General features: G+C 38.5%; 4 protein-coding genes across 13 annotated transcripts; 3 read left to right on the forward strand and 1 right to left on the reverse strand.

Annotated features, from left to right (window-relative positions):
• The first annotated feature begins 8,376 nt into the window (after positions 1 to 8,376).
• LOC131324110 (uncharacterized) lies at positions 8,377 to 19,847 on the forward strand. Of its 8 annotated transcripts, XM_058355974.1 has the most exons (13): positions 8,378 to 8,713; positions 9,652 to 9,718; positions 10,599 to 10,683; positions 11,117 to 11,168; positions 11,495 to 11,515; positions 11,606 to 11,659; positions 14,406 to 14,456; positions 14,694 to 14,756; positions 17,090 to 17,155; positions 17,442 to 17,498; positions 18,261 to 18,383; positions 18,515 to 18,607; positions 19,428 to 19,847. In XM_058355974.1, exons 2-13 carry the CDS (start codon positions 9,709 to 9,711, stop codon positions 19,692 to 19,694), a joined length of 942 nt encoding a protein of 313 aa, XP_058211957.1. In that variant the 5' UTR covers positions 8,378 to 8,713; positions 9,652 to 9,708; the 3' UTR covers positions 19,695 to 19,847. The 8 variants fall into 8 exon arrangements, with proteins under 8 accessions (XP_058211940.1, XP_058211957.1, XP_058211971.1 ...); XM_058355988.1 differs by lacking the exon at positions 9,652 to 9,718 and having other exon boundaries at positions 8,378 to 9,364; XM_058355941.1 differs by lacking the exon at positions 9,652 to 9,718.
• Positions 19,848 to 28,346: 8,499 nt separating this feature from the next.
• Positions 28,347 to 30,587, forward strand: LOC131329336 (uncharacterized). The gene is made up of 4 exons (XM_058362427.1): positions 28,347 to 28,373; positions 28,646 to 28,762; positions 28,912 to 28,987; positions 30,169 to 30,587. Exons 1-4 carry the CDS (start codon positions 28,347 to 28,349, stop codon positions 30,339 to 30,341), a joined length of 393 nt encoding a protein of 130 aa, XP_058218410.1. The 3' UTR covers positions 30,342 to 30,587.
• A 1,215-nt stretch (positions 30,588 to 31,802) lies between these two features.
• LOC131329343 (uncharacterized) lies at positions 31,803 to 33,205 on the forward strand. Its single transcript, XM_058362439.1, has 3 exons — positions 31,803 to 32,055; positions 32,098 to 32,429; positions 32,495 to 33,205. The coding sequence occupies exons 1-3, from the start codon at positions 31,803 to 31,805 to the stop codon at positions 33,203 to 33,205; spliced, it is 1,296 nt and encodes a 431-aa protein (XP_058218422.1).
• Positions 33,206 to 42,318: 9,113 nt separating this feature from the next.
• LOC131325218 (protein ARABIDILLO 1-like) lies at positions 42,319 to 59,782 on the reverse strand. 3 transcript variants are annotated; one of them, XM_058357364.1, is made up of 13 exons: positions 59,506 to 59,779; positions 57,620 to 59,319; positions 56,870 to 57,028; positions 56,718 to 56,798; positions 56,128 to 56,259; positions 55,216 to 55,343; positions 53,851 to 53,938; positions 51,823 to 51,917; positions 46,067 to 46,130; positions 45,145 to 45,320; positions 44,624 to 44,845; positions 43,486 to 43,570; positions 42,319 to 42,887 (listed from the first exon to the last, which is right to left on the reverse strand). In XM_058357364.1, exons 2-13 carry the CDS (start codon positions 58,958 to 58,960, stop codon positions 42,705 to 42,707), a joined length of 2,754 nt encoding a protein of 917 aa, XP_058213347.1. In that variant the 5' UTR covers positions 58,961 to 59,319; positions 59,506 to 59,779; the 3' UTR covers positions 42,319 to 42,704. The 3 variants fall into 3 exon arrangements, with proteins under 3 accessions (XP_058213347.1, XP_058213339.1, XP_058213333.1); XM_058357356.1 differs by having other exon boundaries at positions 59,457 to 59,779; XM_058357350.1 differs by having other exon boundaries at positions 57,620 to 59,782.
• Between the last annotated feature and the right edge of the window lie 1,166 nt (positions 59,783 to 60,948).

The raw sequence follows: 60,948 nt of genomic DNA on the forward strand, positions 1-60,948 counted from the left end.
TTGGATCAAATACGAGAAAGTTGAGATGTCCAGAATACATTGCAGATTTACATGCATATCAGTATCACCCTGCCTTTTGCATTGATTTATTGATCCTAGTATTTCATGTGTATTATGGTTGCTTAATGGAAGTAGTTGCCTTGGTTGCACGAGCTAACTCCAAATATGAGGTGTTCTTATGCTCAAACAAGGCAGGTTCATCAGGGCATCATGACCATCGTCTCTAATGCAAGGAGTAAAGTGAGCCGTGGACCCAATTGGGCAAGCTCCCTGCGACAGTCAATCCATCTCGCCTTCATTGCTGAGTTTACTAACATTTTTACAGGGGCAACAAAGGGATGCACTGTAAAGTCTACCTCCCTGCCAACACACTTAGCCTTCAAAAAGAAGAAAGCTCAACCTGAAGAGCGTCATATCTTGGGAGAACACCTCAACTCTTTTGTGGAATGCTGTCACACAACATTGTCAAGAGCATGCCAAGATCTCTGTCTAACAGAAAGAGAAACATTGCACTCACATTCATTGTTATTTACATCGCATGTTTCTATGCTATGAGCAATTAGATCGTTTTCATCATGCACAGTTGGGCTAGGGTCAAGCATTCATGGCCCAAATAGGGGGCTTGTGTTTCTTCTTAAATACTCAGATTAATATGCATATGTGTTGCATTGCAATCGTTCAAGCTCTTGAACTAGGGTTCTTTAAGTGTGGTGGTCCTGCCCTTAGCAGTCAGCATAAAAGGACTTCGACCCGTGGTCAACTCCAAGCCTGTTGCATGTTGTTTTCCTAGCCATTGTTGTTTTCTAAACTATTCGAATGTGGATTGCAGGATTCTCCTAGATTTCGGTCCTTGAAGTTATTAGGACCAACCACATCAAGCTTTGTGTCTATGACCGACAGAGCCAAGTAAAAGAAGGTGGAAGATAGCCTCGTAATTACTCTTGAGCAAACTCTACAGTTGACACCATGTGAGCAGCATTAAAGTGGCTTCGCACTTCACATCTCCATAGCTCATTGCTTCGCGGTTTCATCTCCATGTTAGCAACTCTGCCTTCATAACTCAGAAGCCTCACCCTCACACTTTCTCTTTAGTAGCACCATGCACATGCCTTGTTATATTCACGGCCTTATCTAGCTTTTTGTTGTTCAAGAACTCTGATCAACTCCACACTCAAGCCTCACCATATGCACAGCCTTGTGCTTAGCAGGTTCCTTCTCAACAATGCAGTGCTTACTTTAGCTGTCCTGAGCTCACATCTTGAAGCTAAGTAGCCTCGCCACTTCCAGGCCAGCGAAACAATCCTGTGGCTTCCACTTAATGCATTGAGTGAACAACCAACAAGAAAAAGCACATGTATAGAGCTTGCAATAACCTAGTGCACACTTTGTAATAGCCCTGAATTTTGGTATATAAAAATTTCGTTAAATATTTGAATTACTTATTTTTACTTTCAGTAATCCATCGTAATTAGATTCTAGTCCTTCGGGGCCAATCGAATTAGATTCCAACCGACTACTTGGAGGAACCGAGCAATCAACTCACCTAGTTACTGGATGAACATTTTGAACCTTTTTCCTTTATCCATTGGTCCATAATGGTTAGGGTAATTTTTGTCCATTGGACAATAAGCTTTTCATTATAATATTTGACTAAAGTACATGTAATCTTTTCAAAATCTTATTTTAAGTATAAAAGTACTTGTACTTCTTTTATCCATTGGTCTTTACCCACTAAGGGAATTATTATCCATTGGGTAATAGCCCAAATCTTCCTACCAAGTACAAGGTTTTGTTAAATAATCAAGGGTTGAATTCCCATGTACCTTATGCATTAAAATATTGTGGTGTACCTAAACCCTAGATTTTCCAAAGTACTTTATTAAATAAATAGTACTTGTACTTTATTATTATTTTAAATGGGGAGAATCCTAGCCTTTTATTTAATTGGGGTATTTGGTACCACACCTATATTTAAATATAGGGCTTTTGTCACATGCTTTAAAGGACAACTTTGATTATTTTAATATAAAGGTTCCCTAGTTACTATTGTCCATTGGACAATAAAAGTTAGGGGATTTATTATCCATTAGGTAATAGAGTTATTCTTCCAAACTAGTACTAGGGTTTGTTAAACTAGTCTTTTTCCTAATTGCCCATGTGATGTTGTACCTTTATTTTATTAAGTATGTACTTTTGGCTTAAGACCTAAGTTTTCTTAAGTACTCTTATATTATTTTATATTGGGATTTTGTACCCAATTGGACTTAATGGGTAGTTGTTCTACCTAGAGTACATTGGTACATATGTATGTATTATATAAGTACTTGGATGATTTAAATATTGCTTAGGTACACATATGTCAATTTATTAGTTTAATGGGAAATCTTGACCTTTGAGTCATTTTGGATTTCAAGTACCAAAAGTACCCATTATTTTATTTTGTGTTCTTGCACTTGTAGTATATATATATATATATAGAAATATATATATATGTGTGTGTGTGTGTGTGTATGTACCATGCAAGAGAGAGAGAGGGAGGGAGGAGAGAGAGAGAGAGAGAGAGAGAGAGAGAGAGAGAGAGTGTGTGTGTTTGTGTGTGTGTGTGTGTGATGTGTGATGTGTTGTGTAGTTGTACAAGCTACCTAAATAGGCCTAAGTCTATTTTGCCTAATGACAACCTATTGATGGGCCATTATGACACAATCGTAGCCTTTATTAGCCTAAGATTTTGACTACAAGCTAGACCTAGGTTATAATTACCTAGATTCACCTAGAAAGGCTAAAGATCTTATTTGATTTCATAGCCTTACACCTAAAATTTGGCCTAAGATTGGAGAGAAGGCTATGACTTAATTGAAAGGTTTGATTTGATAACTTAATGGAACAAATCCATGGGAGATATAGAGAGAGAGAGGGCCGGCCTTAGAGAGAGAGGGAGCTCAAGTTTTGGCTATAAATAGAGCCATTCCCATGCCATTCAACTCACACCTTTCCAATCTTCAACTTCTCTCTCTAGAATTCCTTTGTTCTTTCTTTGTTCTTCATGTTCTTGAGTTGTTCTTGTGTTCTTCAAGAAACTCATCCTAAACCGCCACTTGACCACCCTCTCGATCCAAAAGTAGTAGTAGTAATAGTCAAGATCAAGTTTCGAGAGAAACCTTTCTCTTTCGAAGCTACCATAAGCAATTCGTAGGAAGTTACTCCGCTCGATCACCGACGTACTTTCCGTAGCCGCCCTACCGCCAAGAAGTAAGGTAGAACCCCTTGCCCCCTAACTCTACATATAGAACCGTATGTTAGAAAGTAGAATACCTCTACTCACTTCCCTAAATATAAGTAGATTATCCTTAACGGATTTCGAAATATAGAACTTATCGTTTGTCTATAAGTATTTGTATTTTGATCTTTAAGATGATTATGAGCATGCATATATGAATTCCTTGTATTACTTGTGGTGTGATAAAGCATAAGTGATTTCACTCCAAGGGCGTCCGTACATGTGGCGTTATGCTTTAAAGTGGTGTTTGAGCATGATATGTAGTATAGAATTGGGTGATCTTGTTAGAATGTTTCATGCTTATTTTTGTTCTACCGCGGAGTCTTTGCATGTAACGAGACACGAGAATCGAGAAAGTAGAAACATGGCACCTAGGGTGTGATTAATGAAAAGAATATTTTCCGAGGAAGGAAATATTTTGAAACTACATTATGACCGGTTTTGGTTGCATAATGTGAGTTGTGTGTGTGCATGTGTAAAAGTAAGATTTGTGAAAAACCCAATGAGAACCCGGAGCGGCGGAATCATTGTGGGGATACTCGGGAACCCGGAGCGGCGGAACCGAGGGTTTAGTTTTCGAAAACCCCAAATGGGAACCCGGAGCGACGGAACCATTGTGGGATTACTCGAGAACCCGGAGCGGCAGAACCGAGGGTTTTGAATTGTGGCTTGGTTATCCGCGGTACGGAGCCAATGTTGATGTGTGCCAATGGGAACCTGGTGCAACGGAACCATTGTGAGGAAACTCGGAAACCCGGAACAGCAGAACCGAGGTTGGGTGTGTTAAACAAATGGTTTTTGAAAGGTTGATTTGTAAATGATAAGGTTGACACGGTCTACGACGAGTCGCGTAGGAGAAACACAGAAAATCTTGGACACCAATGATAGTTGATTAACGAATATGGATGTGTCATTGTTAGCTGTGTATACATGTATCATGTGGAAATCGATGATTGTATAACCTGTTGTTTGTAAGTTATGGGTTAGCAGGTATGGGATTGTTCCGCTGAGCTTTTGTAGCTCACGGTGTTACCTTTGGTGACCCTGACATATTATATCGGTGGCGACGCTGGTATAATGTGTCAGACTTTATAGATATTCAAGATGAACAGTACACCTTGGAGGCTTTTGGAGCTGGCTAGGATGGAGGAGCAGGTGGAGCTGTAGTTAGGAACCCTAGAACCCCTTTCATTTGTGTAAATATTGAACTCTTGTGGGAGTTTTGTTGTAATAACGAGCCAGACTCCATTTGGTTTTATCAATAAAATGTTTATTTAACGTACCCAAAATTGGGGGCATTACACACTTCAGCCCTTCAGAAGGCATCTATATGGCTAAAATCCTCTAAAAAGGGCATCCGTGTTGCTAAAGCCCTCTAGAAAGCATTTATGTTGCTAGCTTCTAGAAAGCGTTCAACCTCCAGAAGGCATTTGTGTTGCAAGCTTGCATAAAGCATTTAGCCACCAGAAGTCGTTTGTGTCGCTAGAAAGTGTTCAGCCTCCGGAAGGCACTCCCAGCAATGGAGGTGATGGAAATCTCCCTAACAAAAGGAGGCAGTGGGAATCTCCTAGAGTGCACGTGTGAATCACTCCGTCAGTGGAAGCAATGGAACTTTCCTTAAAACACCAAGTTTGAAGAGACAATGGAAATCTCCAAAGGCAATAACAACCAACAAATTTTGCCAAATCATTTAACAAGTCTTATGGCATATAGTCAGAATTAGCCTTGGAGGCACTCCCAAGCAAGTGGAATATGGTCAAAAACTAGCCTTGGGGACAATCCCGAGCATGTGGAATCTAGCCTTCGGGACAATCTCGAGCATACTCAGAACTAGCCTTGGAAACATCCCGAGCATGTGGAAACTAGCCTTGGAAGCATCCCAAGCATGAGGAACAAATCAAACCCCGTGGAAGATGGAATACTCAACAACTCTAATCTCAGCAGCTTTACGCTCGCGTTCTCAAGCTCAGCCAACGCCACACCATCAACAAGGTATCATTTGTTCTCAAGCTCTATGCTTGAATGCTCAAAATCCAACATTTTGAATGCTCTAAGCCCTTCGAATGCCCAACCACTATGTACTGGATGCCCAAATTCTACACTTGAATGCTCAAGCTCTACGCTTGAATGCCCAACCGCTGTGTACTGGATGCTCAAAACCTGTACTTTGAATGCTCGGACTCTACCCTCTGAATGCTCGAGCTCTATGCTCTGAATGCTTAAGTCCAAAACTTGAAAGAAGCTCTACGCTTAAAACAAACACACACGCATGGGCCCGTGCACATATTGCATTATTCACATCGAGTCTGCATCAATTGCATCACCATTACCATTATCACATCTAACATATCATCATCTTCATTATACATACTGTGTTTTTGCATCTCTCACTCATGAAATAGGTCAATCATGCAGTCAAACCGGCGCTATGCCTCAGTTTTATTGGTCGGTCCAGTGCCTCGATCCTCTGGCTCTATGCCAAAATTTATGATGGGAAAGCTCCGTGCACAGATCTTCAGAATACAACCGGTTCCGTGCCTCGGTTCTATCACCTCAAGCTTCAAGCTTCAACTCCTTAGGCTCTCGTCTCATGACTGCAATCTATTCCGCACCTCGGTTCTATCACTTCAAGCTCCGTGCTCCAACTTCTTAGGCTATCGCCTTATGACTGCAATCGGTTCCGTGCCTCGGTTCCCTCATCTCAAGCTCCGTGCTCTAGTTACTGGCCTTGTGCCCCCTATATCTCAAAACTGGCGTCCGATTCATCCCCAACAGATAGTTAGGATTCTACCCCAATTATATCTATTCCATCAAGCTCATTTGCAAGGATAGGCTACTCTACTGAGCTCCCTTCAATCAAAGTAAGGATGATCAAGAAAAGCAAACGACTCACCCACTGTGTATTGATCTACCCCAAAATACTAAGGATGCTCTCTGCAAAAATTTTCCTAGCAATCCCGCGCTCCTTCAACTACTCCTCACCAAAATCTTGGCATTGCTCAGGTACGTTGCACTACGGCTTTTAAAGCTTGAAGGTACGTTTTTTGTTCTCAACCCTCCAAACTTTTTACTTTTTAATTGCCTCTGAACTACGGTTGGTCTGAATTTCCCTTGTGGAATACGTAGGCAGCCTCCCGGCCCGACCATAACAAAAACCTTTTTCAAAAAACCATTTGGAATAGTGGTTGGACCAAATTGAGTTGCTTTTACAGCTTTGACTCTTACTTAAACATGTCTTGCGATCCATCTAAGTTCAGTCAAAGGGGGGCATTTGTAGACACCCTAATATACCCTAACGATTATTTCAAATCCCACATTGGGGACCATTCCGATGATAATATGGATACAATGATTGCTAATTAACTTCTCGTGAACCTTAGGACTTATGGTGATAACTTCTAACCACTTAGAGGACCCAATCCAGAGCCAAATAGTCTTTCAGACAAAAATACATAATTCTATGAGAATCTTTCTATCGGCCGTAACATTGATCTCACGGCCTCAACATTATTTCTTCACCCTTGAAGCCTGTTGCTTGAAAATCTCCCTGAGAGATTGATTAGCATGCCGCCAGATCTATTGCTCGGCCTCCAGATCGTCCATTTTCCTGATTCTAGAACGTTTTGCCAATCGTTTGATCCGTTCACAAAATCCTAGCAGCCAAATCCCGATGCCTTCGGGCTACCTTAAGAGATTGCCATGAAGAGTTAGTATTGTACTACAATTCCAATTTTGATAATGCATTGTGATTGGTTGGAGTGAGTCACCCCCATGCCTATATAAAGGGACCTTTGGGTTCCGAAATAAATATGTTTAATCACTCTCTCTAGCCACGAAACTCTGCACATATACTCTCTCATACTCCCTCTACAAAAGCCCTAAACTTCTGAAGGCAGCCGCGATCTGACGATCAAACCCCGAAGTACAAACCCTAAACCTAGGGTTTTGAGAAGTAAAGTCAGTCAATCATCCCTAATCCGAAGCAATCAAGAAACTGATGGATCAAGGTGGTGAGGCCCAGGGGCCTATGATTTGATCACTTTTACGTTTTTGTACTTTAATCATAGTATTTTGGTTTTCTGTTAATCGCCTAAGTCTGGTGTGAGGAAGAACATCGGTTGGGTCTTCGATCCTTCGGCGGGTACATCGATCCAGAAGGATTCCTCGGCCGTGACATCCATTCACCGGCCGAGGGATTCATTCTCTGGGATAGTTTGTTTTCTATTTTGATGCATGTTTTTATTACTGTTTTGGCTTACCTTATCAACTATTAAAAGCTAAATAACCAAATTATGTGTTTAGAATTAAATAAAGCAAATACTAATCATATGTCGAACGATTATGGGCCAGTTTCACGACTGGGCAAAAGAGGGGTGCCTAACACATTTTCCTTATTGTACTTTTGGCTCCCGTACCCAGAATCTCTATCTCTTTTTCTAGTTTTTATAAACTAGGTGGCGACTCTATTTTGATAATAACTGTTATCGTGTGGCGATGTTCCTAGCCATGAAAACATCCACGATTTTGGTTTATGAAGTGAAACCAAACAATCATGATCAATCTGTATGGCGATACCCCGTTTGGGAGGTGTCTACAATTGTCTGAAAGTTTAGATGTTTTTTTTGAAATTTTTCTAGGTTAACTCCTTCCATTTAGTTCTATCCATCACAAATAACTAAATGGGACGTCAAAGGCTTATTTGCTAATAGAATGACAAGTTCAGGTGTGTTTTTGTCATTATTGAAAGTCCATGTGCTTTTTTGAAAAGTAACTCAAAGTTCAGGTGTTTTTTTTGAAAATTTCTCTTGATTGAAAAGAACCTACCAGATGTTCAAAATACTACTCCAAAAGGACCGTACTCTTCTTTGCTTTCGTCACCTTATTAGAATAAAACATGACTATTTTCAGATTGCATACAAATTTGTACCGTATTACCTTATTGTAAACTTTGTACTAAAATATGTACAACGAAATAAAAAGTGAAAAGAAACAAACTCGCTGGGTTCCTTGGAAGGGGATAGAGAAGTCAAGTTTTCTCTCACTCTCCACACTACCAAGAATGTCAGACTGTTAGTTGGCGCTTTTTCACCAAACCGACCATACCCATCTACTATTCTCTCTCTAGTTTCTCTCTCTCTCTCTCTCTCCGCGCAGTTAGAGTATGGCATATATATCTTCTCTGAGTGTTCCTCGTGTATATGTCTCTTCAAAAGAACTCCAACCCAGAATTCCTCCCACTCCCGAACTTCCAGGAATCAAAAGCCTAAATTCTCGCGATGCTTTAATGCTAAAATCTTGCGTTTTGTTTGGATTTTGGACTATTTACACCAACATCAATGGAGGCTAAGCCAATACCAAATCTCTTCATCATTATCATCTTGGCGTTGACTTTCACGGTGACAAGCACATACTCTCTACCTTTTGTCGTCTTCCATGGTAAAGTTCAAAGCATTGTAGTATACTAGTATCTTTTTGGTTATGACTGTCGTAAGCTGTAGATTTTTTTTGTCCTTTATTAGTTCCCACTAAAAAAACAGTGAAAAGTGAAACCTTATATAACTAACGAAAAATGAATGCTGGTTTAATAAGAAAATTACTTGATATATGTGCCGAACCTGTTGGGTTTGTGAAATGTGCCGAATCTGTTGGGTTTGTGAAGCCTAATTTGGGGTTTCAGTTTGCCACTTCGCTGACTATTACACTTTTTCTTTCATTCGATAAATAGTGAAAGCTGGTGTGAAAGGCAGATATGCTCAGCAAGAAAAATAGGGAACTATATATTTTTTTGTGTCTCTTCTGTTTGCGTTTTTTACTTGATCGCATTGTGTGTGTTGTGGGATGGCCGATTTCCCAACAGAATCAATATAAGCCATTTGATACAAAAAAGTTGGAATACAAAGTTTGTTGTTTGTAATTTTGTCATGAAATGGTTATCATATGGCTGTGACATGTTGGCGGCGGTTGTCTTACTTTGTTGACTGTGGTGATAGTGATGGTTATGGATCTGTAGTGAAGGTGGAAGGGTGGTGGTGTAGTAGGTATGTTGGAAATGTAATACTGGTTATGTTAAATGTGGGTGTTTTTTAGGTAAATATTCTAGATGTGGGTTTTTGAAATTTCCATATTTTTACCACTATTATTTGCAGATTCCCTCATTTGTTGTGCTTACAGCCTACTTTTTGGGACTGTTAACTTTTCAAGCCACTATGATTATGACCTGTATATGGTAGTGTGTTTGTGCTTTTGTCTTTTTTTTTTGGTTCCATCAGTTTGTAATTTCTGTTTTCGGCAGTCTTACCCAAAAATTCATACATTGTGTGCTTTCTACGGATTTAATGTAAGTTTCTTTCTGTTTCTTCTTTCACACTTTCTAGTTCGAGAACAATGTTCATACAAGACCTTGACTAATGTAGCCTAATCTGTGCTCGATTATGATAAGGGGTAAGCATTTCCATTAGTTTCTCTAGCATATATACCTTTAAGCTTGTAGATTTTCTTTTCCCAGATTCGATACTAATTTCCAATGTCTTAAATTCTTCAGCGATTCAGATGTTCATTTAATGTACCTTTGATGATTGTTGTATCTTGTATTGACAGTACACTCTGCTCCCCATACTCTGTTTTCAGGGAGAACTCCATACAAAGCTTTTCACTAAACGTGATACATTAGCCAAAGACGCTTGACTATAAGTACCTTATAAATGTTGCACGCATGACACATCTACATCTCCAATGGATTGTTCCTTTTGATGCATTTATCTCGTTGGTAAATACGTACCCTGTAATTTTTAACTTGCTAATTATATTACTATTTAGGCAACCCCCTTCCCCATATGATTATGTCTACAACCAGCAATAACTCGATTTGAGTACTTTTGCAATACATAATTATGATAGTGTGACCTTGGGAATGTAGTTTTGTTGTATCAACCTCCGTTCATTTAGAAGTTCTTCATGATCTTGACAAAGAAGGGTCTAAAATAGTTTTCCAATGACAGATTCCGTGGAAAGGGATTGGTTTGGTGTGATGAAGGACTATGAATCCAGTTTTTTCGTTTACGTAACTTATATCATAAACAATGTGTAGTAGTATTAGTAGCAGTAGCAGTGGTTGTAGTACTGCTATTGCTACTACGACTGCTATGATAAGAATTTGTACTTCTATGAGTTTGTTCTTGCTGACAAGTTTCTTATTCTTGCATACAAATTAAGATTCCAAACCTTAATGTATGCACTAGGACACAATAATCTGAGAGACCATCCTACAGCAGGGAGTACAGAATAGCTGTTTAGTTCTAGCCTTTCTTTCCTGTTATTGCAGGGATTGCAGATAAATGCAGTGGTACAGAAGTCACACGTTTCACCGAGCTTCTGAGCAATTGGTCAGGCGCTGAAGGATATTGCATGTATGCTCTCATTACACTGTATTGATGTCCTCTACTAAAACCAAAAGAATCTAGAATGATGGATCTACTCCACTTATATATTTTTCATTTTAGGAGATTGCTTTGTATACAAGTACTCTTTTTTTTTTTTTCCTTTTTCTTGATAGGCTATAAGTACTCTTATTCTTATACTCCTTGCCATAGAATTACCACAATAAAACCAATATCTAAATTAGTTTTGTCTACTCTTATAATTTTGACCTCGGTGGCAATAGATAACTGAAACTAGTTCAATGGAAACAATTGTCAAAGATCCATCCATATACTTCTACTTTGTCTCTGGACTCTCTACTTAAGCGGAATTGAGGCCAATATTGTTTCGTTAGCATTACATTGCCTAGTTGAATCTTCTTAAATCAAATGTAACCTTTGACTTATTTTTTTTTCTACACAGAGAAATTGGAAACGGAGTACGGGATTCTTGGTTTATGCCCCTTATGAAACAGGTGAATCTCACACACTCCTGAGAATGAAATTTTCAGTTTGGTTTATTGTTTGGGTCGGATACGAAGTTGAAACATTTCGGAATACATAGGAATTAAGAAACCTTTCAGTGTTTCCCGTGTTTTGGTGCCTTTCGGTGGAAACATTGGAAAATCTGATTTTTTTTTTTCCAGTTGCCTAAGAAGCAAAAATGTTTCTGCTGTTCCATCAGAAAGGAAAGAAGTTTTGTTCCGTGTATAGTACTGCAAAGAGTGCTTGTTCTCCATTATGCAAAGTATTAACGAACTTACCAGTAATCTAACACATTTGTCTGTCTTTCAATTTGTAGACAACAATTGCTTGTGAGAAGGTGGTAAAGCTGTCTGGTAATGTGTTTGCTTCACCAGAATGAATATGGGGGTTGACTGTTTTCTTAGTTGGTGCCTTATTCAACATACAGGTGAAGAACATGAGTGAACTCAGCGAAGGTTACAACATAGTGGGACTTTCTCAGGTGAAAAACAAGTGGTTGTGTATGTTTTTTTTTCCGTCGCATTTTAGTTCATAGTAAATTATTTTTCATTTAGTTGCTCGTTTTTCTCTCTAAGCTAACTTTAGGTGCCTTCAGAAGACAAGCTCTAATCAAATAATTCTTAGCTTGGAAGTGGAATTCAGGGGTAGCAAAGTGGGAAGGAATCTGTAATAGAATTTAATGAAAGTGAAGCAAAACGGTTGATATTTGGTGATCCAAGCGTTAACAAAAGCCTTTATCATACATATATCAGTAGAATCCCTGCCTGGCTAGTTTCCACCAAGATAGAGATAGTAATGCATGACTAAGAGGTCTGAATACAACAGTGAATGTTTGTGGGAGATGGCACAAAGTATTTTATAAATTTTCTTTTCTCTTTCTTTCTGTGGGGTAGTTCAGACTTTTGACTTTCCTTTCCAATAAAGTATTCTATAATATCCTTAGAACTTTGTCTTGACAAATAAGTAGGGTGACCAATGGTTCAGTGGTGAAAACCTCAGTCTACCAATCCTAGTTGTGGAGTCGGAGGACAGCCACTTTGCACCAAGGTTGGACCTGTATCCTATCTACCCCTGCCAGACTCTCATTGATCAGTACTGTCTCGGCGTGCTTTTGGGTACTGTTTTTGAGTGTGGATACGTTGTAAATGAGTAGCTAGGTCAATTCAAGAGTCAGCTCAGTTGAGCATTACTTTCTTCTTTTGAAAGACGTTAAGCATTACTTTGAACTAGTAAGTAACAGAAAAGTGGTATCAGTGACATGTCATGACTAAATTGAAGACTGAACCAAAATATTCTTAAGTACAAATTTAAGTTTTTACCAAATCTTCTTTGAACTTTAAACTGAGATTTCCTTGTCAATTGACTCTTCTTATCCCAAATGGATGATCCATGCTTGAACTTCCAAGACATCACTTATTTGAACTTTAGACTCTGGGGAAAGATAACTTCATCTTCTACGCTGATCACTTGATGAAGTGCTTGAGCCCTCCTATATACAATAATCATATGGGGTTTTTTTTTTCAGTCAGATGCTTATGCAACTTTCTTGGTGAGTGATGTAGAATTCATGCAAGATCTTGGTTCTTTTTTGTCAACCACAAAATATGTTGTGTGGTGAGTTCAGCGCCTTGTACAACTGGTAAGCACTTGTCTTTTTTGACAACAGTTGAAAAGTATAAAAGCACCCTAAACTTACAAGTAACAAGAGTTGAACCCTACCTGTTAAGGGCTTGTGTAGTAGTGGTACCACAAAATCAACCTACCATTTCGTAACAACCAAACCGAGCCTTATGTCCTAATCACTTGGGGTCGGCTACATGAATCATTTTCCTCCATTGAGCTCTGTGAAGGGCCACTTGTTCACACAAACCTACTATACTCATATCTTTGCGCACTACAACATCTAATGTCAATTTAGGTCTACCCCTTCCAGTAGCATTGTTACCCAAAGCTATCCTATCCGCTCTTTTAACTACTGCATCTCCTGGTCTATGGTAGACATGCCCAAATCACCTTAGCCTATTTTCCCTCAACTTGTCTTCTATGGGTGCTACACCTACCATCTCACGAACTGTTTCATTTCTAATCCTGTCTCGTCTAGTTTTATCACACATCCACCTCACATATAACATAGTAAATAATTAACTACAAACTAGTCTATTCATTTTTCCTTAATCCGTGGGGGCTTGTGTATGAAATTTCTGGATCCGTCACTGCCTACTGGAAATCCACACACGAGGACGTGTGTTCCTAAGTGGGGGAGATTGTAACACCCAATAGCCAGGCTTCGGAGGGAAGTCCTGGTAGATGTTTGGATGGGTGGTCACTAGATCCGCCACTGCCTACTAGGAAGTCCATGGAGCTTGGGTGGCTAAAGCGGACAATATTGTACAAGGCAGGAACGAGTAGTTACACATGGTATCAGAGCCTGAACCAACAAAAAATGGGAAGAAATCTTGACCCCACACTTGAGGATGTGTGTTCCTAAAAGGGGGAGATTGTGACGTCCCATAGCCAGGCTCTGGAGGAGAGTCCTGGTAGACGTCTGGATGGGTGGTCACGGGTCTCACATCGCTTGGTGAATGCAAAGTGCAGTAGTATATATAATAGATCATGCCTCTATCTTTTACAAAGTCTTTTAAAGCCATGAAGGCGTCAAAGCTCATTGGAACTTTACAATTAAGCATGCTCGCCCTGTAGCAATGCTGGGATGAGTAACCTACTGGGAAATCCATGGAGCTTGGGTGGCCAAAGCGGACAATATTATACAAGGCATTGTTACACGTATGCAGCAACTCGGTTAGATGCACGTTGGTGAGCTGCCTTTCATCAATTACGCGAGTCACGTCGGTAGGATCCGATAAGATGGTAACTGAATAACATTGTTCAGAGCCGATTGTTTGGGTCCGGCTTCTCGGGTTATGATGATATCGTGCTCTACAGACCAACCCATAGTATGACCCGGACTACAGTTCGGCCTAACCTATGGAGTAGGTCCACCCCACCAAATTAGCCTGGTAAGGCTATTAAGCCCTGGTGCCTATCCAGACCAAACTATTTGGTTTGGATAGGCACATGGTTTAATGTGTTCATGTGTTGTGTTGTAGTTTAAAGCTCCCCTGGGAATGTTTTCACCAATGAATTTTTGTAAAGCACTATTCCATCTATGGTTTAATGATTTTCCCTTATTGGTTGATGAATTTTTACAACATTCGTACATTTTATAGGGAAATATGGTTGGCCGAGGGGTTGTCGAGTTTTGTGATGGAGCACCTCAAGTAAGGCTAATTCATTAGAGCTTTGATTAAGTACTTGTTCATCAATCTCTTCTCTGTCTCTGTCTCTCTCTCTTGCATGTGTGGGTATAATATGTTGGTGTGTATCTTTATTAACTTGTCTTTGCTGCTGTTTATTGTTTCCTTCTGGCACGTTTATTTTCCTGGCATGAGACTCATTTCTCCATCTGCATGTGAAGCTTAATATATGTACTCCTTTTTTCTTTTTCTTTGAGACAGGTGAAGAATTTCATATCACTAGCAGGTCCTCATGCTGGTATAGCTTCTCTTCCGTTTTGTGGAGTAAGTTATCCTTTTGCTGCTTCAGTTGTTCATAGATTTGCATTCTTAATGATGTTTGACCATCAAACTTAGAAAATATTGCTGTATAGTTGTGCTTCCTTTGTTTTTTTCCGATTGATGTTTCTTTAGTGCCTTTGCTGAACTTTGGATGTTGTAAGACAAATTTTAGTGTCTACAGTTGTATAGGCTGCTGGATGTATTGGTCTTGGATGTATAGTTGGCATATTCTAGGCTGGTGTGGTTTAGTTGTTGCTCTGGTATCTTGGTGCAAGCTAGGTGGTGTTGCCTCATTGAATTTGTCTTCTTTGTTTGGTCTTAATAAATGCAGTACTTGTCCAAAAAGAAACTAACAAAATATCTAGAAGTCTAGGTTTACATTTTGTGCACAAGGTTACTTGTCCTTTCGACCCGAAATAACTCAGAAGTAGTGTGAGGTAGAACAAGCTGCAGCTTAGACCTTCTCTGCATAGACAGAAACACAAATTGAAGGAGTATCCATGCTTCATCGCCTAGAACCTTGCACTCCGCCTGTTAGTTAGAGACATGTTGCTTCGTATGTAGAAAGAGGAGAATTTTTTGCCCAGTACTTTAGGAATTTTGAGGTGTTTGGTATTGCATAAGATGCAACTCCAAATTGTGGACGCTTGCCTATTGCCGAGTGAGTCCCGCACGCTTCTTTTGCTCTTTTCTGTATATTCATTTCTATTGCGGTGTACCATTTTGAGAAATACCAATTGCGGTGTATCTTTTGGAAGTGCCCATTGCAGTGCACTTGGTTTTGGATTCACCACTTGGTTTTAGGAATCAAGAAACCATTGCAAGATTCTCAAAGGTTTGAGTACGAAAAGGGGAAGGTGTTATGCACCCCTCTTCACCCAACCCAAAGTTTTGATTTAGGGCTTTAAATGTTATTATTGATCAACCAAACAAGTACATTGTAATTAGGCCCTTTCAGTGATGAAAGCCATAAAACAGGTGATTGGGACAGGTAGAGGTAGCATGCAAATACACAAGTATAGAAAACCAGCCTTTGCGGTGAGACTGATTACAAGGCCGCACCATCGATCACGCGGCCGTGACTTGAACACTTAGTGATTAAACGGTTGTGGCTTCAATCACGCGGCCATGGAATCAATACCAAACAATTGTGCTGTCCGCTGAATACATTACGCAGCAGTGACTTCAAGCTGCACTAGACTAACATAAAAAGCAAAGAACAGAGGGAAAATGAAGTAGAGGTTGCAACCCAGATGATTGTGGAGCCACCCCACCTTGGGTCCCTTAGGGTTTCTCAGCTTTTCGGATTTGATTCCTGCAGAATTTTGGATTGAATAGGATTTTCTAAGAATTAGGAAAGTTATATTAAAATGCCTTTCACAAATCACTTGTCTATACGTATACTTTCTGAGTGGTATCTATTGGATTCTTCAGAACTGGTCGCAAATGATGTGAATTAGGTCCCTATTTATAGATGATTGGGGGAAATACATATGTGGACAACAGGAGATAATGTGCTTAGATTCGTCAAAAACTGACCAGAAACACAACAATCCAATTGGATTTGAGGAGTTTCGGATGAACATCAACCCCTAGTGAGTTATCTGTGCACGAACAAAGATTCCGCGGCAGCCTAATGAACATGTGGCCGCCTAATGTCAGCATAATCCTGTGGCCGTTGGAAAAGAATTTGATGTCTTTGTGCCTCTCTGATCTCGCGGCCGTTACATCGATCCAAAGGCCATGTTTCTGATGGCGTGGTTCTCCTCAATCATACTGCCGCCTGATCAATCACAAGGCCATGCCTTCTCAATGTCGCATCCGTTTGATCAGAGTATGGAAAACATTTTTAAACCCGAAGGCCCTAAAGTTCACATCCTCGGTCTATTTCCTAATAACGAAGGTCTCCCTTATGATTGTTGGTTTTGCAAGAACCTTGTACCTTAATTATAGTAACCAGCTTTGGGATCGCCCTTGGCTGGGCTTAAACCTTTACGGAGCCAATGCCTACACAAATGGGCATTTTAATTTATTAAGGGGTCTTTATATTTTGATTGCACACCTCTACATTTCGTGTTTTGGTCAAGTTCATAAATTTATTAATTCTTGATCGTGTCATCCTGTGATGAACTTTTTCCCTGCGATGTATTACTATATTGGTATTGTGGTTAATTATGTCAGAAATGCTCCTGGCCTGTATCAATAAAATGCAGATGGGTTGGAAAAATTTTGCTACAAAAGATTAATTATACTAGTGTGCAATTCGTGATTTCGTCTTTCAACGCAGATAGTAACCTAGTATTGCAGTCCTAATTTGATGTGTCCTATGTGAGCAGTCTGGTGTGCTGTGCATTCTCGTGGACTATTTAGTCAAGTTGGCAGTTTACGACAGCTATGTCCAGGTGGTGATTTCTTTATGAGCTTTCTTTGATTGTGTAGCCACCATGCATTGTTGTGGGCTTTCTAAGATGGAAAATAATTTTACCACCACAATTTTGCTATCCAAAAGATTATTATACCTAACATTGTCTAAAACTAATTCTGCATAGGGCAATTGAGTTATTTTTCTATACTAAGGCCATTAGTTTTTTTTTTCCTTCCCCCGCTCTTTCCCTTGTTTTTTTATTTTTGTATTCTCTCTATGATTGCAAAATAACATTAGAGTGACCTCACCTTCGTGGATTGCAGGAACACTTGGCACCTGCTAATTATCTCAAGGTTCCAACTGTGAGTGAATTACTTTACTTGAGTTTAGGAGACCTTAATACGCTTATCGAAGTTAAATCATATTCGAAGACAAATATTGTCATAGGTTCAAATAGTGGTATGTCCAGAAATAAAAGCCAGTCCTTTCCTCCGATCATGATGAGTTACTTCTTCCTTTATTCTTGCGATACAGTAATACATTATAAAGCTTGGTGGTCTTGATTGTTTGCACCGTTAGTTTAATATTTGCTTCTACGTGCATATAATTTTTTTTATCTATCTGGCAACCTCTCCCCTTGATGAACGTTATTATCTTCAGGGGTGACCCTATTCGAGGGATGATGGGGTCATGACCCCATCAATTTTTAGAAACCAACTACAAGTATATTATACATGTACAATTTGCTTAGGTAATTTCCATTTGGACTCGAACTGAGAGACTCTAGCACTGCTTCCTAAGAGCAGCATGTCTACCGATTTTACCATGGCAGCTTGCTATACCTGATAATATTATGTTCATATTCAATTGTCAAGATTGAAGAAGTACACTCAATCTGGTACTTCAGGAAATATTCAAATTGATGAATAATAATCCATTGGAATTGAAAGGAACCCATTGAAAAAGTGTAAAAATAGGATATGCGGTCAGTCTAGACTGTTCGTGCATCATTTGAGTTCAATACAATTAGTTTGGTTTGGCAAACTAGTTTGGATTCAGTCAATCTAGTAGACAACATAAAAATAAAAATAAAGAATTATTTTTTTAAGTGGTTCACAGATGTGAATTATTTCTTTTCCCAGGATATTGATGGCTATATGAAAGGATGTAAGTTTCTCCCAGAGCTTAATAATGAACATGTGAATCATACAAACACTACTTACAAAGAACGGTTTGCGAGTTTGGAGAATTTGGTGCTTATAATGGTAAGTTGAGTTATGGCCCACTGGGCAATGGGCGTGATGTATTTTTTTTTTTTTTTTGAGCTTTCAACGGTTATCTCAAAGCTATGAAGATGTTTTTGGTTTCCTGATGCTTTTCTGCCATGGTCTAATAGTTTGAGCAGGACAAGGTTTTGGTGCCAAAGGAAACGTCCTTGTTTGGTTATTATCCAGATGGAACCTGGAGCACAGTTTTGCCTGCTCAAGAGGTAAGTTAATGGTTCAAAGAATATTGCTCTATTGTAGTGTTTTTTGTATCTCATTAAGATTTTATTATATATGTCCTAAGAGACGAGTTCTTTTTTATTTCTTTATTTCTTTATTTCTTTTTTTTTGTGCCACGGCGATATACATAAGCGGGGGTTAGTCCTAAGAGACGAGTTCTTACACCCTTAATTTTCTTGTTTTCTAAGTTTAGAGTTTTAGTACAATGCCTATTTAAGAAAAGGTCGTGCTTACCACCCACTCTATGAACTGTGAAGTGTGGTTAAGGAGCAAGTATATGCATCTTTTTGTGACACTTGTCACATCAACAACATCAGTACCTATGTAATGAGAGGGAGGACTGGAGGCAAATTTAACATCTGACAATATATGAAGCGACTACTGTCGAATACGATATATAAACTTGTCACGTGCTAGTAACAAACGTATATGTAGTTTTTTCTTGAAATCCTAAATGGGTGGTACCATGGATAGCCTGTACAAATTTCTTGTACTATAGTCAAATGAGAATGTGGAATTAGTAATTTCAATGTTCTGTGGTTTTAACAAATCACAAGTTGAACTGTTCCTTACTGCACAACAAAGAAGCAGATGTAGAAACTTTTCCGGGTTTTGTTTCCTTAATTCGGAAGTATGCAAACCATAAGAATGCTGAAAAAGTCCATTTTATTTGATGTTTTCAACCGCGAATTTGTCTGAGGGTTTAGTATGGAATCAGCCCAATTTGTTTCCTTCTTTTTTCAGGTGGAAAAAGATTTTATTTGAGTGGTACCACTAATTCTTACTATATTTTCTCCCCTGTAGACAAAGCTCTACACAGAAGATTGGATCGGTTTGAAAACCCTGGATGAAGCTGGCAAGGTGAAGTTCATAAACGTGTCAGGGGGTCATCTTCACATCTCGACAAGTGACATGCTGAAATATATAGTACCTTACTTGGAGGACGATGAATCATCCATACAACAGCCGGTAACGAAATCATATCACTCTTGGTTGTCATCTATCTGGAATTTCATCAAGGAACTGGTTGGATTCACTGAGGACAGAATTCTTCTATACACTTCATATTAATGTCAAGTGCCCTTCATTTCCACGTGATCTGGAAAGGAATAGAACAATCGGACAATTTTTTGGTTCATCTCATAGTATTATTCATTGTTGTACCATCCTTTGAAGGAACTCATTTTACGATTAGACAGTAATGGGAATTCATGAATTCTGGGAGGAGCATTGTGGGCCGGTTGAGTGGACTAACTGTTTATAAATCTGCGTGGTCAATTTTATTTTATTTTTTTACTGTTTCTGCTTTGGGCCAGAAAGCATTTCAAAAAAAGTGCAACTCTTGTTTAGATCTACCGATTGCCGCACAATACTTGCAAAATTGAAACAAAAATTTATAGTGTACCACTATAGAACCAGGGGGAAGTAGGACTGCTCAAAAAATCCGGTGAACAGCGAAACCGGTCCAGACAGAACCGATTCGAACCTTTTGGATTTTGTCCGTAGATTAATGGTCCGGACACGGATTGAAAAATTAGAAAACCGTGACTCGCGGTTCGGTCCACGGATTTTCATTACGAAACCGTGGATTAACCGAACCGGACCATGAGATATTTATTTTATATAAATAATATATAGAGTTAGGTTCTGGTGAGGGATCCCTCATTTTATTAAAATGCGGGACTCCCCTTCCCGATTGAATTTCAATGATCCGAGCCGCTCAAAGTGATCATAACGTGATTTTAAGGGTCCCCATGAGAAATCAGCAAAAAAAATGACCGGGAAGGGCTTCATCCGAGCAGTTTTCATTGAACGGTTAAAAAAAAACTGCTCGGATGACGCCCTTCCCGGTCATTTTTTTTGCTGATTTCTCTCAGGGATCCTTAAAATTACGTTCTGCACACATTGAACGGTTCTGATTTTTAAAATTTGATCGGGAAATGAAAGTCCCTCATTTTAACAAAATGAGAGATCCCTCACTTGAAAATTCCTCATAATGTATATATATATATATATATATATATATCTATATACACACAAATATATATGTGTATTTATATAATTAATAGTAAGGAATGTTAAAACTTTTTTCTACCAATTTTAGTATTTTAATGTTAAACTGTTGCCGGTTGTCGCGCATTGCATTTGGTTGGAAGATACAATTCCACCTCTTTGGTGTTATAGTTGTCCCCCTTTGATGTTTTTTTTTTTTTTCGGTTTTATGTTATGTACTGTAATGATATAATCTACTAGTGTTTAGATTCTTTTGAATCTGATTTATGAAGTAGGCCTTTGGTAGTTTATGTAACAAATACTTTCTGGTGGTATTAAACTTAATTCTGAGTGTAACCTTCTTTCATTTTAATGTGGGATATTTGCTTGAGCTTTATTTTTGCTAAAATCCATGGACAAAACAATAACCGATTCGCGAGTCACGGATTGGATTGGAACCGGGCTGTAGGACTTTTGGTTCGGATACGGATTTCATTTTGTAAAAACTGTGATTAGCGATTCGGTCCTCGGATTCCTAAAAATCCGAACCGAACAAGACCGCGAACAGCCCTAACCAATCATGTTACACGACATAGATTGTTGTGCTACTTAGAAACAACATGCTAGTAAGTGTAATTGAAACAAAAATGTTGAGATTGATGTGTGGTAAAACTTTTGCGAGCTAGAACTGTAGGATGGTAAGGGTAGCATCGATAAAAAATATTCCCTCCAACCCTAAATAAGTGTCTAGCGCGCAAACTTAAGCCTTTAAAAAGATGCATTTATTTCATTAAAAATTTTAATTTTTTTTCACAAATGAATAGATAGCAATGAGTTCTATTGGATTGTGAAAAAATAGTCTTTTTAACGAAAAACATGCATCTTTTGCAAGACCTAGGTTTGCGCGTCAGACACTTATTTAGAGACAGAAGGAGTAAGATGAGAAAAAATAGAATAGTTTGGACATGTCTAATGTAAGATTGGTTCATGAGGTAGTCAGGAGGAGTGATATGGATATGGTAGAGAATAGCATTTAGAGAGAAGACGACCAAAATTGACTCTCGAGTCTAGAGGTTTGTTGGACATTCACAGGACATGATGTCCTTGACAGAGCTCAATAGAGAGAATGTATTCATATAGCCAACCTTAATTTATTGGAACTTAAAGCTCGGTTTGGTTTAGAAGGAAGACTCAAATGTGTTTCCTTTTTGGCTTACATTTCATGTCATTTTCCCTAGTAAATCCATGTTTTAGACCTATATTTTAGGGGCCATATTAATTGGGCTCCCCACTAATGGACTGTAGGATCAAACACTCAGAGGTTAGTCAAGATGTGCATAAGGCGACCCAAACACTCTAAGTTATCAAGAGACAAAGTTTAGATGTCATACAAACATGGTTTCCAAAAGGTGGATGATGGATTGTTGAAGAGTCGCTTTAATTTTTCGGCTCATCATCATCATGTTGTTTTCGAATCAAAATATATTTATAAGACCTTGAAGTTAACTTATACTTTGTAGAACAGTGGTAAAGACTAAGTATAGTTCTTTAGGGGACTGAATAGCTAAGTCAAGTGAAATTCAATTAATTTCTAAATTAATTCAAGAAAAGTGATTTGTTTGTAAAGCTATAACTAGATGAAATAAAATAATAGGAGTGATGACAATCTAAGAAAGAAAAGTCTAGGGTTTCAAATCTATCACCACCGCATAACAAGTTATGTATAAACTCGGCTTACTATTCAAATCAATTATGATTACTGTTAGGACTTGCAATTCGTATTAATAAGTGGTAAGAAAATATTCACGGTTTGTCAATTAGCATAGAATATCTCGTAGCACGAACCATCTTACTAGTATAACTTGTCTCTATGACACACATCGTCCAATAGCAAGGTCCGTCTTACGGACATAACTTAGCTCAATCATTCCAATCGCAATCTAAAGAATTACATGACTGTAGTTGAAATCTAGAATACAAGCACCAGATAGATAGGAAATATTCAAACCAATTTTTGATCAAAACACAAACATAATTCATTAATATTAAAAGAAAAGAAGTACATCCATGTCTGACTATGCATCCCAGTAGTCCATACAAACAACAAAACACACCACAACCCAGCAACACAAAGACAAAGACCCAACATAACACATAACCAACAAGACTAACCATACACACCACAAAACTCAAAGGAACACCCCAAGCACTGCCTCACACCGATCACACCACTAACAATACTTGCAAAACCAGAAAAAGAAAAAGAGATACAGACAAGTCAATGCAAAGCACAACGTTGATGGACACAGTAAGTATGAGGGTCGCCACAACTATCCTCAATCACCCTTTCTCGTTTACGCTTCCTCTGAGTGGGGTTATGCGTAGCCTTAGCACTATGACCACCAATTTTGACACTGTCTACCTTCTTCCTTTTCGATTGCTAAGAGTACTCTTAACAATTGCAGGGCCACAGTCCTCAGAATGGAATAGCCATAAGGCCGTAATTCTCTTAGACCTCAAATTCTGAGGTCCAATAGCAGTGTCCACGACATCTCCAACTTGATCAGATGAGGAATCCTTAAAGCTAGGTTGATGAGGTGCAGACATTAGAAGTAGACACACAACTGGACAAGGAAATTGGATCATCATGCATCTGGGAGGCCGAAATAGGATCAAACACATTATTTATTGGAGAAGGAGGGTCTTCACCAAAACAATCCTCCGAAGGCACATGGATTTCGCGAATAACGCGAAAATTAACAGCATGAGAGGGTTCTTTCACTTTAACTTCAACAACCAAGAGACTCGGCATATGGGAGAACTGGAACTTCCTACCCGTATTCGATTCTCGAAGATAGTTGCGATTAACCAGGAGAAAATCACGACCCATAATGTCCTTCTTCTTGCGACGGCAATACTTTGCAGGATGATGACCCTTCACACAACTAGATTGCTCAAAGACCTTACCACCATCCTCAAACTTCTCAAACTTACCAAAGGATTCAGAAACTCATGAAGCAACCCAACTAGAGGAAATCCCCTCACACTGACTCTTCAACCCAGCTCGCAAAGTATAAGCCACCAAAGCATCACCTGCCTCCATGTTAGTGTTAGACTGCAAGGACTCCCCAACCTGAAACCGATGATAATGGGCACCAATCCCAGAACATCCCCCATGAAAAGAATTATCAACCTCCACATCCTTCGAATCTGATTGGTCTAAAGCATTGTGCACCTCTTCCCATGGTTCGTAATTCGGATCAAAGATGTCACGTAACCGAGCTTTGGCAGCTACCCTAGCCTTAGCAACCCGCGAAGATGAGCCCCAATCAAAAATCAAAATCATCTGCACTCGTGTTCATGACAAGGCTGCGTTCCATATCCAACGACGAAGAGAACCTCGAAGGACCTTAAGAAGAATCCATGTCTTGGGTATAAGTAATACCCTTACCCTTGGTCTCCTTGGATAGGTGACGTACACTACGAACAGAGCCCGTAGAGAATCATTTCTTCAACCTAATACCCTTTGCCATTAAAACGAAAGACAACCAGCCACACATCGAAAAACAATACTCGCAAGAACTAATAGCAGCGAAGCTAAATCAACCACGAAGCACAACACGAAAGTAACCCATACGAAGCCAACACTCCAATCTAATAACAAACGCGAATTAATAAAAAAAAATAAACACGATAACCGGCAAGGATCCCCGATCGGAAAAACCAGATGACTAAAAAATACTAAACCAAAATCCAAACCTGTGGGCACTGGCAGCACCACCACTTTGAGAACGATGACATGATCCCCTTTTCCTCCTATGGCTGCAGGAACTGATCGAAACAAACCTGGTCGATGCTACTGATCCACGGCCCGAATTGAAACTCCTCTTCCTCCTCTAGGATGTGGCAACAGCACAAAATCGAAATCCAAACACAGGACCGTATTCTCCTGTCGGAGACGATCCCAAACCGCCCTTCACAGTCACTGGAAACCCATTGTGTGCTGCCTAAGATAGGCGCGTTTCAGTCAAGGAACTTTCTCGAACCTTGTACAATCCACTTTGAAAGAGAGAGAAAAGTCCGGTATAATTCTTCCCCTTTTTTGTATTAAATCGATATTAATATTCAACCCAATTCATACAATGAAAAGAATCCTTATCATTCAATCAAGGTTTGAATAAAAACATAAGAGTTTACACAATGACAATGTAACAACCCAGATCCTCAAGTACCACGATATTAAAAAGACCACAATCTATCTTTTATTCCAAAAACTATCTCATTTACAACTATCTCTAAAGTAAATAAATAACAACTCATTCTCGCAGCAACTCAGACAAGCTCGCACCATCGGCACCTGACCCGCTAACCAACCTGCAAGCAGGAGTCCAAAGGACCCCAGGAGTGTGTGAGACATAATAACATGTACATGTTCAACATTAAATTAACTGCACAACATCAACCACCACGCATTAACACCAACCACGAATATAACACATTCCACATAAATGTAACCACATATCCGGTCCTCCTTAGTATATGATGGGTGACGTACCACCTCACTAGCCTCACCACAGCCCATTGCCCAACTTGTCTTTAGGCATAGCTTATTAGCCTAGTCACCCTGTCACATACTAAACAGGTCCACGATATATAGTCACCGCACATAACACAACCAACATAACCCAACATTAATGTTGTACAAGAAATATGTATCTCGCGCTCACGCTCACTCAAATCCCATAACAACGTTGGATTCCTTTGCCGATCAATTCTTCTCTCGGCCCTCTCTTTTTTCCCTTGAGCTCCTACTGTTCCCTCTTTATCAGTTAAACAACTTTTTCTTAATACAAAGTGTTACCCAAAATGGCAAGCTAGAAGGGGGGTGAATAAGGTTGCTAAATAAAAATGCCAATAAAAATTATCTCTAACAATCTTTTAATCAAAACAATATGAGCAAATGAAAAAGAGAGAGTTAGAGAGATAGAACTCGATTATAGTGGTTCGCCCCGGATTTGTCCACGGTCCGGCCTAATCCACTTCTCCTCAAGCAACTACTTGAAGGTTCCTTTAATCTTCAAAAAGATTACAGTAAGTCTTGCGGGTGCTTACAACGACCTTATCCCCTAGCTTTCCCGAGGAGCTAGTAAAGAGTTTTCTCTAAAAACCTCTCAAAAACAATAATACCCAAATTCAAACCCGAATTGGTCTTCTAAGTTTTCAAGTGTTTGACTCAAACACTCGCTTAAGAATTACAAGTATGTGGAGAAATTTGAAGCTCTCAAATAATAATAACCTCACAAGGTAGATATGACAGTGGAAGCTTTCAACTTATACAAAATCTCTCCCTAGATAGATATGAAAGTGTTGGCTTGATTTTTGGAGAATTTGCTCGTGGAGTGATATGGAATGTTGTAGCTTCAATGCTCCACTCATCAATGAGTTCTTGAACCCTTATATAGCCCTCCATATGTTTCCTAGCTGTTGGAAAGTGAATAGAGCCGTCGAGGAGGTAGGGGAATTAGTCATTGGAACTTTACTGATCTGCAGAAAACTGCAGAAATGTACTACCGGTCTTCCGACCAGTCGACCGGGAGGTCATCCGCTCTCTCAACCGGTCTGTCATTCGGTGAACTCCGGTTGACAACGTCTTCTGTTCAAACAGCCAGCTTATCAGCCAGTTCGTCAACCTGTAGCTCAAAAATTCATCTGAATAATTCCGTTAAAGCATGTATTGAGCTCACTAAGTCTTTGTAAATATTAACCATTAAATCCAAAAGACTTTATGCAATATTTCAAGGCCTAGAAAATTTAGTTCGAAATTTTTTTTCCGATAGATTAGCATTTGCCGAAACATCATCAAAATAGATAATATCATTTTTTCCAACATTCATCAAAATAAATATATATAAATGTAATACATATAATTTTCCTCAAATTATTATGCATATATTTTTCAACACAAAGTGTATAAATATAGTAGCTAGGTTGACTCATCAAAAAGTTATACAAAATGACAACACTTATTCCTCTTGAAAATCAACACATGTACCTTAACTAAATGTTTTTGTCTAACTAGATGTTTTTGTCTTGATATCTACTTCCCAGCTAGTTTCTCACGTGCACACACCTTCACTTATATGCCACCTATTAATTACATGCAAAAATCAATACTTTTAATATACGGGGTATTACAATAAATCTGACAGCACGGACACGTCTTGAAGAAACGAGCATATCTCCTAGCTCGGGTATCGGTTTTACGCACCTTTCTTGATTCTAAAACTAGACTTATTCATCTAACAGAATATGTAAGGTTTGTGCCTTAATTCCTTCTAGGAAAAATCTGTTTTTGTTTCGAAGTTAATGGTTTCGTAACTTTGGAAATCTGGGCAACTTTTAGAGCTGTGTTCTCCATCAATTTTGTCATAGTTAAATGTACTTACTGACTATGGGTTCTCATGAGTCTTAAACATTAATCAATTGGTGATGTTTTGGTGTTGGAATCATTAGAAAATATTGAGTAGGTAATTTTTAATGAGCTTTTGAACACAGACTATTCTGCTGAAAATTGTAATTTCTGCTTTTATTGTGTAACTTTTGTTGAGCGTATCTTGGTCATTCGGACTCCGATTAGAGCAAATTTTATATCAAGATTGATGTTCTGAGAGTGTACTTTCTAATGGTTGTAGTCTCGAAATCTAACTATGAACCTATAGCATACTATAGTCAGAATTCAGTCGGTAGTTCTGCTAGATAGTGTGTGTTTTGTGAGATTTTCAACTTTGGGGGTGCAAATTGGTGAATTTACTTATGTTCGGCATTTGTTATGTAGTTGAGTTGATGTAGGATATTGTTAATGCACTTGGTAAGCCTTTCAAATATTTATATACTAAAATGTTTGGCTTGTGGATAGGTGACGAGTCAGTGAATCAAGGAGCACCGAAACCATAGTTGTACTTTCTTTTGAAGTATGAGGTGAGTGTATGATTCATAGATGTTATTCTATACTAAATTGAACTGTTGGCTTAGTGCTCGGTGATTGGCTTTATACCAATAGGCTATTATGCCTAAAATATTGGTTGTGTGCTCGGTGTTGCTTTTTAATTTCTTGATAAACTGTTGACAAGTTGAGATTATCTTTTAGCTGTACTTTTAATATGGAATTGCATCCATGTCTTATAAACACTCCTGGATTCCATTTTGGAATCTAGTTTTGCAGGCATTGTAGATATCCACTACTGATTGTCAGGTGGTTGTACCATCACTTAGGGTAACGTGTTGGGGAGGCATGACGAGTTTTGGCGAGATACTATAGAAAGGAATCTAGTTGCAGCTCATGTTGATATTAATTTGTTGTGTAGTTTAATATTTTCTTAAGACTTTCGCTGTGTTTGTAAGAACGATATGTTTTGCGTTTTCAATAAAGTGGTTGTTGAATAACTTAATTGTTAGAACTTAAATTTTAGTAATGGGTTGGTGGTTGTAGTTGCATCCTCGCATCGGATTGGGCTCATTAGAGTGCTAGCCTGGTGTGGGGTGTGACAGACAATATTACTTAAATGTTAGCTTCATCTACATCCTCTCCAACACACTACAACAAAAAAACACCATTAGCGACACCCTTTAACACTTTTAGGTGACAAAAAATTAGTTTTGACACGAAATATACTCAATGGTGACAAACAATTTTACTTGTCACCAAAAATCTTTGGGTGACCAGGGTAAATAATGAGGAGATTTGGTGACAAAATATTTGTCATTGAAGACAAGTTTCGATGACAAGTATAAAGTTGTCACCGAAAGATCCGAATGAGGAGATTTGGTGACAAAATATTTGTCACTGAAGACAAATTTCGGTGACAAGAATTAAGTTGTCACCGAAAGATCCCAATTTTCGCGCTCCCGAGCTCCAGCTCATTTAGGCGGGCTGTCAAAAAGTGAAATGAAATTTTTTAGAAGAAAAACGACATCATTTTGCTATAACCAAAACCCAGCCCTAACTTTCCTCTTCTTTTTCCTCTCTCCAGTCTCCACTTTACTCTTCGGCTCTGCCTCTAGATCTCCACTCCCCCAGCCATTCCCGCAGTCCCGCTGAAGACTTCCATCAGCCCACAAATCGGCGGCCGTCGCTCCGATCTGCCCAGGTCTTTTTCTGTCCCTCTCAGTATCTCACCCTGTCATTCTCTCTCTCGATCACAAAACGCTTATGTATATGTTTGTTCACGCACTCTCGATCTCTCTCTTGACTTCATCTAGCTAAACATTATTTTTTTATTCTATCTTCACTGAAAAGGCAGCACACTTCATCTCTGCCCTCTTCCTCGCCGGCCGGAACTCGCCAGCACCACCACTACACTTTGTGATTTTTGGTATTCCTCCACTCTCCAATCTTCCGATTTCATGGATTTTTTGTTTTGCATGTGAGTTTTTAATTCGATTTTGTAGATTTAAAGTTTGAATCGGAAGCTAAGGTATCCTCACGATAGTCAAAATCAAATGTATCTATTTTATTTGAGATGTTCAATCTTGAAAGGGTTGAAGCTGCTAATTGTATACGATCAAGAAATAATGATAATTGCTCAAGATTCATATTACTTCTGCTCCCAGATTAATCTGATTCCATCTTTGGTTGAACGGCTGCTTGATTGGTTGAGGGCTTCATATGAGCCGCATTCTAATGAATCTACTTTAATTATTTGCCCTTATTCTAAATGCAACTGAAATTTAATTGAAACTCCAGGTGAAAAGTTTCTATCTTTATTTGAAGTTGAAACTGCCTTCAAATTTTGAAATAGTAATTACTTTGCGTTATCTAACACTCTAATAGGGGAACCCCCAAAATTTTCAGTTTCTAGCTCTTAGCATGCAAAACTTTATCCTGAAGGTTTATTTGTTTGAACCCCCAAAATTTTCAGTTTCTAGCTCTTAGCATGCAAAACTTTATCCTGAAGGTTTATTTGTTTGAACCCCCAAAATTTTCAATGTCCAGCTAAATATGCAAAACTATCCGGAAGGTTTATTTGTGTTGATGTCACCACTTATCCTGAAAGGCTAAGTTATTTGGACGGGTCCAAACAATACATTGTAAGGTCTCCAATACCCTCCCTCACGTGCAAGATGTTGCACATGGAGATGGCTAATATCCGATGCGCTGGGAGAAGCAGAGTGCCCAAGAGCCAAGACTAACATATGCAAGTACGGAAAGGGGAATATAAGCAAATGTATAGAATTGAAAATAAGATTTCCCCAACCAGAGCTGTGATAGCAATGTTTGATCACCGATTGTTCCAAATCTGTGTGTTTCATCAAGTGTATCCAAATTAAGGTCACCGGGTGTTATATGTCTTTGCCATTTGATTAAAATCAGATGTTTCTTTTTTGGTACTTTATTTCTGCAATCAACAAAGTATGCTCTGTGATTCTTCAACAGTATATTATTTGATCATCTCTTGACTAGAGTATGGCTACTTACTTGTTTTTTAACTTGTTTTATGTCTGCTTGGATTTATCAGGTGTTTTGGTTTTTTTAATTGAAATGTTTCTGTGGAAGATTGGAATCGCCAAGCTTTAAACTTTTGGGCATCATCTTTTTCAGATCCATTGGAATACTGTTCACAGGTGTGTACCTTCATCCTTTGCATGACCTGCTACTCTAGAAATTTCTACAGAGTATTTCTTCTTTTTGCTTCACATATTCTCTTCAAAGGACACTGGCTACGATAATCTTGTACTACTTTTGTTGCAAGTCAATTTTGATGGTAATAGTTGGTCAATGAAAGCTTTCTTGCATTTCCTTATTTTTTATTTTGGGAATCCTAAACCGATAGGATGTAGTGGGCTCCCGTCCATTGATGTAGGACAGAGTTGGAATAGGACTAAGTATAATCAAGCACAAGAGAAAGGGGTTGTTTTTGGGGCTGTGAACAGTAATACATGAATAGTAATTTGTAAAAGAATAAGAAGAGAAAGGGTTAGAGAATGATAGGTCTAGGCATCATACCTAGAAAATCCAAGGCATCACACCTAGGGGCTCTTTAGCATCACACCAAAGAAATGATAGCATGACACAATCAAAGAGCTTGAAAGCTACTCAAATTTTATTCATTCAATCATTCATGATTTTGCAGTTTTTTTAACTTGTATACTGCTGGTTCTGTGTGCTATGTCTGCATTACTGTTTTCTGTTTTTGCAATATTTTGTAACTTGTATACTGCTGGTTCTAAAATTTATATGACTGCTATTGAGCTGCTTTGAATACTCTGCTGCTTTGGATGTGTCTGCTGCTGCTTTCGATGCTCTTCTGTTTTCTGTATTGCTGAGCAAACAACTATTTTATGATGTGTAACAGTCAGTCACTTTAAAGTCATTGTATTCACCTATCCTTGGAGGGTTGTCCCTTGGAGTGTTTAGGCCTTTTCTAGGGGGCATGTCCTTAGTTCTTACTGCTCTTTGCTGTGTGGCTGCTATGGTTGTTGCTGCTACATTACTGATGCAATCTGCTGCAATTTGTTGTTCTGCTGTTCTGTATTTTATGTTTTGGTAGTTGCGATCTGCCATTTGCTATAGCCTCTAATCAAAGTAGATTGGTAGCTTTGTGGTGCTAGTCCCTCTCGGTAACTGAGTTCTTTTGAGTGAAGTACCATGTGTTTGCTACCATGACCCAATCAGTCCATTTTCCTTTTAGCCCTTGGCTTAGATCAATGTAGGAAAGTAGCCTCACAAGTAGGGAAGGAAACCAACGAGTGAGTATTAGAGAACACCCTATTAATCCTACTCTTAATATCACCTGAGCCTCCTTGCTTGTTAGACCATGTAAACCAAAAACCTTTAGCAGGTAGGTCATCATGGAGAATATCAGATAAACATTGGCTTAGCAACAACTTGTTTATTACATTGACTCTTTTTAGTGAAATTATTCTTCTTTGTTTGACATCAAAGCTTCTTTCCGTTCTCCTCTTACGCTCACGTGCTATGATCTTTGATAATAAATGTTTCATTTTAATTCAAGGCACCTAATTGTTTCAGCATGTGAAGTGTAATTCCTGCACCTAATTGTTTCATTTTATCATCTTTAGGATTGATTTCAATGCTTTGAAAATCAAAATTTTGGTCTAAATGTTTTTATGAAGGGGACGTTGTATTATTCTGGACTTTTTAGGTGAAAAAATATGGACAAGAGTTAGATGACAATTAAGAATAGACTGAGCAAAGAGTATCGAGATGGGGTAAATTCATTTGTTGACTTTGCAGTCACAAATTTAGGTTCTGATGATCAGATTCGTTGCCCGTGTTTAAAATGCATGAATGTGGAACGCCATTTTAGTATTGTTGTTGCATTTCACCTGATACAAAATGGGATAGCTCCTTCTTACAAGACTTGGGTCCACCATGGGGAAACTATACCTATGAATCAACAATTTGTGTCGAACGAAAGCCGTTAGCCTAGTGGAGAAAATGTTGGGGGTGGAGTGGCAACAGATGAACATGAGAATCAAGACGACCTAGAACGCTTAGTTAATGATTACTATGCAGCAGCAATCATGAATGATGAGGAACTAGATGAGTTGCCTGACAATGTTGAGACAAAGAATGTGCGCAACTTTGATAAATTAATGAAGGATGCCCATCGAGAGTTATACCCCGGATGCAAGCTTACTTTACTATCATTTGTTATTAAGCTACTTCATGTTAAGGTGTTGAATAAATGGAGCAACAAGTCCTTTGATGCGCTGTTGGGGTTATTGAAGGAACTCCTACCTACAAGTGATCACGACATTCTAGGCAACATTTATGAAGCAAAGAAGTTCTTCGTGACTTAGGCTTGGGCTACGTGCCCATTCATGCATGTAAGAATGATTGTGCACTTTTTTGGAAGGAGAATGCTGATCTTGAAAAGTGTCCTGTTTGTGAGGAGTCTAGAAACAAGCTAAATGATGGTAAGGGAAAAAAGATTCCTCATAAGATCTTGCGATATTTTCCGTTGACCCCTAAGTTGCAGAGGTTTTATATGTCGAGCAAAACTTGTACAGATATGAGGTGGCATAAGAAGAAACGAGTTGATGATGGAGTATTAAGGCATCTTGCTGATGGTAAGGCATGGAAGCACTTTGATCGACATTATCCTGAGTTTGCTCGAGATGCCCGAAATGTGAGGTTAAGACTAGCTACTGATGGATTCAATCCCTTTGGTAACATGAGCAACTCCTACAGCTTATGGCCTGTGATTGTCATGCCTTACAATCTTCCTCCATGGAAATGTATGAAACAACCTTACTCTATAATGTCGTTGTTTATTCCTGGACCAATTGCACCGGGAAGAGATATTGATGTTTACTTAATGCCATTAATTGACGAATTGAAGGAGTTATGGGAACGTGGCGCAGTCACCTATGATGCCTCAACTGAACAAACTTTTCGAATGCATGTAGCTGTTATGTGGACCATCAACGATTTCCCTGCATATGGTAATTTGTCCGGGTGGACTACTAAGGGTTATTTGGCTTGCCCAATGTGTAACGAACATGCATCATCGCAAAGGTTGAGAAGTAAGTTAAGTTATGTGGGAGCTCGCCGAATGGTTACCTAAAGACCATCCTTGGCGAATGAGTCGCCTCTTTGATGGTAAGGTGGACCATCGGGAAAGGCCTACGGACATAACGGGTGAACAAATATTGCAGCAAATGAGTAAGGGGACATACAAGCCATTCGGCAAGCATCCAAGCAACAAAAGAAAAAGAGGAGATCCAATATTAAATTGGACCAAGAAAAGCATTTTTTTTGAGCTTCCTTACTGGGAGAAACTCTTGCTGCGACACAACCTTGATGTGATGCATATAGAGAAAAATATATGTGAAGCTTTGCTTGGAATACTATTAAGCATAAATGGGAAGAACAAGGACACAGAAAAAGCACATCAGGATTTAGAGGATATGAGAATAAGGTTAGAACTGCATTTAAAGAGGCGTGCAGATGGGTCCTTTGAAAAGCCCCTAGCATCATACATTTTATCTCCAGAGGAGAGACATGGCTTTTATGAGTTCTTAAAGTCAATTAAGTATCCTGATGGTTATGCTGCAAACATATCAAGATGTGTGAGTACAAAAGGAGATAAGTTAACGGGCTTGAAAAGTCATGACTGTCATGTACTTTTACGACTTCTTCCCATTGGGATGCGTGGCTACCTTTCGAAAGACATATGTATCACCTTAACAGAGTTGGAGATTTTTTTTCAAGAGATATGCTCAAAAACACTGCGAGTTGAGGATTTGGAGAAACTACAAGATCGGATAGTGCTCATATTATGCAAGATGGAAAAGATTTTCCCTTTGGCATTCTTTGATGTCATGGTTCATCTTGCTATTCACTTGCCTCATGAGGCCATGCTCGGAGGACCAGTGCAATATCGATGGATCCAATTGAAAGGTAATTTTTGGCATAAATTTAGATAGATGATATTAACATAATGTAGGTTTAATAATATGATATTATTTGTTAAACAGGCTTCTTGATACCTTAAAGGGATTTGTCACCAATCGAGCCTATCCGAAAGGTTCCATTTCTGAGGTTTACATTGTCAAAGAGTGTCTTACTTTTTGTTCGATGTATCTCGGTAATATGGAAACAGCTTTCAATTGGCCAGAATGAAATGTTGATGGTGGTGATTGTGGAACGAGGTTAGCTGTCTTCAACCAAAATGTGCGTCCTTTTGCCAAAATGACGAGGGCAAGTAATGTGACGCAGGAGGAAATAGATAAGGCTCATTGGTTTGTCTTGAATAATAGTCTTGAGTTGGAACAATATCTAGAGTATGTTAATACTTAATTTGGTTTTTAGTCATAGTTATATTTAGTGTTCGATCTTTTTTAACCATCACTTTTATGTATATGTTTGTTAATAGGGAGCACAAAAGTATATTGGCCAATGAAAGTGCAATTGACATCTCCAAGAGACAACAAGAGAAATTTCCAAAGTGGTTTAAAGAACGTGTAAGATACAAACTATATTCTGATACATTAATTAGTGGCATATATCAATATTAATAACATGCTTAGCATGCATTGTTCTGTAGATGAATCAAGTACGATCCAGAGGCAACCGAGGATTTGTGGTCATTAGCCAATGGTCCATTTGTGAATGTAAATATATATTCAGGTTGTATATCCAATGGTATCCGATTTCACACCAAAGACCGGGATAGTCATCGTAAAAGCCAAAATAGTGATGTCATGGTGGAAGGGGACCATAAAGGCAAAACAATTGGCTTTTATGGAAACTTGTGCAGAGTATGGGAGCTGAATTATATCTGCGGACACCATGTAGTTCTATTCCAATGTGAATGGTTCAATACCGGTAGAAGTAGATTCATTAAAGCCGATGCACATTTCACAAGCATTGATGTAAGAAGTAGATGGTATAAGAATGATCCATTTGCCCTCCCAATGCAAGTGAAGCAAGTCTTCTATGTCAATGATACCAAATTTGGTGATCATTGAAAAGTTGTAGAATTGTTCCAGCATCGAGGGATATGGGATATACCTCAGAGGGACGATGGTTTAGAACCCAGCGATGCACCTGCTACTGATGTATTCCAACAAGATGAAACCGCCAATGCCGTCCCTAATATTGTTGTTGATGATTCAGTTGAGGTCCAGCTCATTAGAGATGACGTCGATCCTGAGATTATTCCAAGTAATGTGGTTCTAGAGTCACACAACCGACAAGATATCAACAGTTTTCCTGAAGAAGATGAACATGAACATGAACATGAATCAATGGGAGAGCCTAGTGATAATACGGAAAATGAGTTTGCTATTGAATCTAATTCGGATATAGATCCTGATGTAGAACATTGATTTAGTTTTTTGTATTATCGTTGTTTTTGCTTCATGAGATTCCAAATTTGGATAGTACCTAGTTAATCAAATTTGGATCCATATCAAGTTTCAGAAAGTCTGAACATCGTGTGATATGACTTTTGGGACAAAAAATGATGACTGCAGTTTGCTTGAAATTCTGTTTCTTGATAGAGCACGGTGATACTAGATATAGCTTGTTGACGGTTGTTTGTATCTTGGTAAATTCATAGGGCTTGAATTGAGGCCGTGAAAGCTTACCCTCAAGCCGAAACGCATATAAATTCTAGCAACTACTGTGAGTATATCAATGCCTTAATTACCTTATTCACGAGCTACTTGCTTAAATCCAACTAGCAAATGTAGAAGTCACCGAAGCGTGTGTACCTTTGTACACAGATTAAAGCCTTCAAGGATATAATATAAGATAAAGGCTGGATAATATACCCACACTTAACCTTTGGCACACATATAATATAAGATAAAGGCTGGATAAGTTCTTTTAACTTGTGCAACTCCAGAGGCAACACTATAAGTTAACAATTCCACACATTTGGCAAGGTTTTTTTGGTTTTTTTTTTGATCCGACATTTGGCAAAAATACACCAAGTCATCTGGAAACAGTGATTTCACAGGATGCATGTATTGGAAGTTTTAGCTATATATGTAAATGGTCTGCAATAAAGTCCATCTTATTTTGCCCATATAACATGGCTGGGGAACTCTTTATGTAGTATGACCAGTTTAATGGCTTTAGCTTTCTTTCTTTTTTTCATGTGTTTATTATAGCTTGAATAGGTTGAACATTTTGGCTATGAAGGAATAGATGGGGGATGAGAAAAGTTCCCGAGCATCGCCTTTATCCCTTTTCGTTACCCATAATAACAGTTGGTTGGAAATTCAGAATCTGATCAGATTGTTATGTGATGAACAAAACTTCTTTTGCTTTGAGAGATCCAGGTTCAGTATTTTCCAACACATAACATGTAATTACACTAGAAGCGATTTCAACCTCTAAACCTCATTTTAAGTAGTTAGAACTTCAATTCCTGCACTTGAACATCCAGTTTTTGCCTCTGTTTTTTGGGTAGTTTCTCATTTGTAAACTTGAAATTAGGTTTTGGTTCCTCCCATTACTGGCCCTGTTGTTGTTCAGATGGGAAGAAGGCCCAAAATGACACTCAACATAGTTAAGGGCATCAATTTCCCTAGCAGTAGGGGAGTTTCTCACCAGAGAGAGAGAGAGAATCAATCTGCTATTGCATATGACATTGTTCCTTTCAAGTTTCAACCTTTAGGAGGAGCCCTTCACTTCCCGGAAAATTATCGATCATATACAACTTCTTTGATAGGAAAATTGAGATAATTTTGTTCAATCTCAGAAGTAACTAGCTTAAGAAACATGTTATGTAGGTTCATAGGTAATGACAGAGTAAATACACTTCCACGAAGTGATTTACGTGGTTTAATTGAATTTATTTTTTACGTACAATCTAATTATCGTGCTTTTTGGAATCAGGCTTTAAAAGTGTGATAAAGCTTGAATTAATGTTATTCATGTGTCGGACACGTGTCTGAAGTGTGTCCGGAGCGTGTCTATGTCTTACACATTTCCGACACCGACACTTCGATTCTAGCAAAGTTTTACTGCTACGTAGGTTGCATATCATCGATAATATGTAAAATGACATCAAAATCTGGGTTGGATAGCTCAATTAGTCACTCATGAGTCATCCCATAATTCGTCATATAACAACTTGGAGCAAAATCTCTTTCTTTTTCAAAACCTTTCGTAGGCTTGACATTGTTAAATATATAATTACTTTCTTTTCTTTTTTTTGCAATTTTGTACAAGTAAGGAGATGGAGTTGCTTTTTGGAAGCTAATCAAGATGGAGTTGTAGTTATTTTTGGAAGCTAACCAAGATGGAGTTGAAGACTTTTTGGTAGTTATTTTTGGAAGCTAACCAAGATGGAGTTTAAGACTTTTTGGTAGTTAAATGGAACACTTGTTCTAAGTTCCTTTTGGATATGGATGTTTTATAGTTTCGGTAATGTTGTTACGTTTGAAGTGGTTATTGTTGGAGGATGAATGTTTTGAAAGGTTTTGAAGTTGGATGATGAATGTTGACTTAATGAATATTTGATTTGAATGATATTTTGTTTCTTCGAAATTTAAGTTTTGCTAAGTTGAATTATAAGATACAAATGGAATAAATTGTAAGCAGGTGAAAACAATATATGGAATAAATTGTATTGCTGCTAATGTCCTATTTTTGGTGACAAAAGAGATTGTCTCTGTTGTGTATCTACTACTACAATAGGTTATTGGTGACACACAACCAGTTGTCATGGTTGGTACTTTTAGTGACAACCTTTGTCACAGAATAATCTCTCTTCTGTGACAACATAGTGCTGTCATTGTTATTGTCTGTGACATAATCACCTTTGTCGCGGAAAATCTCTCTTTCATGACATCATATTGTTGTCACTGTTTCTTTCGGTGACAAGTGTGTCACGGAAAATTTGTCTTCGGTGACACCAAATTCTTGTCACCATTGATAACATTCTGTGACAACTACACAATTTTGTCACCATTGACTTTCAGTGTCATGAATACAATGACACTTCTTCTTGTGTCACCAAAGACAATAGGTGACAAAATTTGGACGTTTGGTGACATTTTTGCATGTCACCGATGGTGTTTTTTGTTGTAGTGATTAAACCAAAAAGGAGATTCGGATGGAATGTTACTCAACATAATATACATGACCTTTCTCGGAGATTTCTTGTTTCACGCAAAGTTGTAGATCTTTGAACCAGCTGTTCAACCCAATGTGAATCGCCTCAATAAGTAAACTACGAAACTCCAAACCAAAAGGAGAATTTGGATGGAATTTTACTCAACATACATGACTTTTCTTGTAGAATTCTTGTTTTGACCTAGTAAATATTAGAATTGGAGATTCCTTGTTTCACGCAAAGTTGTAGATCTTTAAAACAGCTGTTCAACCCAATTTCAGTCGCCTCAATCGGATAATCAAGCAAAAAGTCATGGTCAAAATACCAAAGCTATATATCTTGAGTCCAAATTCGGAATGGAATCAAACTCTTGATTTCTTCTTCCAAATTAGATTGGTCTAGATTTCCTTGCATGATTTCAAGTATCCAAGAGTTTAAAAAAAAGAAAAAGAAAAGGCGTTCTAAATCATCTGGTATAGTTCTTTTTTCATTTCTCACTCGGGCTTTCTTCCTAAATTGCAACCAAAACCGTCTTTTGCGTTCTTAAACCTCCAAATCAAAATTCATGCATACGGCTCCAGTGGCCTATAATCACAAAATAGCTTAAAGTAATAAAAAAAATACTTCATTCGTCCCAATTTGCTTGCCCTTTTGGGAGAAGCGTGTTTTTATGGTGGGTACAATGATGGAACATTTAATTGGTATTGACTTTTCCAATTTGACCCTATTTAATGCTTTGTTGACATCACACTTAAATGTAAAAAGAAAAGGCGAAGAGTAATGTTGCATACCTTTTCAAAGTGGACATTCTTTTTGCAACATCAATCAAAGTGGACATTCTTTTTGCAACATCAAAAAAAAAAAGAAGCAAAGAAGGACAAACTATTTGGGACGGACATATTAAGAATTTAATAGATATTAAGGGGCCGCCATGCATACATTTCCCGACTTACCACTTACCAGCTCCTTTGTTACATGCATGAGAAAACACGGCTTCAATTTTCAGCATCTGTCTTCTTCCAAATAATTTCATCTCTAGTTGTACTCATACGAGTAGTATCTAACGTACTCATTTCAATTACACTCAATTTCTCTTGCCAAAACAAAACTGTGAAAAAGGGGAAAGGGTGGCTGATCGTGTCATTTCCGTATCAAAAATAATTAATAAAATGAAACAATTACTACTACTCAAATGAACAGTGGTAAATATTCCGAGTATCGCTCCACAGGGATTATAAGGCTGAGTTACAGTTTTCCCAATTAATTTCTATCTTAATCCGAGAAAAATATGATTGATTGATAGTTTCCTGAAATTATTAAACAGTAATTAAAGTGTAGAAAAGAGTTGATGGGAAAAAGCTCTAAGGTTTCGAATCCACTCTTCCCCCTCGTAACTTAAATATGTTTCGATTACAGATTAACTATTCGAATCAATTCAGATACCGTAGGATTGCAAGCCCAAGCGATATCTCCTAAAGATAATTTATGAATCACCAATCAGTATAGACTATCTCCGCATAGCACGAATCGTCTTATTAGCACGAACCGTCTCTAATCAGTCTCTAATCAAGTACGGATCGTCTCATCGGCACGACTCGTCTTACATAGTATAATCCATCTAACCAGTTATCACAAAACAATTAAAACCGTTGTACGAACGTGCATAAAACCTAGGAATTCATACACGAGATTTGATGGAAAGAATTAATCTTATAAATAAATCTTTGTTCATACAACCATGATCCGAATAATAAAACCTAAATCAAAATATAGAAAGTGTTACTCAGAGTTTGAGCTTCATCTACACCCTAGAAGAGGGTTTAGCTGGCCATCGAAGTGGAAGAGATCAAAGTTCTTGTCTTCTGTTCTTCGGACATGACCGTTGTCGTCCTAATTCCAAACCCCGTTCCGCAGCTGACTGCCGAAGGCAGTGGGATCAATATTACATATATTAGGGTATTACCATTGTAATCGCATAGTGGGTCCCTTGGGCTTTATGAAATAACGCATCGACAATTCTTCATTCAACCATTTTGCACTTTGAGCCCAACTTTCATTAAACTCTTCTTTTTATCTAATATCTTGGACAACAAGCTCGAGCAACCTATAAACAAAATAGAAGCAAAATAAATATCAGATAACAAATATAAATGACCAACAAGTATAATTTGGAGAGCCAAAATATTAATATTTCGGCACTTATCAGTGGCTGTCCGTGTACTTTTCGGAAATGACGGATACTCCAGTGCTGCAAAGGCGATAATGTCTTACGATCTGGAGATCTCTGCGGAGACAGATACGGAAAAATAAGAAAGAAAAACAACAAATTGCTCGTAATATAAGCCAACAAACAAAAGCAACATAGAAAAGAACGCAGCGACAAGCCTGAATGAGCAACCATCTAAAACCGCCTAAATGAGCAGAAAAATAACCATCTAAAACCAACGACGACGCAATAACTGCATAAAAAATGGAAAAATTCTAACAAACCAAGTATCATACCCGATAGAAGCGTTCGCTTGCAACGGAAACAAAAAGAACACATGAAACTACTGGAACTAATAATCAACTTGGAAAAGACCAACGGCAAGAACTCTGTAATAATGAACTCAATAATTTTTTCCGTTTTTGCTTCAATAATTGTGTGGCGTTTTTTCTTTTTCCAAGCATTGCATCGGATGGTTTGACGTCAACTAGAACATAATGTACCTTATGGCTGAAGGTCTTCTCGAAAATCCTAAAGTTGTTCTTCAATCGATCCTCTGCCCTTGAAGGCTACAATTCTTTTAAGACATCAAGTTTGTTAGCCTTCTATCCCGAACACCAGAAACAATCGTATTTGTCGAAGGTGCAGCATTGAACGTATTTTTCTTAAACACCTTACTCCTTGTATTGTAAACCATAACAAGTTGTATAGCATTCCTATAAAAGCATTTCCCATTCTACCTAAATAAAACTTCTTTTCCTACCGAACTCTAAAAACCCCAAAGGACTCTTTCATAGCGCACCGGTTTTGGAAAAGATTGTACATATCACTTGAAAGGCCGGAAAAAAGCTTTTATTTTTTCTCCAACGGTGCTATATGTCAAGCTTGGAAGCTGAGGAGCATTTTAGGGGTTTGAGGTAGCACGTGTAACATGGATGAAGTCTCATTCGCATAGTAATGAAACAACGATGAACAATCATGGAACTATTTCCCATCCTTTAAATCAATAGCTCTTGAGATAGGTTAAATGGAGCTCAAACCATAAGAAGGCGGCCAGAGGAGCAGCGAAGCTCGTTGAGCAAAAGACTTTAGAGTGAAACCAACAAAGTTTGAACAGATCCACAAGTCACTCAATTAAGGTCTTTCTGCATATTTACATTTAGAGAGCAGACTGTCCGGTTAAAGCCATGGGAAAGAGAGCAAGACTGCGGCCTTTACTAATGCATTTAGGTCCATAACCACGAGTCCCAGTAATCATGTAGCTGTTGCCAATGAGGGCCTATCAATTAGTACTGCACATCGTGCTACTACAACACTCGAACTGCACTCCTCCAATTCATTTATCCTACTCCATCTAATTCTTACAGAGAATAGTGTCCACAGAAGCTTATGGCACATGTGAACGACTACTAGTAGTAACTTTTGCTGGCTTACGAATTATAAGCCAAGTAGATTGGCTCTTCATTCAAGTCATTACCTTAATGGGCCATTATGCTACTTGGGGCGTCACATTTGGATCCACAAATCCTACTCTATTCAGAAGGCAGGCAATCTCCCATCTTATACTCTAATTTGGCAAGTACACCATCCGCTGTATCAATTCAACAACTAAGTATATCACATAGATCAATATTTGACCAGATGGACACACCAATATGCCTCTTTGAATCTAGAAATGAACAAAAAGAAAGAGCTTAACACGAGCTAGCGGTATATATAGCATTGGACACCACAGCACCAAACCTCAGGATCAAATCTCTTCAAATTACGCTTTCTCTCAATGACGTACAAATTTTAGTATGATATCAGAAACATCTTTTGTGAATTCTGGGGAAAAAACATAATTCAGCCAACATAATTCAACAGAGATCAAAATTCAGCATTAAGCATGGAGTAACACTTGCCAAACTGAGTCAAAAGCCTTGTAAAGTCTCGAAAACATCTCTACATATACTATTATACAGAAGGTACTGTCAAAATAAATACAAAAACACAAAACTGGCGAGATGCTAGTCTTTTGACTCACTCACCAACATCGCTTTTGTCATTTTTATGATCAAACAGATTATGAAAATAGATAAGGAAAAATCACACACAAACCTATGCAGGGTTACAAGAATTGGGCAGAACTACCCATAGGCATTGTTTGGTTCTTCGGAATGCGGTTACACAATGACACATTCCTACAGGGCTTCAAAGCACTGTCCAACCAATGGAATCTAACTGCAGCTCAAACGTCTCCATTTTGACAAAGTCTGGTTGAGAGAGTTATTTGCAATTGCTCAACTATTCTTTAGAATTAAGCTCTGTCTGGTGGTGCTCTAGATTGCGAAGTACAATTTTTGCAAAGATTTTGGCTTCAAGTGGGGCATTTGCTGCTGCAGCTGCAGCACGAAGAACCCTCGGTGCTCCAGCATTCTGCATAAGGGTCACATGGTGCACTGCATGCCGCCCACCCGGGATAGTGAACTACAATTCAAAGAACAGATTCACACAGGGATCTTTCCACATAAGCATGTCCAATTTCATTACACAAGGGAAATGATCAAGACAAATGACTCGGTCTTAACTTCCAGCATTTGTGTGTGTGTGTGTGTGTGTGTGTGTGAGAGAGAGAGAGAGAGAGAGAGCAGTGCTAGGTGGATGAGTATGGGGTCAATTGAGCCAATCGATAGAAACTAACAAGATGTATATAATGTGCATCGACAAACTTTGAATAAGTGACTCAGGTTGATCCCATTGAGCTAAATACAAAATTATATAAAAGTACAATAATGGCATCACTATAGTATTCTCGCATAAAATCTAATGCCGAGGTGATCTTATCTCACATTGTTGAAACAGAAAAATACAAATTAGAATTCAACTTTTTGATAATTGAGAAAAAAATTTGAGTTCAAAAGTAGACGTTTTATGTTTAGTTTTTCGTAGTAGAGGCTAATTTGACTAAACTCGTGGGGAAAGACATCCGAGCGAACCTTACGGAACAAAATATCTGTAACCCCTATACTCTGTGTGCGCGCGGGTCACAGAGAGAGAGAGAGAGAGAGAGAGAGAATACAGATACCTGGAGAAGGGCAAATGCAGCACATGCCTTGAGTATGGAAGATGGGTTTCGTAGCATGGTAACAAATCTTCCAATCTCAGCTCCACTGAGAAACAAAAACAAGGGCAAAAAGATAAAGTCCGATGATCAGAGAATTCCAAGAAAAGCTTACAGAGTAATAAGTGATTTTAAGTAAAGCAAATAAGCCTTGTCTTCTTTCTGATGTAATCATTTATTTTGCAAGCTAAAAAGGCCAAGGAACTGGGGGCTGAAGAGAGATATTTGAAACGTTGAAGACATTGTCATTACTGAAATCCCCAAGATCATAAAAGTATTTCATATAGCAGATGACAGAAAACTCTAAAGAACAAAGTATCTGAGTCCTAAATAGAGCTGAAACATGGGAGAAAACTAGGAACTTTAAACAATCTCAGTTTTCTTGTTCAGCCTTCATATCTGGCGGGGAAAAATGGCATAACCAGTTCAGGGAGTCTCCAGTTTTCCATGATATCATAGATTCATAGCTTACTATGTATGTTACGGGTTAACTTTCTACTTTATTCTGCCAGTTAACCTTTCCTTATTACTCGTTATTGTTGTTCCATGTTAGGAAAATTTCCAGAATACTGATATCTTTCTCACTACAGAGTTCCAAATGGTTACAACATCTGTCTCGCCCATACATTAAAGTAAAATACAATAAGATCCTGTCCACTAGAGCTACAGTTGGAGAACAGAAACAAATTAGAACTACTTCACTCCTAGTTTGTCATTTTAGGTGGTCTAAATTATCAAGGGTAAAACAATAATTGCATTCAATGAACGTCAACTTTCCAAAAGTTTCTTCCAATTCAAGTTGGGATCATCAATTCATTTAAACAGAGAATGCCAAAAGGGGAATACCATAAGAAAAAACTTCGGTGAATTTACCCCAAAAAAAAAAAAAAACACACACACACACACTTTGGTGACTTTTCAAGAAGGAAAAACAATTGGGCGCATCAAAATGTACAACGATGGACAAACAGGATGAGGTAATTTGGGAAATATCAAATCTTTCTAGATGTAGGATGTATGCAAAATTAACATTAATAGGAGCAAATAAGTACAGGTAAAGTTTCTGATACCAGCGAGAGAGAGAGAGAGAGAGAGAGAGAACCTGCATCTCAGATGACCTGCCTCAGGAATACGAGCCGATTCTGTTACTTGGGACAATGAAGCGGGGGCTGATGACGCAGCAGCAGCAGCAAATGTTTGTGGATCAGAAAATGTAAGGACAAAAGCTTCAATGCGCTTCAAGGCCATCCTCCTAGCCCCATCTAAGCTTACACTTTTGGATGTGCTTTCTGATGAAGTACCTATCAGTGCGAATTCATCCATTCTGTACACAACAGGCACAAATGTAAACAACGGGAAAATAGATCGACAAACCATTGAACAAAACACAAGAACACAAAATTTATTTAGAACTCCAATGTTATTGTTCAAAGGGCACTAAAGGCAGTTAGGAAAGGATAAAAATGATCCTGCCATGACAACATTGTCAATGGAAAAGGGAAAAAAAAAAAAAATGCATACTCATTAAAAGTACTGAGAAGACAGGAAAGAGGGAAATGAGTTCTATGAACACAGTATTTGGTTAAGAGTCTTACGATACAAATCCACAACAAGATCCAGTACCTTCCATCAAACATGTAAGCCAATGCCAATGCAGCCATGAAGCGTGCCATTTTAGACGCTGACAAAGAACAAAGATGAACAAGGGCTGGAACTCCCCCTTCCTCCACTATACGAAAAGCATTACCAGGGTTGAAAGCCAGATTCCAAAGAGCTCCAGCTGCTGTTTCATGGACATCCTATAAAAGAGAGTGTAAGAAAATCAAATTCAAGCTCACAGCGTGGGGAAGAACTCAGTCATAGACTCATAGGGCGACACAAGCTAATCTACCCGGCAAAGAGTATTAATCGTAAAAGAAAGCTACAGCTCAACCTTTTTTATCCGAAACAATAAAGCTTGAAGGAACAAAGGGTGAAAAGTTGTTCTTAACCAAACCAAAAGTGCCTTTAAACACAGTGGGCCTTACTTCACTCTGACACTTCTACTTCATCTTGTCTAATGGAACCGCTTCTTCTCAAGAATGGGAGCATAGATATCTTAAGCCCATCAGATTACAGAAAACCGTGAAGTTATTCTATAAACATAAAATTTACGTGTCATAAGCCATACTGCTCTCTATGAGACGGTGGACAAAAATAGAATTCAACATTAAATACTGATATATGCCAATTCAATGTATATCATATCCCAACAGAAGCAAAAGAGTAAATATAAACAGTGACTCCAACTGTTCAATGACAAACCTAACTAGAGGTGTGGTAAGCAAACAACCATCCCTATTTGCTACTTTATCAATCACACAATGAAACAAGTGCCTATGTGGCACATTTAGAACAGTTCTATATACTAGGTACATTGACTTAAGGATACATGCAAAAGCAATGAGTCAAAATAAAACTAAAAGTAGCCAAAAAGAAAATTTCCACACAAGAAAGTATAGCAAACCAAAACTAGAAACCAAAAACGAGTAAATTCAATACTTACTTCACATTCAGATCGTGAGAGTGCAATCAGAGGTGCAACCCCTCCTTCTCGTCCAATAGCAATGCTGATCAGAAACAACAAAAGATATAATTACAAGTGTGAAGAGAAATAAAAGTAATAAGTTACTTTTTTGACTTAGATTAGAATCACTATCCATGACAGCATGATAAAGAATTACTCCCTCCATCCCAATAGGTTGTCCATTTTTTAAACGCCAACTTATTAAGGCAACACAATGATTACTCTTTAAAAGTTTGATTTTCCAAGAATGCCCCTCACTTTTGTAGCAATAAATGAGAATGCATATTCTCCAATGCATTATTTTTTAAAAGAGAAAGGGCATTAAGAAAATTTTAACAAGTCAAACTCATATTGGACAAACATTTTGGGGCACTTAAAAGTGAAAACGTGAACAAACAAATTGGGATGGAAGGAGTACATGACAATGACTACAAAAGGAAAGGTCAAAAGAAACTAATGGCGGATAGCTTATTTTATTGGTGATCCAACCATCTTCTATCTTATTTTTGTTTCATTGCTGATCTAACCATCTAGTGATTTGAATATGCTCGTGGCAAACAAGCACCGATGGCGGATTGCAGGATTATTTGGAAGGTATGACAGTGCTACCTGAGGCCATCAACCGATTCCTTTTGATGCAACCAAATCCAAGGATAGACTGCTTAAAAGAGAGAAAGTTCCCAAAAGGGATACAAAATGGGTGCATGTTTGACATGTTGACATCTTGATATGCTTCATCTGCTCATGGAAGACTGAATTATGTGCAATCTGGATGGCTCTCTTATTATCACAAATGCACAATAAATAGGCATGGAAGACTAGGGAGAAACACCCATATCAGACACAAGCCATCGAAGCCAAACTATTTCAGAAGTAGTAGAAGCCATAGCACAGTATTCAGCTTCAGTGGTAGAGCCAGCAATAACATGGTTCTTGTTTTCCAGGAGACAAGAGAATCACCCAGAAAAACAAAGAAACCAGATGTGGACTTCCTGTCAGATACATCCCTGCCCAATCAGCATTAGCATAGGCCCGAAGAGTCAAACTCGAGGTGGAAGATTGCAGTAAACACTGGTAGATGGTACAATGAACATAATGTAAAATGCTTAACAAAGCAGCCTAGTGGGTAGAACGAGAAGCCGAAACAGCTGGCTAACAATGTGGACCGCATAAGCAATATCAGGATGAGCCACAGTAAGATAAACCAAGCAACCAACAAGCTCGCGATATGGCGTAGGATCACCAATAGGAGTATCAACAACCTTATCATCAAGGAGATTAGCACAATGGAGCATTTCATTTCATTTGCATATTAAGTTTGTGATAAGAGAGCCATGAGAAGCAATTGCAACTTCAATACCAAGGAAATAATGAAGAGGGCCCAAATCTTTCATCTCAAACCCACAAAACAACAGGAGTTTCTCCTCTCCAATGGCAGTAGAGTCAGAAGACTCAGAACATGTAATGATCATGTCATCCTCATAGGGAAGTAGGAGAACAATCGTGGCAAATTAAAAGAGCAGAATCATGGGTGCTAGACTCGAAACTAATTTGTAGAGCAACAGACTGAAAACATTAAACCAAGCACGTTTAGACTGCTTGAGACCATAGAGAGCATGGTGGAGACAACAAACGAGGCCTGAGGGATGAGAGAAATCTAGAGGAGGGCGCATATATACTTCTTCAGATAGAAACCCATTAAGGAATGCATTTTTAACATCAACTGAAAGAGAGGCCAGCGACGCACATCACAGAAATTAAAGTACAAACAGTAGACATCTTGGCAACAAGAGCTATAATCTCATCATAATCAATCCCATATTCCTGAGAGAAACCTTTAGCAACAAAGTGGCCTTTTCCTTTATACCGCTCTAAAGATCAATCAGAATGAGTCTTTCACTTTGTAGACCCATCTACATCCAATAAGATTCTTTCCAGTGGGCAGAGGAACCAACTCCTGAGTGTGAGTTTTGGCAAGAACAGCTAAGTCATCATTCATGGCATGCACCCAATTGGGACCATTACAAGCTTCTTCGTACAACCTGGGTTCAAAGTAAGTATGTATACAAGACAGAAAGGAACGATATGAAGAAAAGAAACAAGTATTGGTGAAACCAAGTCTTACCGGTGGACGACGATCACAAGAAGGGTATCGGCAGTAAGACGGATCAAAGTCCAAAAGAGCAGACAGATGGAAGTAGACCTAGGATATGACAAGCATCCATAGGCACCACATCAACCAAGACCCATCAAAGTACTTTTGCCGAATAGAAAAGGACACCAAGTGCCTCTTGGTCACCTTGACCTCATTACCCCCCTTAAGCCAACAAAGTGTATGAGGATGGGGATGCTTATCCACTGCCTCTTGAGATACCTCATTTTCCCATCTCCCTCTATCAATATATAATCATGCAAACATGTCCCCCAATGTTGCAAGTAGTGTAGAATATGTTGGAGCGCAACCACTATATGACGTCAATCTCTTGGGGGATGTGTGACGTTAATCTTCAAACTCACCCCCAATCTCTTCACATGTGATGTCATTACACGCGAGAATTTCATCATCACAACTTTGCCCACTATTTCTTCACTAAATTGCCTTGTTACGACTTCCGGAAGCCTTCTAGCAATCCGAAGACTAGTGCCCCGGCTCCCCCACTTAAAGAATTTGATCCCCCACTTGCGGTTGATTTCTTGCCCCTAAAGCACTTGATTGAAGCTGATTTTGATTAGGGCTACAGCTTTCGCTCACCAACCCAGGAAGGACCACTCTTGTCATCATTGTAAGATAACTCAGTCTCAGAATACGTGTAGAAAGGCTGCCCAAACTTAGAACCCCTTTGAAATTGGTTGCCCAGACTTCAAAATGTTCGGCTTAGTTGCTTCTAGACCACCAGGGCTCGGTTGTAAGCTTCTGAAACCGTCCATAAAAAATGGAGGTCAATAACATCCTGGATTGAAGATTTCAACCCACTTACCATCCTTGCAACCATTTGGTCTTCATTTTCATTCAAATCAACTCTAGCAACAAGTTTGTGGAATGCCTCTTTGTACTTTTCAACACTCTCATTTTTCTTGAGAGAGTGCAACCCATTATGGAGGTTTTACATGTAATTAAAAGGCAAGAATTGCTCCTTGAGCTTCTTATTCTTCTCGCAATCTCTACTCTTTGCCTTTGCTCAACTTTGCCTCCTAAGTTTACTTGCTCTCACTAAGCAGAAGCTCTTCCTTTAAGGTGTATGGACACCAATTTAACCTTTTTTTTCTCCTTGGAGTCATCACAATAATCAATCACCCTACCAAGGGTGTTCAACCAATCAACAAACTCATCCAGACTGAGGCTCTTATTGAACTCAGGAAGCTCAATTTTGATATTGTTCAACTACGGGTGCATTGTGAAGGACAAGGCCTTTGCCAATTCGGATCACCAAAAGGATTCTCAAATTGATTTTGAGAGTTCTCAAAACCTCCACTACCTTCAGTCGGCACATGTAAACGTTGTACCATCTCCCTAAGGGTAGCAACTTGTCTCAATTATTCAATCTCAATCCAGTCACGATTTGGGTTGTCATACCCAAAACCATTTCCATTGTTTGCCACAAATCCTCTAGCTCTACCTCTACCTCCTCTAGCTCTATGAGCCATTCAACAATCAATTCACTCCAAATGAACAACGAAGTCAACAACATCAGGCCCAATTTACTCAGTTAGAGACCCACTCAAACCAACTCAGTGAGTCTCAGTCAACCCTCAACCAAACTCAGTAATGAACAAAACAATTTGCAAAAACTGAACAAATCTTTGCCCTATGAAGACAAATAGACAACCAGATCTGAAGATCACATGCGTGAAGCAGGTGTAGCAGAGAAGTCCAAATCAAAAGTCAAGCATTGGTTTGAACTCGCATTGTGCTAGAACACTACGCACCATCGCGGTTGGACTTCAAAACAGCAATCTATGGCTTCAAATGGACCTGGAATTCCATTTCTAGGGTTTACAAGTTAGGTGTTTGTTGATTTAGGGTTTAAAATACTAATTTGGGATTTGAATCTGGTCATAGAGGGTTCGTAGAGAGTTTCTTAGCTTGATACAAGTTTGAAATAGGCTGATTAGGGCTCGATCGATGTCTTTCAAACAAACCAAGGGTTTCTACAGATTAGGGTTTTCAAATAGATCAGGGTTTGAATTTGTTGCTAGTGAGTGCGAGTAATATGGGACGAGTTCGACGTAGAGTCCAGGTTTGATTTTTTGTGATAGATCTGTCAAAAACCAACGGAACTGAGTGATCCAGGAAGGGAAAGGTGTCTGGGGTTCTGGCAAGGTTTCCGGGCAAGTTTTCTCAGATACCAAAATGATTCAACCAAATCCAAGGATAGTTGATTAAGAGAATTTTCCCAACACAGACGAGAGCTACATTCTGTACAATGCTATTCTTTAAAATGATCAAACTACCAAAATGAAAACCTAAGATTAAGATAAAGGATAATGTCAAGCTAATCACATTTATACATCGCTAGCTAGGTACAACCAAGCAAAGCTTATGAAAAACGACTATAACTAGCATAGAATGACTACATCACATCTAAGAACTTACCGATACAAAACAAAAGAGTCCATGCTGCTTCAGAAAGGAATGGTATTGCTCGAAACTAAAACCAACATCCTCGCTCCTCTAATCAGACCGTATAGATTACTTAACGTACCACCAATGCATTAAAGCTAAGGTTACATCAAGCACCCTCTAACCTCACCAACATGATGCTTATGATCGAGTTCTTAGAGGCTTTAGAGAGTATTAAAAAGACAAGGGAAGTTGGAAACACTTCACCCATGGACTACTTGAGCCTGTCATGATGAACTAAGGAAATGATGGCACAGTTTTCCAAAACAAGCCTAACTATACACCATTATCGATAAGCTAGATAGGTTTTGAATCTGTATACCATAGTAGAAGACCCTAGCGTGGGAGGAAGGAGAAGGACGAGATGTCAAAGTTCATCATCATTAGGAAATAAAGTGGAAGGGAAGGAAATGAGGGGCATATTGATCCCGAATCAGCCTTTCTTGACGTTCTACATTCAAATCACATCATGTTCTTACTCTGTATCAGAGTATTCGTATAACAGTTACTTCCTTTACTTTCCTTCTTGGCCCCGCAAAACCAAACACATACCTTCATCAAACATAATGTTCCAATTTCCCGTCCCTCTTACTAACGCAGCATTACTTCACATGGTACAGAGGTTAGATTGGGCCAGAAAACAAGTTGCAAAACCTGTGTTGTCTGTGCACACGGCAGTATTTTGTAAACATGGGAAGTATTGTTTTTTCTATTGATCTGAGTGGGGAGTTCTGTTTAACCGGATGTCAATTTGAATCCATGTTCCTGTATTTTTCTGCCATTTTTCAAGTTTCCCGAGAAGCCATTAAGTCACCAAGACAAGAATTGATACACAAATAATAGTAACCAGATTATCAGTTAAAGATGCACATATTAGCGGGACATGGAGTGGTACTCCATACATTGCTATGGACTATTGTGATCACCACATTCGCCCGTAGTTAAAAACTCCTTCATGTAAGAAAAGTTCCATTTAGAAACAAACTGGTAAAACGCAAGAAAAGTACAGTTCCATAGGACCAAATTATGCAGCACATTAAATGGAGCTATAAATTGCTACCATGACAACGACAACTTTTTTCGTCAAATATTGATGATGAATTTTAAAACCAACCTATTTGCTTCTGATACCGACAATCCCCACAAAGCACCAGCAGCCCTCTCCTGAAGACCTGGAGAGGCATTTGAACAGGAATGTGCAAGAGCAACCTACATAACCAACATGAGAAGGAAAACATATGATGGACCTTGCCACCATAGAAGAATACAATAGAACTTCGTGTCCGATCAATTAATACCTCCGCGTAAGTAATGTTTAAAGAAAGCAAAGCCAGAAGTACAGAAGTTTGTTGCACCTTACATGAGGAATTCAGTTCTATTTAATTACTATTGATCCAAGAATTTTTTTTGGCAAACTTAACTCTGATTGTAACGGTAATTGCTATTATTTTAATTACGACATGCAGGACTCCGCAAGCCAGGACAAAAAGGTTGTTGCCCAATACACAATCTCACATAGCATCATTCTTTTCCTTCAGAAATGCAAAGGCAAACCACGGTGACATAATTAGGCACGGAGTCATGCATACTATACTTCCAACATATAACAAAACTGTGGCCATATTGGCACAAAAGGATGTACATCAAGAATTGGAAATAATTATCTCATTCATGAGTACCTCCCCAGATGAACAAAGTACTGTGAAGAAGTAGCGAATGGGGGCATAAACCCAATGTAGTATAAAAGCAAATGGTTATTTTCTGCCTATGTTGACAGCAATATAAAGTTTGCAGTTACATGATTTCCCAACTCAGAAGATCGCCTTGTACATAAATACATCTGTAGGCAAACGCATTTGCACATTCAGTTAATAAAGCATGTCATTATAAGCCACCAATATTACTTCTTTACATGCAATTCAGTTCAGATGGACGAGTTCAATGACCAGTAGCATTGGTTCCAGGCAGCTAACATGCACATACCAAAGGCAACTTGGGTACATAAATGCACCCATGAATGCATATATGTAGACATAATAGCACCATTGTCCGTGTATGATACAACACACATGCATGGGTGAATGCATGCACAGGCGAACATGAACAGGAACATGCATTTCACAGATCCGGCCCGATTGAGCATATACAAACACAAACAAACAAGTATTATGTGGATAAGATTCCTCAATATTGTTCGCAACCATGTCGCACAAACTCTTCTATTTCCAACCATAAGTTTGCAACCTTGATCCACTGATATGACAAGAGTAAGGGTACCATGTGTCCGACTCCCATGTGCCAAAGATACTTGGATCCTCCAATTTTGGACGATGCATGCGGACAAATAAGCTCATGCTACAGAAGAGTACATTTCCTAACTCTTAATAGTAATACATATCCCCTCCTTTTGTTGACGCTAGCTATAATTCTTCAGCAAGAAGTAAATCTCTCGGGTCATTTTTTCGATTCTTTCTCATAGAACCTCCTTTTTTTCTTTATATAATTTTTTTCAAAGAGATTTTTTTTTTTTTTACTTTATCGCCTACTTTGATTTTACATTTCTGTAAAATGTATACAAGAATCGTTTCTGAATTGTGAATAGAACTCTCAATCCATCTCACATCAATAACTCGACCCCTAACACCTGTAGAAAAGCGAGTGAAGCGTGTCTAGAAAAGGCAAAATCTGGTTCTGAGGCAAATGACTATAATTTTTTGGATCGAAAAGCAAAGAGAATTAGATTACTGAATTAAGGATGCATATTCCCAACTTCCAATTATGGAATGTAGGGGTTCTGACGCTTGGACATACGCTCCCCCAAAATTCACTCCCAACTCTTTGTAACATCAGTTGCCAATATGCAAGGGTTCGAGTTTCTTATATTTTCTGCCACTCTTTTTTCCTTTTCCTTTTCCTTTTTTGTTTTGCTGAAGAATCCTATGGAATGTCAGGGTTGTCCATCTAGAAAAAGAGGTATGAGACTATTTTGGAAGATAAACTTACTTGCTGAACCCTATCAAGCCATTTGTAACAATATGACATACTTACTCATGACACACATCCAAAGTTCTAGGAAGTTCCATCAGAACCTTGAAATACAGTGAACAGAAAAGATTTAGGCGTGAGAAAGAGAACACCGTACCAAGGCTTCAACTCCACCAGCTGCTGCAATTGCCTCTCGATTTCTATCATCAAATGACAAATTCCATAATGCACCAGCAGCTTCTTGCCTGATTGAGGCATAATACAAAATGATGGTAAAAAGAAAAGACCCATTAGAAAACTTATGAAAGAAAACAGCGGCATTTATGATAATCATTATCTACCTTCCAACAGTGAAAGAATTAAAATTGAAAGGACAATGGGTATCATAACAATATAACTCAGCAATGACACGGAGGAAAATATTGGCATGCAAGTTGTAATTTTCACTTCCAATAGGGAAGGCCAAATGTTTGTTCTAGGCCGTTGAAGCCTAAACCAAACTCAACAAAGCCTTGTCCTAACCATTTCAGGTTGGATATAGTCTTCCAATGTCCAACTTGATTAAGGGTCATACACAACTCATCCCAAAAGCCTTCGCCTAACTATTTGAGGTTGGCTGCACTTGAGTTTCCCTACGCTAATATATAAAGGAACCTGATTCTACTTGAACAACATGCCCGGATATCTTTTCTTCTATCTCAATCCATGTTACTTAAGTGCTTATTCCAATATGTTCCTAATGGCTAATAATGGAGAACATGAATATATCTCAGGTTTCATTTGTTGCAAGCACAATTATTCCCAAAACATAGACACCATGCAAGATGGTTTAATTAGTGCAACTACTATGAAAGAAACATCTTAAGAGTTGAACCAAAGACAAGAAAACTTTCAACCACACAATCTTAGTATTACTTTTATGACCTTATGAAAGAAGAACTCAGCAAACTATGAACAGATTTTCTGCAAAAGCTTTCGCCACATAAAGTGCACCTAATACTTGTTCCACTGTAAATGTTAAAAAGGTTACTGAGGCGACATATGCACCATGAAAAAATTTATGGCTCACAACTGAAAACATGATAAATAATAAAAGGCCAACAAACGATACACATAAGATCCTTTTTCTAATGTCTCTTTGCTTGGGCTGTTAATTCATCATACTTTATCAGTGGTTGTGATATGATAAGGATGCCCAGAGGACAGGCACAATACTAAACCCCCAAAAACTAGAAACAACAAAAGTAACTTTGCAAGGTGTATCTGATTGAAATGCTATATGAACAAAGATTGTACTTAAACTCAACACAAATTGATATGGTTGTAAATCTCTAATCTCTATCATTTTCAATGATCGCCCCATTATTTATAGTGCTTCATGCATAACAACCATAGTGGGGCTTTTCACTTCAATCAACCCTTAAGAGGAATAGGTGGAATCATGAAGCTTATAATAAATGTATCCAACAGCCTTTAGAGCAGCTGATACAATTCATCAAATTCTAGTTCTCAATCAAACTACCTGACACCTTCATGGGGAGACCTTGTAAGTTGCACAAGTGCTTCAAGGGCACCTGTTTCTCGTCCAACAGCAGCATTATTACTATTGCTATCCCCATGGGCAGCCAAATTAGCTAAAGCACGAGCAGCCTGGAAAATAACCAGAAGGGATGTTAATGATGTATCACTGGACTGGATAAAAGTATATGTTATGCATGGGAGACTTCACATATGGTCTACCTAAACTCTAACACAACAAATGGATCTGAGTTCAAATTTTTCAGAAATCTAATTCAGAAAATGCAAGTACATTTAACATTGCCATGAATAGTAAACATCAAGAGGTTAGTCCCATGCAAATTTGAAATCCGAGAGTAATCACATGGAACACGCACAAGGTAGGATAATCCCAGTGGGAAAAAGAAACAGATCAGCTTTTAAACCGGAAAATATGAAAAGAAAAATTAGCAGGACAATGTACTATTACTAAGCTATATTCGATCAGACTCTTTATTGTGCAGGAGAACTATTTGCGGGGTATTTCATATGAAGCAACTTGCATGAAAGCCTAAATTACCAACTGTAAAGAGAGTTGCTCTTAAGCTTCAGCAAGTAGAGTGGCGGGGAAAAAAAAATCACAATCAGAAGAATCAACTGATTTTGAAAGAACCAAGTCACCAACCGCTGAACAGTACTGTGAGCCCCAGTGGTTTTTTTTATAGATCTTGCATCTATCTTAATAAAACTGCAAAAGTCAAACGGTCCACATCCACAACATCTAATCACCAAAGTTACTAATTTACAAAATTATGCATCTTGCCCCCAAGGTCTTCAGTTGAATATCGATCTTTTTGTTCCAAACTTATGTCTTACAAGTATGGACTTACAGATACCGGATAAAAAATAAGTTACATAATATTACACACTATTGCACCTGCTCTTGCACTCCCTCAAACTTGCAGTTCCGAGCTAGCATCACCAGAGCATGTACACCACCTACCACTGCAACCTCCATGCTACATTTGTCATCAGCTGCCAAATTTGCCAATGCACCAGCTGCACGTTCCTGAAAACAAAACAAAAAAAAAACACAAATTGAACCTCACTTACGTTATCACATAACAGGATGAGGTTGTAAAATGAAACTTGTTTTTTCTATTTGCTCGGCAACCAAAGGAAAAATTGATAACAAAGGCAAAAGAAAAAGTAAAAGAAGTCCACTAAAGGAAAATCAAACAAAAAAACACAAAACCACTAAACTACATGGCACATACTGCCCCCCAATCACTAGAAAGCAAAATGAAGGTACCACTTCGAAAAAGGAGCGGATACTGAGGCCCAAGAAAGATAAATAACAAAGTCTCTCAATAAAGAATCAAATTCCTCGAATATGCCATAAAAATCCAAGTGTCCCGCTCCAACCTAAGAACTCAAAAAAGACCAAAGATAACACAAACACCAAGGACCGAAGTTCGCATTTTCAAAAAGAGTGGGTGTGCATGTAACCAATACAAAAGCACATACCAACACTCCATCACCACCAGTAGACCATTTGAATATTAGATCAACTAAAGCTTTTACACCGCCCGCTTCAGCAATGGCACCCTACAAAGGAAAATCTGGTTAAGTAGAGTCTGAAAGTCAAGAATATATGAGAAATTTGAAAAACAAACAACCTTATGCTCTTCCCCAACAGAGAGATTCCATAGTCCTCCAGCAGCCTCTTCAGCGACCAACCTATTCATTGAACGAGCCAAATTCGCAAGAATATTGATCCCTCCTTCTTCTGCAACAGCTTTCGCAACATTCGCGTTCACAGACAAGTTCGCTATAGCCTACACTCCCAAAAGATAGGAAGTGAACCACATTTTTGCCATTGCATGTGAAAATAAATTCTAAAAAGAAAAATGTGACGAAAAATAGAAAGATCAAGTCTATTTGACACTCAATGAATTGTGCCCCATCTGAATGTAAGGAAGAAAATAAGTATTGTTGGGACCAGGAGTCAAAAATTTGTTTTTCTTAGCTCAGAAATGTTTCGAAAACATTTGAACAACATTTTAGAAACATCTCAAAAGTGTAGCCCAAACAGAAGGGAAATGTAAAAGAAGTTTGTGAATGTATGAAAATGTTATTGCGTGAAATATTCTAAATTTCTAATAGATGTCGAAACAACTCAATATCATATTTTGGCATATTTCCTGGAATTTTTCGACATGTTTCAGTGCGTTTCGGTTCTTGTTGCTAGAAAAATTCAAATTTTGGGATTCACTATCATTCCATCTCAACATCCTTGGAAACGCTAACGTTTCCGCTGTTTCACTGGACAGAAAACAATTTTTGGACTGGGCTGGACCAAATTTACTTAAAAAGCAAGAACAGCAGATTAAACCACAACGACCAGACAATTGCACCACAAATATCACCTTTGCTGCTTCTGACTGAAGCCCCTCCCGCCATGATCTTGCAAGGTTTAGAAGAAGGCATATCCCACCATCCTTCATAACTGCTTCAGCCCTTCCACCATCAATGCTAGCATTTTCATCATCAATGACAACAAAGGTTGCGAGTCCTGTGGCTGCCCTTTCCTGGACATCCTCTTGTGAGCTCTGCATCAAACTTAGCAACAGCGCTGCACCTTGGCTAAGCCAAAAATTATCCAAACCCTGTGGATTGCTCTCAGCAATCCGTAGAAGTGAATGAGATAAGATCCATTCAAGCCAATTCATGATCTCATCCAAGTTCTTATCCTTTTTTTTCAAATTCCTCCAATCGGAGAATATATTCCTCTCTTGCTTTGAAATATCGACAAATAGAGAAGCTAACCCCTTGAAAATGTCGGTAAACAGGGCAAGTAATGATTTCCCTTTATTGTTGGAAAAACTGGAATCTTCCTCAAGTGCTGGGCAGTTCAATGCACACAAGACCTTCAAGCTACGTGAGGATGATAGCAATCTCAAAACAGTGGGAACCACATCAGTTCTTGAAACGTCTAGCCCTGTCAAGTTTGGTAATTTACCCCAATGCTGTGATACCAAAACCCACTTCATATTAGTCGTTCCAGCAACTGAGAGGAATTGAACTGATAGAACGTTTCCTAATGCTATCTCATCAACATTAAGACAGTCTATGAACCCAATGTCTGTCAAATTCCGACAATGCTTAGCCAAAGCATTAATAGCTTCCCCATCAACGTCGCGTATACCAGAAAGCCTTAGCTTTCTAAGTTTAGGACAACAAATAGCTATTGCTTTGATGGCATCGCTGGTAATCCTTTCACAGAAATCTGGCCCAAGTTGGAGGCTCTCAAGTGCCTCATGTCTAGCCGCTATCACTGAGAGGGTAGCATCCGATATTTTCCTGCAGTAATCGCCGCTAATTTCCCGCAAGCCCCTAGCCTTAAGACTAATTATTGCATCAGCAGATTCGGCTCCACGAAATCTGAGCTTTTGAAGATTCACACACCTAGAGGCAAGTGAAGCGGTTGTGGTGGCGTCACATTTGTGAGGACGAAGATCCAAGGATTGCCACAAACAAGGAGAAATACCTAAAACCCTCCACGTACGGCAGGTTGATGATAAGCTTGCCCGGTCGCGATAATTCAGACATGTAAATAGCTGAATCACTGTGTCGTCCGGTAATCTAGTCCAATCCACTACGACTTTTTGATCCAAACTTGAACCCTCATCCTCAAGTTCAGGGTAACTAGGCAAAACCACCTTATCCTTCCCCTTCCTTGCCACCTTCCTGCGAACCCTCCGACTCATATCTCAATCACCTACACTTACACACCCTCACAGATTAAAAGCACTCCTAAACCAGTTACTGCACGCAGAGGCCAATACCCTATAACCTCAAGTACCAGGATTCAGAATCGGAGAGAAACCCCGAAGCAAACACCTTGTCAATTCAAATACCCAAATCTTTAAACCATCAAATGATGCCAATGCTCCAAACTTTGATGCCCATAACCACTACTAAACCAATACCATTCACCTTCAATCACTCGAAGTCAAATGTAAGGATGGAATGGACGCAGACACAGAAACCCTTTCCCTCAACCTCAAAAATCCAAATCAATGAGCCAGTGAAGGAGAACAACAGACCTAGACGAATGTCCTTTACCCTATATATAACAAACAAAACCCTAGTTCTCAACTCACTCACGAAATTGCTGGTCCAGAAATCAGTCTATATACATAGCACAAGAAATTAAGACTTCAACAATATACAGAAATCCAAAGCCCCCGATGAGAAACTCACCAATCCAAAATGCGTTACAATAAAATGAAGTCAATCGATGCTCTCAAACCTGATTGCTATGGCCTCGTTAGCTTCTGGGTATACCCTTATGTATATATCCTCTTCTATAAGGATTGCATTCACTGGAGCTCTAATGGTAGAGAGAGAGAGAGAGAGAGAGAGAGAGAGGGTCGGAGCGAATTGAGGTACGTATCAATCACAGAGGGTGAAAAGGGGAGGCCAACCCTCAAAATGCTTGTCTACACTCTATACCCATCTCTCTCTCTCTCTCACCCCTTATTGTATAGGACTTGGACAATTACAGGGACGGATTTCTTTTGTATGGAGGGGAAAACAAAATCAGGAGAAGAATTACAGCTTTGAGTAATGTGGAGGGATTGGATTAAAAGAATGGAGTAAAACCATAACTCCTTAGGACAATTACCCAACCTCTTGTGTTTGAGAGATTAAATTTAAAATTACATTGTTTGACAGGATGTTTTCGTTTTGTTTGCAATTTGTAATAGCTTGAAATAGCTACAAATATGCCTAATTTATGAGCTCAACTCTTGTCTACATTTTATGAGAAAAGAAATGAGGTAGGAGGAAAAAGCCATATCGAATAAATTACTATAAAAAATGTGTCGTTGTGTGTGGTGACTGTAATTCCAATTATCAACAAATGTGTCATGGCATGTTGTGCAATTTAGTTATCAACAATTGCATAGTCATATCTTGCTATAAAGTTTCGCCTTTAAGAATAGGTAACACTTATAGATTTTGTTTAATAGTGACATCAAAACATTTTATCCCCTCTAAACTTTTTGCAAATTGACACATAATATATTTCTATAAGTGCGCTTTGGATTTGTGTATAATTGCATCATTTGATGTCAGAATGACTAGTGCTTAATTCCTCCAATTAGTGACATATGGCTAAATAATTAGAATGCTTGATGTGGTACTTAGATAATTATTTTCTTTTGACATAACTGACACCACACTTGATCTTATATTACTAAAATTAGTTTAAGGAATACAAACCTAAAACAAAGAAAGCCTTCAACCAAACGTTTAATAAGTAAATCATGACCAATTTTTTTAAATCAAGACAATTAATTTAGTGCGAGATCATTGTAAATAGATAGTCATTGTAACATCTTCTAGTAAGTATATAGGCATTGGACTTCATGTTGTTTGAAAATATAAAACTTAAAAAAAAAAAAAAACTCCAAAGGAATTTATTAAATGATCATAAAAGATAGCTATCTTCAAAAAAATACTAAGGACTAATGACATTTGTAGAATCCACTCAAATATAAAAGCTATCAAGAGTGAAACTGCTTGCATTATGCAATTGTGATATTTTGACATCAAAGAGTATGAAGTTATTTTATGGAGCTATTAGTATTTGTTTTAGAACTATGAAAAAACTGGTGGTTTGTTTGTTTTCATACATTATACACCGCAGAAGTCCAAGCAAGTTTTTGATGAGCATTGAAACTCATGCTTT

The sequence above is a fragment of the Rhododendron vialii genome, chromosome 1a (genome assembly GCF_030253575.1).
Source record: "Rhododendron vialii isolate Sample 1 chromosome 1a, ASM3025357v1".
In the NCBI taxonomy this organism is placed as follows: domain Eukaryota; kingdom Viridiplantae; phylum Streptophyta; class Magnoliopsida; order Ericales; family Ericaceae; genus Rhododendron; species Rhododendron vialii.

Coding starts and splice junctions, on each gene's coding strand:
- LOC131324110 (XM_058355941.1), top strand. CDS start 8,614: ATGGAGGCTAAGCCAATACCAAATCTCTTCATCATTATCATCTTGGCG. Junction 11,169..11,494: donor TTATGCCCCTTATGAAACAG/GTGAATCTCACA, acceptor TTCAATTTGTAG/ACAACAATTGCTTGTGAGAA. Junction 14,457..14,693: donor TTTGTGATGGAGCACCTCAA/GTAAGGCTAATT, acceptor TCTTTGAGACAG/GTGAAGAATTTCATATCACT.
- LOC131329336 (XM_058362427.1), top strand. CDS start 28,347: ATGAGGAGATTTGGTGACAAAATATTT. Junction 28,374..28,645: donor GATTTGGTGACAAAATATTT/GTCATTGAAGAC, acceptor TCCTCTCTCCAG/TCTCCACTTTACTCTTCGGC. Junction 28,988..30,168: donor ACTACACTTTGTGATTTTTG/GTATTCCTCCAC, acceptor TTTCTGTGGAAG/ATTGGAATCGCCAAGCTTTA.
- LOC131329343 (XM_058362439.1), top strand. CDS start 31,803: ATGACAATTAAGAATAGACTGAGCAAAGAGTATCGAGATGGGGTAAAT. Junction 32,056..32,097: donor ATTTGTGTCGAACGAAAGCC/GTTAGCCTAGTG, acceptor GAGTGGCAACAG/ATGAACATGAGAATCAAGAC. Junction 32,430..32,494: donor ATGAAGCAAAGAAGTTCTTC/GTGACTTAGGCT, acceptor CTTTTTTGGAAG/GAGAATGCTGATCTTGAAAA.
- LOC131325218 (XM_058357350.1), bottom strand. CDS start 58,960: ATGAGTCGGAGGGTTCGCAGGAAGGTGGCAAGGAAGGGGAAGGATAAG. Junction 55,344..56,127: donor TTGAGGGAGTGCAAGAGCAG/GTGCAATAGTGT, acceptor GTTATTTTCCAG/GCTGCTCGTGCTTTAGCTAA. Junction 42,888..43,485: donor CTGCATTTGCCCTTCTCCAG/GTATCTGTATTC, acceptor TTTGAATTGTAG/TTCACTATCCCGGGTGGGCG.